This window comes from Cetorhinus maximus, chromosome 10 (genome assembly GCF_964194155.1).
Source record: "Cetorhinus maximus chromosome 10, sCetMax3.hap1.1, whole genome shotgun sequence".
In the NCBI taxonomy this organism is placed as follows: Eukaryota; Metazoa; Chordata; class Chondrichthyes; order Lamniformes; family Cetorhinidae; genus Cetorhinus; species Cetorhinus maximus.
This window is the reverse complement of record NC_135888.1, coordinates 45,677,264-45,749,352: the sequence shown is the minus strand read 5'-3', so window position 1 is coordinate 45,749,352 and position 72,089 is coordinate 45,677,264. Positions and strand designations below refer to the sequence as shown.

General features: G+C 43.1%; 2 protein-coding genes across 9 annotated transcripts in view; one reads left to right on the top strand and one right to left on the bottom strand.

Annotated features, from left to right (window-relative positions):
• The first annotated feature begins 14,398 nt into the window (after nt 1-14,398).
• Nucleotides 14,399-52,862, top strand: LOC144685649 (tubulin beta-4B chain-like). Of its 2 annotated transcripts, XM_078550400.1 has the most exons (4): nt 14,399-14,469; nt 37,483-37,591; nt 37,674-37,784; nt 49,911-52,862. In XM_078550400.1, exons 1-4 carry the CDS (start codon nt 14,413-14,415, stop codon nt 50,978-50,980), a joined length of 1,347 nt encoding a protein of 448 aa, XP_078406526.1. In that variant the 5' UTR covers nt 14,399-14,412; the 3' UTR covers nt 50,981-52,862. The 2 variants fall into 2 exon arrangements, with proteins under 2 accessions (XP_078406526.1, XP_078406527.1); XM_078550401.1 differs by lacking the exons at nt 14,399-14,469; nt 37,483-37,591; nt 37,674-37,784 and adding an exon at nt 40,809-41,078.
• Nucleotides 52,863-71,908: 19,046 nt separating this feature from the next.
• The window catches only part of hdhd3 (haloacid dehalogenase-like hydrolase domain containing 3), a 4,998-nt gene continuing 4,817 nt past the window's right edge, over nt 71,909-72,089 (bottom strand). For all 7 annotated transcript variants that reach the window (XR_013577752.1, XM_078550393.1, XM_078550399.1 and 4 more), the window contains one exon: nt 71,909-72,089. This exon is cut by the window's right edge. The gene's annotated coding sequence lies outside the window, so the exon portion shown is untranslated.

Below are 72,089 nucleotides of genomic sequence, written 5' to 3'. Positions count from 1 at the left end.
ACCTCACACTTCTCCGCATTGAACTTCATGTGTCACCAATCTGCCCACTCCACCAATGTGTCAATGTCCTTTTGAAGTTCTACAGTGTCCTCCTCACAGTTTACAATTCTCCTAAGTTCTGCATCATCCACAAACTTTGAAATTGTCCCCTGCACACTTGTATCCTCGAAACTGAAGACTGATGCAAAATACCTATTCAATTCATCTGCCATCTCCTTATTTTCCATTATTAACTCCCCAGACTCACTCTCTATAGGACCAATGCTCACTTTGTTCACTTTTCTTCTTAATTTATCTACAGAAACTCTTACTATCTGCCTTTACATTTCTAGCTAGCTTTCTCTTGTACTCCAATTTTTCCCTCCTTATTAATCTTTTTGTTATTCTTTGCTGTTTTTTATATTCTGTCCAGTCTTCTGACCTGCCACCCATCTTTGCACAATTATATGCCTTTACTTTAAGTTTGATACCATCTTTAACTTTTTTAGTTAACCATGGATGGTGGATCCTCCCTTTGGAATTTTTCTTTCTTGTTGGGATGTATCTATTTCTCCTTTGATACTCCATCCTTCTGTGCAATTACTGTTAGGGGCCCTGTACACCACTTCCACAAGGGACTTCTTGCCTTCATCATTCCTCATCTCTACCTAAACTGATTCTATATCCTGGTTTCCTGAACTTAGGTCATCCCTGTCTATTGTGTTAATGTTGTCTTTAATTAACAGAGCCACCCTCCACCTTTTCCTAACTTCCTATCCTACCTAAAAGTCACATACCCTTCGATGCTCAGGTCCCAATGTATGCCATCCTGCAGCCACGTCTCTGTAATGGCTATTAGATGATACTTATTTATCTCTATTTGTACTATCAGTTCATCTGTTTTGTTCCACGTGCTATGTGCATTCAGAAGCAGAGCCTTAAGTTTTGTCCTTTTTTATTTTTGTAAGCTCTGGCGTTATCGTTTGGTTTACTCTTAGGCTCGTAGTCTCTGACCCGTCCTGTGATGGTCTGTTTATCATTTCCTATATTAATACCTTCCTCTCTTACCCTTTGATGTATCACATCTTCCCACATTTGATCCCTTGCCCCCACTATTTAGTTTGAAACCCTTTCTACTTTCCTAGTTATGCGATTTGCAGGAACACTCGTCCCAGCATGGTTCAGGTGTAGATCGTCCCAACAGTACATGAACGGTATGGTGACGGAATACTCTCCACTTTCCTGGATAAGTGCAGTTCCAGCAACACTCAAGAAGCTCAACATCATCCAGGACCAAGAAGCCTGGTTGATCAACACCCCATTTACCACCTTAAACATTCATTCCTCCACCACTGATGCACAGTGGCAGCAATGTGTACAAGATACATTTCAGCAACTCACCAAGACTCCTTCGACTGCACCTTCCAAAGCCATAACCTCTACCACCTAGTAAGACAAGGGCAGCAGGCGCATGGAAACATTGCCACTTACAACTTCCCTCCAAGCCATACATCATCTTGACTTAGAACTATATCATCGTTCCTTCACTGTGACAGGATCAAAATTCTGGAACTGCCTTCCTATCTGCACTACCTATACCAGATGGTCAGCAGCAGTTCAGGAAGGCAGCTCACCCCACCACCTTTTCAAGGGCAAGAAATGCTGGTCTTGCCACTAATGCTCATATCCCATGAAAGAATAAAAGAAGTTGGCCATGAGAGGGATTCTTTGCAATTTAATCAAAAACAGAGCTCTAATTTTCTGCTGGTAAGTCCTATTCTGCTATTTACATGGAATGACAATGAATTTACAGCACGGAATTAAGCCATCCATCTATGCCAGTGTTTGTGCATACTCATTTATATAGGATCACACTGCACTAACTTACCTCGTAACTGCTGTTTACCTTTGGCAGCAAAGTGGATAAACAATCATCTGAATTGACAAAGCTCCTTTGTCCTATCTACACAGTAACTAATAAGCTAATGCTGTGCGCAAATAGATTGAGTTTATGTTTCAAAGGATTTCATGAAGTTCAAAACAATCCCAGAAAGAAAAGGAATGGGCCTCCAAATCGCTGCATAAACTGTGTCAAGTAAAGCTGATCACTGTTCTAGATAGTTCACCAAACGTTCTTGCAGATTGGGACTAGTAAGGTGATTGTCACTAGAAAGAGAAACAGAAACTCATAGGATTTGCTTAAAATTAGGTATTGTTCCACCCAGAGATGGCATCTTCCTGGCACCAGTCATAAACTAGGAAACTCCTAGGTCAGAACTGAGTATAGTTAGGAGAGAGGTGAAATATAAGCTGGTCTAAGGTGGGGGGGGGGGGGGAGAGAGAAGTTGAGGGTGGGGTGATTGTGGGGATAAGCAAGCAGTGATAGGAGCAGATAATCAAAAGATGTCACAGACAAAAGGATCAAAGAGGTGTTGAAGGTGGTGATATTATCTAAGAAAAGTGCTAATTAAGAATGGAAGGCAGGATACTGAAGGTACAGCTCTAGTGGGAGTGGGGTGGAAAGACTAACAAAGTTTTAGTTTTAGATTTAAAAATAATGGAAATAGGTGGGAAAAGAAGAATCTATATAAATTATTGGAAAAAAAAGGGGGGAGGGGGGAGAAACGGGATGGGGATGGGGGGAGGGGGAGTTTAAGATCTAAAGTTGTTGAATTCAATATTCAGTCCGGAAGGCTGTAAAGTGCCTAGTCGGAAGATGAGGTGCTGTTCCTCCAGTTTGCGTTGGGCTTCACTGGAACAATGCAGCAAGCCAAGGACAGACATGTGGGCAAGAGAACAGGGTGGAGTGTTAAAATGGCAAGCGACAGGGAGGTTTGGGTCTTTCTTGCGGACAGACCGCAGGTGTTCTGCAAAGCGGTCGCCCAGTTTACATTTGGTCTCTCCAATGTAGAGGAGACCGCATTGGGAGCAACGAATGCAGTAGACTAAGTTAGGGGAAATGCAAGTGAAATGCTGCTTCACTTGAAAGGAGTGTTTGGGCCCTTGGACGGTGAGGAGAGAGGAAGTGAAGGGGCAGGTGTTGCATCTTCTGCGTGGGCATGGGGAGGTGCCATAGGTGGGGGTTGAGGAGTAGGGGGTGATGGAGGAGTGGACCAGGGTGTCCCGGAGGGAATGATCCCTACGGAATGCCGTCAGGGGGGGTGAAGGGAAGACGTGTTTGGTGGTGGCATCATGCTGGAGTTGGCGGAAATGGCGGAGGATGATCCTTTGAATGCGGAGGCTGGTGGGGTGATAAGTGAGGACAAGGGGGACCCTATCATGTTTCTGGGAAGGAGGAGAAGGCGTGAGGGAGGATGCGCGGGATATGGGCCGGACACCGTTGAGGGCCCTGTCAACGACCGTGGATGGAAAACCTCGGTTAAGGAAGAAAGAGGACATGTCAGAGGAGCTGTTTTTGTAGGTAGCGTCATCAGAACAGATGCGACGGAGGCGAAGGAACTGAGAGAATGGGATGGAGTCTTTACAGGAAGCGGGGTGTGAGGAGCTGTAGTTGAGGTAGCTGTGGGAGTCGGTAGGCTTGTAATGGATATTGGTGGACAGTCTATCATCAGAAATTGAGACAGAGAGGTCAAGGAAGGGAAGAGAAGTGTCAGAGATGGACCATGTGAAAATGATGGAGGGGTGGAGATTGGAAGCAAAATTAATAAATTTTTCCAGGTCCCGACGAGAGCATGAAGCAGCACCGAAGTAATCATCGATGTACCGGAGAAAGAGTTGTGGGAGGGGGCCAGAGTAGGACTGGAACAAGGAATGTTCCACATACCCCATAAAGAGACAGGCATAGCTGGGGCCCATGCGGGTACCCATAGCCACACCTTTTATTTGGAGGAAGTGAGAGGAGTTTAAGGAGAAATTGTTCAGTGTGAGAACAAGTTCAGCCAGACGGAGGAGAGTAGTGGTGGATGGGGATTGTTCAGGCCTCTGTTCAAGGAAGAAGCTAAGGGCCCTCAGATCATCCTGGTGGGGGATGGAGGTGTAGAGGGATTGGACATCCATGGTGAAGAGGAAGCGGTTGGGGCCAGGGAACTGGAAATTGTTGATGTGACGTAAGGTGTCAGAGGAATCACGGATGTAGGTGGGAAGGGACTGGACAAGGGGAGAGAGAAGGGAGTCAAGATAACGAGAAATGAGTTCCGTGGGGCAGGAGCAGGCTGACACGATCGGTCTGCCAGGACAGTTCTGTTTGTGGATTTTGGGTAGGAGGTAGAAGCGGGCCGTCCGAGGTTGGGCGACTATCAAGTTGGAAGCTGTGGGAGGAAGATCTCCAGAGTAGATGAGGTCAGTGACAGTCCTGGAAACAATGGCTTGATGTTCTGTGGTGGGGTCATGGTCCAGGGAGAGGTAGGAGGAAGTGTCTGCGAGTTGACGCTCAGCCTCCGCGAGGTAGAGGTCAATGCGCCAGACAACAACAGTACCACCCTTGTCAGCGGGTTTGATGACAATGTTGGGGTTGGACCTGAGTGAACGGAGTGCAGTAAGTTCAGAGAGAGACAGATTAGAATGGGTGAGAGGAGGAGAGATATTGAGATGGCTAATGTCACGCCGACAGTTCTCAATGAAAAGATCAAGAGAAGGTAAGAATCCAGAGGGAGGGGTCCAGGTGGAGGGAAAATATTGGAGGTGGGTAAAAGGATCCGTTGAACGGGGAGAGGACTCCTGCCCAAAGAAGTGAGCACGGAGACGAAGACGGCGGAAGAAGAGTTCAGCATCATGCCGAGCCCGAAATTCATTGAGATGAGGTCGTAAGGGTATGAAGCTAAGTCCTTTGCTGAGCACTGAACGTTCAGCATCGGAGAGGGGAAGGTCAGGGGGTATAGTGAATACGCGGCTGGGGCTGGGATTGGAAGATGGGGTGGGGACGGAGGGACAAGCAGGGGTGGAGGGTCCCAGATGGGTGTTGGTGTCGATGAGTTGTTGGAGCTTGCGTTCCTTAGCACTTGAGAGAAAGAGAAAAAGTTTCTTGTTGAGGCGACGGATGAGGCGAAGAATAAAATGAAACTGGGGGCACGCGCAGCTTTGAAAAAGGGTGCGGCGGTGCTGCTGGAGGAAGAGGTCGAGTGTGTTCATATGGCGGCGCATGGCACTGAGTGTGGATCTCAGAATGCGACGGGAACAGCAGTCCGAGAAACGTTTTATGTCCCGGAGATACCTGTAATCCTGGGTGGGTTCGAAACAAGAGGGATGGAATTTCAGTTGAAATCCACGTGGGGTGAGTCGGAGACGGAGACAGTCACTGAGAAAGGAAATATGGCTGTGAAAGCGGGTTTTAGTAAACACCTTGTCAAACACCAGGAGAGAAATGGAAAGCAATGAAGGTGAGCAGGGCAGAAGAGACAGGCGGAAATCCTGTCGGAGAACAGAACAGTACTTCTTCAGAGAGGGCATTTCTTGAAGAGAGGTGGCAGTCAATTAAACACAGAGATAAAAACAAAAAGCTAAAAGCTACTGCGCATGCTGGAAATCCAAAACAAAAACAGAATTACCTGGAAAAACTTCTCCACCGATGCTGCCAAACCTGCTGAGTTTTTCCAGGTAATTCTGTTTTTGTTTTGGATTTCCAGCATCCGCAGTAGCTTTTAGCTTTTTGTTTTTAACTCCTAGGTGCTGCCTTGCTGCTTTCCTATCTGAGGTAGGCCATAAGCAAAAATGGCAGTATTGTCAAATCTTAGCAAACTGTAAATAGGCCTGTCATCCAGCATATGCAGATAATGAAATATTGTTGGCATATCTCACCCTATAGGATTGAAATGATGGTGCTGAAATGCTATATAGTGCGCTTCTACTTGATATGTAATAAATTAAGGTGCCAACCTTCCTGGAGGTTAGCACTGGAATTACTACTCACTCCTGAAACCCAGCTGCTCTAAACAGCACTGAGGAGGAATTTTCTTAAATCCTTGGATCTTCTCTGTTCCACCAACTGACTAAGAAGGTCATTTAGACTGGCAATATGGCACTATTGCTCAATCCTCATCAGCAGCAAAAGTGCCCTTCGTATGGTGCCTTTACAGTCAGAAATAGTCAGCAACTGTGGGTTCTGAATCTTACACAGTTGAGCGCCACCACTGTCAGATATCAGGCGAAGGGGACGTGGGGTCAGCTGTCATAGGATCAGCCAGAGTGGATGACTTGCCTTTTTTTTTGACACACACCAGGACCAATCTTTAAATATCTGCTGCAGGCAACACAATGAATGCCAATGAACCTCATGCAAATTTTGCAACAGCCATGTGATGTTTGCTAAAGAGGAAATAAGCATAAATCAACCACAACTATACACTTTGATGCTACTAGAACTCTGGAGAAGCTGCAAAGAATGATAGTGTCATACAGCAAAGGAAAGTCATTTGGTCCATGGTGCCTGTTCAGACTCATTATAAGAGTTATATAATTAGTCACAGGAGAGGTGATGCCATAGTGGCATTGTCACTGGACTAGTATTCTAGAGGCCCAGGGTAATAGTCTATGGACCTGGGTTCGAATCCCACCATGGCAGATGGTGAAATTTGAGTTCAATAAAAATCTGGAACTAAAAATCTGATGACGATCACAAAATCATTGCTGATTGTCGTAAAAACCCACCTGGTTCACTAATGTCCTTTAGGGAAGGAAATCTGCTGTCCTTACCTGGTCTGGCCGACATGTGACTCCAGTCCAACAGCAATGTGGTTGACTCTTAAAATGCCCTCTGAACAAGGGCAATTAGGTATCGACAATAAATGCTGACCGAGCCAGTGATGCCCATATACAACGAACAAATAAATTTTTAAAAAGTCCCACTCCCCTAGTCTTTCATCATAGCCTTGCATTTCAAGTATTTATCCAATCCCATTTGAAAGTTATTATTGAATCTGCTTCCACCACCTGTTCAGACAGTGCATTCCAAGTCATAGCAAATCACTGTGTAAAAAAAGTTTTCCCTTATCTCCCCCTCTGGTTCTTTGCCAATTATCTCTGATTGCTGACACTCCTGCCATTGGGAAAAAAATTATCTTCATTAATGCTACCAAAATTGCTCATAATTTTTAGCAACTCTATAAAATCTCCTTTAACCTTTTCTAAGGAGAACAACCCCAACTTCGATAGTCTGCATCCTTGGTACCATTCCCATAAATTTCCACAGGCAAGACCTGGAAAACATTCAGGTTTGGGCTGATAAGGGGCAATTAATATTCGTACCACACAACTGCCAGGCAATGACCATTTCGAACAAGAGAGTACCTAGTCACTTTCCTTTGACATTGAACAGCATTACCTTTGTTGAATCCCCCACTATCAACATCCTGGGGATCAGAATTGACCAGAAAATTATAATTGCTGGACTAGCCATATAGATACTATAACATTTATAAAGTATTTGGATATGCGCTTGAAGTACCGTAACCTACAAGACTTTGGACCAAGAGATTAGATAACTCTTTTTACAACACAAAAGGCTAAATAGTCTACTTCTGCGGAGTAAATTTCTACGATTCTACGAAGAGCAGTTCAGGGACTGGGCATTCTGTGGTGATTGACCCACCTCCTGACTCCCAAAAGCCTGCCCAAGCCCACCATCTAAAGCAAAGTCAGGAGTGTGATGGAATACTCTCCACTTACCTGGATGAGTGCAGCTCCAACAACACTCAAGAAGCTCGACACCATCCAGGACAAAACTGCCCGCTTGAATGGAAGCCCATCCACCATCTGAAACATTCACTCGCTCCAACACTGGCACACTGTGGCTGCAGTATGTACCATCTACAAGATGCACTGCAGCAACTCAACAAGGCTCCTTAAGCCACACTGTACAAACTCGCAACCAGGGCAGCAGCCAAATGGAATACCAGCACCTCCAGTTTCTCCTGCAAGTCACACACCATCCTGACTTGGGTATACTTCTCCATTCTTCCATCACCACTGGGTCAAGATCCTGAAACTCCTTCATAGCACTGTGGAAACATCTTCACTACACCGATTGCAGTGATCCAGCAATACCTTTTCATTGGCAATTAGGGATGAACAACAGATACTGGCCTTACCAACAACCCCCACATCTCATGAACAAGTTAAAAAATCCTCTCCAGGATCTTGAAAGACTTCCTTAAAATGCGATGCCCACTATCAGAATAATCCAGTTGGATCTAACCAAATTTTTAAAAAACATTTAGCATAAATTCCTTGTTTTTTGTACTGTTAAAGAGTCATAGAGGTCTGCAGCACAGAAGAAGGACCTTCGGCCCATCGAGTCTGCGCCAGTCAAACAAGAAGCTAATTATTCTAATCCCATTTTCCAGCTCTAGGCCCATAGCCTTGTATGCCACAGCATCGCAAGTGCACATTCAAATACTTCTCAAATGTTATGAGGGTTTCTGCCTCTACCACCCTTTCAGGCAGTGAGTTCCAGATTCCCACCACCCTCTGGGTGAAAAAAATTCTTCCCCTCATACCCTCTGAACCTCCTGCCCCTTGCCTTAAATCTATGCTCCCTGGTTATTGATCCCTCCACCAAGGGGAAAAGTTCCTTCCTGTCTACCTTATCTATGCCCCTCATAATTTTATACACCTCAATCATGTCCCCCCTCAATCTCCTCTGCTCCAGGAAAAATAACCCCAGTCTATCCAATCTCTCCTCATAACTAAAACTCTCCAGCCCAGGCAACATCCTGGTAAATCTCCTCTGCGCTCTCTCGAGTGCAATCACATCCTTCCTATAATGCGGATTCCAGAACTGCATGCAATACTCTAGCTGTGGCCTAACCAGCATTACCTCCCTGCTCTTATATTCCATGCTTTGGCTAATAAAGGCAAGTATCCCATATGCCTTCTTAACCACCTTATCTACCTGTCCCGCCACCTTAAGAGACCGGTGGACATGCACACCAAGGTCCCTCTGATCCTCGGTACTTCCCAGGGTTCTACCATTCATCGTGTATTCCCGTGTCTTGTTTGTCCTGCCCAAGTGCATCACCTCACACTTATCCGGATTAAATTCCATTTGCCACTGATCAGCCCATACTACCAGCCCGTCTATATCCTCCTGTAATCTAAGGCTATCCTCCTCACTATTTACCACCCCACCAATTTTCATGTCATCCACGAACTTACTGATCAAACCTCCTACATTCAAGTCTAAATTGTTTATATACACCACAAATAGCAAGGTATCCAACATCGATCCCTGTGGAACCCCACTGGACACAGGCATCCAGTCACAAAAACACCCCTCGACCATCACCCTATGCTTCCTGCCTCTCAGCCAATTCTGGATCCAATTTGCCAAATTGCCTTGGATCTCATGGGCTCTTACCTTCATTATCAGTCTCTCATGCGGGATCTTATCAAAAGACTTGCTGAAGTCCAAGGAGACTACGTCAAATGCGTTGCGCTCATCTACACAGCTGGTCACCTCTGCGAAAAATTCAAACAAATTGGTCAGACATGACCTCCCCTTAACAAAACCATGCTGACTATCCTTGATTAATCCCTGCCTCTCCAAGTGTAGATTAATTCTGTCCCTCAGAATTGCTTCCAATAGTTTCCCCACCACTGAGGTCAGACTGACTGGCCTGTAGTTCTCTGGTTTATCCCTTCCTTCCTTCTTGAATAACGGTACCACATTGGCTGTCCTCCAGTCTTCTGGCACCTTTTCTGTGGCCAGAGAGGTATTGAAAATTATTGCCAGCACCCCTGCTATCTCCTCCCTTGCCTCACTCAACAGCATGGGATACATTTCATCCGGGTCTGGAGATTTATCTACTTTTAAGCCTGCCAGACCACTTAGAACCTCCTCCCTTTCAATGCTAATTTCTTTAACTATATCATAGTCCTTCTGCCTGATTTCCATACCCACGTCGTCCCTCTCACTTGTGAACACTGACACAAAGTTATTCATTTAGAACCCTACCTATGTCTCCCGGCTCCACACACAAATTACCACTATAGTCCTTAATGGGCCCTACTCTTTCCCTAGTTATCCTCTTACTCTTAATGTACTTGTAAAATAACTTCAGATTTTCCTTTATTTTACCTGCCAATGTTTTTTCATGCCCCCTTTTTGCTCTCCTAATTTCCTTTTTAAGTTCCCCCCTACACATTCTATACTCCCCTAGGGTTTCCGCTGTATTGAGCCCTCGGTATCTGCCATAAGCCTTTTTTATCTTTATCCAATCCTGTATATCCCTCGACATCCAGGGTTCCCTGGGTTTGTTGGTCCCACCCTTTATCTTTACTGGAATATGTTGGCCCTGTACGCTCCCTATTTCCTTCTTGAATGAGTCTCACTGCTCTGACGCAGATTTACCCAAAAGTAGCTGCTTCCAGTCCACTCCAGCCAAATCATATCTGATCTTATTAAAATCAGCCTTCCCTCAATTTAGAACTCTGATTTCTAGCCCATCCTTGTCCTTTTCCATAACTCCGTTGGATTCAAGGTTGTTATGATCAGTATCTGCAAAATACTCCCACACTGATACCTCTACCACTTGCCCGGCTTCATTCCCTAAAATTAAGTCCAGGGCCGCCCCCTCTCTTGAAGGGCCTTCTACGTATTGGCTTAAAAAGCTCTCCTGGATGCATTTTTAAAATTCTGCTCCCTCTAAACCTACCACAATATGACTAACCCAGTTAATGTTGGGGAATTTGAAATCTCCCACTGTTACTACCCTATTATTTTTACACTTCTCTGAAATTTGCCTACATATCTGTTCATCTATAGTACATGCCCAGCAATGTGATTGCTCCTTTTTTGTTTTTCAGTTCTACCCATATGGCTTCATTTGAGGAGCATTCTAAGATGTCATCCCTCCTTACTGCTGTAATTGATTCCTTGATCAATATTGCAATACCCCCTCCTCTTTTACTTCCTTTCCTGTCTTACCTGAAGACCCTAAATCCTGGAACATTGAGCTGCCAATCCTGCCCCTCTCTCAACCATATCTCTGTGACAGTAATGACATCATACGTCCATGTGTTAATTTGTGCCCTCAACTCATCTGCTTTATTCGTCAGACTCCTTGCATTAAAATAAATACCATCCAACCTTGCCAAACTCCCTTGTGCCTTAACTGGCCTAGAATTTCTATGCCTTCCAGACTCACTTGCTCTCTCTTCTAATTTTGGCTGGGCATCTCCCTAAGCTGAACCTCCTCTCAGGATCCCGTACCCCTGCCAAGTTAGTTTAAACCCTCCCCAACAGCACTAGCAAACCTCCCCGCAAGGATGTTGGTCCCATTCCGGTTCAGGTGCAACCCGTCTGCCTTGTACAGGTCCCACCGCCCCCAGAAACAGTCCCAATGTCCCAGAAATCTAAAGCCCTCCCTCCTGCACTCTCTCTCCAGCCACGCATTCATCTGGACTAACCTCCTATTTCTATACTCACTAGCATGTGGCACTGGAAGTAATCCAGGGATTACTACCTTTCAGGTCCTGTTTTTTAATCTGCTTCCTAGCTCCCTAAATTCTGCTTGCAGGACCTCATCCCTCTTTCCACCTATGTTGTTGGTACCAATATGTACCATGCTCTTTGTCTGTTTGCCCTCCCCCTTTAGAATGCCCTGCAGCCATTCAGTGACATCCTTGACCCTGGCACTAGGGAGGCAACATACCATCCTGGAGTTACGTCTATGGCCGCAGAAACGCCTGTCTGTTCCCTTACTATCGAGTCTCCTACCACTATTGCTCTCCTCCTGTAGTCAGACACACCACACTCTGAAACCAAGTCACAGATGCCGATGTGGCATCTGTTTGAGGTAAACAGATGCTATGGATCTCTCCTCAACTCCCTCAGACGCTTGTCAAACTGTGAGACAACCAGTCTCACTGAATTCCATCCTTCATACGAGGGATTCCAATCTCCACTCTCCAAGACCTCGCCTTGGAATCTTCTCCCAAGCTGACATGTTCTCTCAGACACCTTCCACAAGGGTTCACCTCCAGGGTTTCAAACTCTCCTGCTGATGTTCCTCTTCCCTCGGTCACCACATGCACTCAAGCTGTCTTCCATGCACTCGCTCTCTCAGCAACTCAGCCTTAACAGTACACCACTGCTTCACATGCCCATGGCAAATAATTACAGACCTTCGGTTGTCTCTTTGAACCTTCTTGCTTTTTGCAAGCTCACTTTAAATCTGAAGATTGGAGCCTTTCTCTCTGCCCCTTACTCTTAACAGGACCTTTTCCCAGGTTCCTGCCCTTCCTTTAACTAGGTCTTCTTTGGACTTACTCTTCTTCCACTCCCCTAGACTTTTGGGGTTTTTTCTTAGCTTGGGACTTGCTACCTGCCCCCCTTTAGGCTGCTTCTGCTTCACAGCTGCCTTCAAACCAACTGAACTCAAACTGCTTCCAAAACTGCTGTCTTTCTTCTGTGTGTGTCTGTGGGAGGAACCTGCATATCTGGTGCTCTCTGTTGCTAGGCAACAGCACTGTTCTTCCTACTCTTGTGTGTTTACTTTCACTTTGTAGGGGTCGTAAACGTCTCATTAGAAATGCAAGCAGCTGTTTAAAGTGAAACTAAAACTCCATTTGACCTTTCTTAACACAGATGCAGAAACACAAATCAAACTTAAAGTTTAAAGCTAAAACTCATTCCTAATACCCACAAATACAAGTATAACTTACTTAACAAAAACAAAAATACCTGGAAAAACTCAGCAGGTCTGACAGCATCTGCGGAGAGGAACACAGTTAACGTTTCGAGTCCATATAGCTCTTTAACAGAACTAAGGAAAAATAGAAAAGAGATGAAATATAAGCTGGTTTAAGGGGGCGGGGGATAGGTAGAGCTGGATAGAGGGCCAGTGATAGGTGGAGATAACCAAAAGATGTCATAGACAAAAGGACAAAGAGGTGTTGAAGCTGGTGATATTATCTAAGGAATGTGATAATAAAGGTACAGATAGCCCTAGTGGGGGTGGGGTGGGGTGGGAGGAAGGGATTGAAATAGGGTGAAAGACAGAGATAAAACAATGGATGGAAATACATTTAAAAATAATGGAAATAGGTGGGAAAAGAAAAATCTATATAAATATTTGGAAAAAAGGGGGGTCGGAAAGGGGGTGGGGATGGAGGAGAGAGTTCATGATCTAAAATTGTTGAACTCAATATTTAGTCTGGAAGGCTGTAAAGTCCCTAGTCGGAAGATGAGGTGCTGTTCCTCCAGTTTGCGTTGAGCTTCACTGGAACAATGCAGCAGGCCAAGGACGGACATGTGGGCATGAGAGCAGGGTGGAGTGTTGAAATGGCAAGCGACAGGGAGGTGCGGGTAATGCTTGCGGACAGACCGAAGGTGTTCCGCAAAGCGGTCACCCAGTCTGCGTTTGGTCTCTCCAATGTAGAGGAAACTGCATTGGGAGCAGCGAATGCAGTAGATTAAATTGAGGGAAGTGCAGGCTATCTGTACCTTTATTATCACATTCCTTAGATAATATCACCAGCTTCAACACCTCTTTGTCCTTTTGTCTATGACACCTTTTGGTTATGTCCACCTGTCACTGGCCCTCTATCCAGCTCTACCTGTCCCACCCCACCCCACCCCCCCCTTAAACCAGCTTATATTTCACCTCTTTTCTATTTTTCCTTAGTTCTGTTGAAGAGTCATATGGACTTGAAACGTTAACTGTGTTCCTCTCCGCAGATGCTGTCAGACTTGCTGAGTTTTTCCAGGTATTTTTGTTTTTGATTTCCAGCATCCGCAGTTTTTTGCTTTTATCATTTTGCTTATAACTTACTTAAGCTATGTCTATTTCCTAACAGTCACCATTCGTTCTTTTGCCAATATGAGCCCTCTGGTTATCAACCCTTTCAGTAATTGGAAATAATTTCTCTTCCTTTACTCTCTCTGAACCCTTCATGTTTTTAAACATCTCTATCTATCTGTACTATGAGAACAACCCCAACTTCTCCAAACTGTCCATTAAACAAAATTCTTGAAACCATTTTTGTAAACCTCTTTCACTCCCGCTCCAACATCTTCGCATCCTTCCGAATGCATGGTGCCCAGACTTGGGCATAATATTCCAGCTGGGGCCAAACTAATGTTTTATAAAGGTTTAACATAACTTTCTGTTTTTTACAGTCCCTGCCTTTGTTTATAAAGGCTTATGTCTAAGATGTTGCCCAGGCACAGATGAGGGCTGTAAGGCAAAACATGGTCAGCAATATGTCAACATTTGTCCCAGGATATTGTGACAAGCTACCACCAGGTAGAAAGGGGGTGAGAGGTTAAGTTGTTACCAGGCAACATCAACTCACAGCCAATCATAGATCAGAGGCGCAGCTCTGTGCGGTGGGCGGGCACGCGCGTTGATTGACAACCAAGCAACCAATGGAAAGACTGGAATATGATCAGCCTGTCCAATAGCGGAGTCACACCGGCGGGGTTGATGGCCTAATTTCTCGCTGGGAGAGAAGGTCAGTTTAAATCCAACTGTCGGTATGCGGGAGATTGTGCACATCCAGGCCGGCCAGTGCGGGAACCAGATCGGGGCTAAGGTTTGTAAGTGTAGCCGCACAGAGTATGTGGGGGGGGGGGGGGAGAGAGAGAGAGTCAACCCTTACCGCCAGCGAAGGCTAGAGTTATAGACCGGGTCGAGAGATAATGCTCCTCGCGCCCACTCGGACGTGGCGGGTGTCTCAAAATGGCGGCCGCGACCGCAGACTTGATTCTCGGAATTTGCGCGGGCTTCAGAGAGCGCACGCGCAGCTTAAACGGTTGAGCGGCTGCCACGCGCACAGGGCGGAGTCACGTGGGCCGTTCCCTCCAGACCCATGTTCACACAGGGAGGAGATTTCAGTCACTCTCTGTCCGAGAGTCGCATAAATGTTAGCTCCTTAAAACTGCCTCGTCTAGCTTGAAGTTGTTTAGTTCACACAAGGCAAACATTGTTGCAGCTGCAGTAATGACTTTTATTAAGGTGCAATAGCAAGAAACATGTTGGTTAAGTATAGAAATCTGATTTTATCATCCCAGATTAACATCTATGGTTCAGGCTCAAATTGGGACAAAATGTGCAATTGGGCGATTATTAAATCTTCTAAATGGCAAGCCAAGTAGTTAAGCACTAGAAATACAACTATAAGGACAGGAATTGATCAATTTGAAAAAAAACACCAAAACCCTAAGACCAAAAAAAGCCTTTAGTAGTAAGAATACTAAAGCTGAATGTATTTTCAAAGACTTGAAACTTGTTCCTACAAGGAGCACAAAGTTAACATGCAGATACAGAAAGTAATTAGGGAGGTCTTGTGGCACAGTGGGTAATGTCCCTGCATCTGGGCCAGAAGCTCTGGGTTCAAGTCCCACTCCTGGACTTGATGGACAAGGAAGGTGCGTTTCACAAAGTGGCCAAACAGGTTGAGTATCCACCTGCAAATCTTTCCAACATACTGCCAGTGGTAGGTGATAAGACGGGAGAGATTCCTCATTAGCCATGTGATGGAAAGAATGTTGCAGCCTCTACCATCACTATCCAGACTACAACTTGTAAAAGTGCATGTTGTCACAGCAACTCTGAATCTGCATGAACTGTAGCCCACCACATAGCAAAGAAGGGAAATGGCATGTTGGATAGGAGATAGAGTACAAAAGCAAGGAAGTCTTGCTACAATTGGTGAGATGACATCTGAAGTACTGTGTACAGTTTTGGTCTCCATATAGGATATACTTGCCTTGGAGATGGTACAGTGAAGATCCACTTGATTGGTTCCTGGGATGAGAAGGTTGTCCTATGATGAGAGGCTGAGTAAATTAGATCTATATTCTCTGAGGTTTAGAAGAATGAGAGGTGATCTCATTGAAATATACAAGATCCTGAAGGGGCTGTCAAGGTAGACACTGAGAGGTTGTTTCCACTGGCTTGGGAATCTACAACCCTGGGGGAACAGTCTCAGAATAGGGACTGATCATTTAAGCCTGAGATGTGAAATTTCTTCACTCAAAGGGTTGTGAATCTTTGGAATTCTATACCCAAGAACATTGTGGATGCTCCATCATTGAATATATTCAAGGCTGAGACAGATTTTTAATCACTTAGGGAATAAAGGAATATGGGATGTGAGTGGGAAATGGAGCTTTTAGAAGATCAGCCATGATCATATTGAATGCTGGACCAGGCTTGAGGGGCTGTTTAGTCTACTGTTCCCATTTCCTAAGTCCATCCAGTTTGCCTTCTAACATCTTGGTAGGCAGATCATACACAGAGTTGTTAACTAATCATAGCAATCATTTGGTAGTGTTGGGAATGAAACATCAGCAGCAATGGTAACTTGCATTTATGTAGCACCATAAAGAGGGGACGAGAAGTTTAGGGAGGGAGTTCCAGAGCTTAGGACCTCAGCAACTGAAGGCAGCTTCAGGATTTGAAATCAGAGAGAATACAGCCCATGCTTGGCTATTGTGGATCTTTTCTTAAATCCAAGTCAGACCTTCAGCCAGGAAGGATAAATGAGTTGGGTTTTGCACCAGTTCTAACGTAGGTTGTTTATTGAATACAGGAACCAATCAGTATTTTGTAACCACTAAAGTATTAGACAGATGTTAAAAAATGCATTTTATTGATGTCTTGCAGTGCCTAAAATGCTGGACTAAGTATCATTTTCTTTCAACTTGGCTCTCTGGGACTGGCTGAACTTTTGGCCCTGCAACTAATACTGAAACAAAAAGATTGGAGCACTGTTATTCAAGCATCAAGTAACAATGCTGTGGTGTTAAATTAGACCATATGTTTCAAATAACTGATGACTATTGGCCCTATAATTCCCATTTTCCTGATTTCCTACTCTTGAGACCCTTTAAAGTTATTTTTATTGGGGAGGGGTAGGGTGGAATGATTCTGAAGAAATTTGGGGTTAAAATTAGAGCCCAAAACAGGTACATTTGGAAAAGCAGGATTCAGTTTTATTTGAATGCCACTCCATTCCAGGCAGCAAGCAAGTTAAATGACAGCTGTTGTGAATTTTTTCACAGCACCCTGGTATGGACCTCAAAAGTATACTCCTGCTCCAGCAGAGAATGATGCTGACTTGTAAAGATCATAACTCATCCAAATTCTTATCCTAAGTTGGTTTAAAGGATCTTGGTCGCTATCTGTTCTGAAGTGAAATAATTTTCCAGTTTCTTCCCCATCTCAAAATTAGGGAATTTTGTGCCCTCCTTTTCTTTGAACACATTGGATGTGGATATTTAGGTCTCTATTCTCCACGCAGAGTCAATATTTAATTTGCTATGGGCAGGCCAGTGCATTAGTAGGGAGATGGAATCTTGACAAGTTGCTGGTCTCTTGATGGGTAAGACACAGGCATGCTACAACCAGTGTTGTTGCACACATTTTATTAGATATGGTGTCGTTGCCTGTGTAAATATTATTCTAAACCGTTTGGATCCTTGTCTCTGCCCACACAGCTAGGATGAGTAATCAAGGGATGTGCCTGAAATCTTCAGGTGGTAAATGGATGATGTTCAGGAATGAGCATCAAATGAACCCTTGCAAATTAGACAAAAATTGAACTTATGTAAGTTTTTTGTATTTTTACCCATTCCTGACTAATCCCATGCACTTAACAAACCAAGATGCAGGTCAAAGCACCCTTAAGTTTAAAAAAAAATAGGTGTACGGTCAGTTCAACAGTAAAATAGAATGAACTCCATTCTGATAGAATATTATTTCAACTTTACTATTAATCAATTCTTGTGTGGGGGAGGTATCCTTTGTAGTTTACAAACCAAGCCAACAATAACATGAAGACATAAGCTGATGATGGATTAACTTCTAACAGGAATGGTAAACTTGGCCTCTCACTTGATGCACTAATCCAGGCATCTGAATTGACGGAACTCTTGAAGAGATATGTAGCATTTTTCTATTTTTCCATTTTATTTTTCACTAATGTAAAGCTTTACTTGAACTCATTCCAAATCAGAGTCATGATTAAGTCATGTGCACTGCTTTGGTCAGATCGCAAGCTCAGGACTGCATACGGTGCTGGTTGCTGCAAAACAAGAGATGTTCGGATGCTGAAGAGCAGAGAAGATCAATGAGGTTTATATCTAGCATACAAAGGTCTGAGTTATGAGGAATGACTGGGAGACACTGGATAGTTCATCCTGGAAAAGAGACATCTGAGCTGATTGTGAAATTTGTGTAAGGGGAAGCAGGATCAAGGTAGTAAAAGATACAAGCTTTCCATTATCAGTCTGAAATGTCTTAATGAATGAACTCCATATGGAGCAATGGAGATAACTAACCCTGGAATCATTTAATAAGCAACTAGATGCTGCCTCCAATGGGGAAAACATGGATCCTTTTGGATTGACAAATTAAGATGGAAAAAATGTCTGTCCACGTCTCCAATTACCTTGATTGTGTGTATTGATGAGATGTTCTAACCGAGGCTCCGTTTGTCGCTCAAGTAGAAGTTGGTGATTGATATAAAGAAGAGCAGAGAGTACTCCTCATGTCCTGTGCAATGTTCTTCCTTCAGTTTATCCAAAACACTTTTTAAATTCATCCTGGGGATGTGAGCATTGCTGGAAAGGTCAGTATTTATTGCCCTTGAGAAGGTGGTGGTGAGCTGCTGCCTTGAACCGCTGCAGTCCATGTGGTATAGGTACACCCGCAATGCTCTCTGGGAGGGAGAGCCAGGATTTTGACCCAGTGACAGTGAAGGAACAACGATCTAGTTCCAAGTCAGGATGTTGTGTGGCTGGTAGGTTGAATTTGCAGGTGGTGGTGTTCCCACCAGTTCCCAGTATTTTTTGCCATTTGTTGCTTCCCACTGCATTTCAAGACATTCAATGTTTGCAGAGCACCCAAAGAAGTAATTAGGTGCCATTTATAAATTCCTTTGTTTATTCATTCTTGATTTAGAGCTTGTTGAATTAAATTAACTATCTACTTTTGATTTTTCTCATTGTAGACAACTTTACGTCTATGCTAATGGTGATTGAATTTGACCAGAAGTAATTAAATATAATAGTTCACAGTATGTCTTTCTAGTGAGTGAACAGTAAGTTTGAAATGTTACATTGTACTCTAGTTAATGGTAGGCTTTCATTATGTATGTCTGTTTTCATGGACCTTTTGTTCATCATAATACAAATCCTGAGACATAAACTTGAATCCCCAATCAACCGCTTTTGTATGGAGTCTTGTTTTACAAGATGATGTCTTCTCATGGTTTTCCTTGTACTGATAAAATGGAAAAAGCTGCTTATGAAACAGGACAAGAGATGAAAGCGATTGAGGGGGGGATACATTCAGGAGCAATTGTTGCAAAAGGAATCAGCCATCACCTTGGAATGAAAGAAAATATGAGAACAGAACTAATATAAAAGCTATATGAAAGTTTAGAAGCCAAGAAAAAAAAACAATTCAAGTCTTTGCACTTCTGTTTGTCGAGTGGTGGACTGAGAGCAATGGGATGTTGTTCCAAACGTTGACTATGAAACATTCAATAAAAGTACTGAGTCAGCCTGGAGTGTGACTTTTCTGGACAAAAGATAGTTATTGAAAGGATAATGTGGTAATACAACTAGCGCAAATACTTTTGAAATTATGTAAACCTGTAATCTGAGTTTAGAGAAGGGATTGTTAATTTCAGGCTGCCATTGTTACGTTCTTCTCTTCGATGATACATACCAATTATACGCAAGGATTTATTTGAAGGTAAGACACAGATGATGTTTACTGGGAGGCTAAGTATAGTACATCTCATCTTTACCCTGCTGTTTGCTGACTGCCGACAAGTCATGGGACTAATACATCATATCCTGTTGGGGTGTGTAATGATTGACAGTAGCTTAATATATGGTTCCTTAAAGGTATATGCACATTATCTCACAACAGCCATCATATATGGCTAGAGCCAATAGCACTCATTGTAATTGTACGTTCAGAGGAAACGCAACTTGATGTCATCTCCCTATTCCCCATCAGAAAGTTACTATAACGTTTTAACTTTATTAAATTTACTTTTAAAGATTTCATTTTCCCGTTTTATCACCTATTTTTTCTTCAGGAGAAAATATATGAATTTTCAAATGGGAAAAACTTTTTAATGATTTTGGTTCCTGCCATCCACGTGGTCTCTCCTTGTTGCAGTTGTAGCTCTGTTGATGAATGCAAACAGGCATGAGCTTGCCCAAGACTTTAAGCTTGACCTGAATTCATACGCTACCTGCCTGAACACTTTTTTGACCTTCATTTGGCAGGATCCCTTTGAGATAGAAAGGTGCTGGAGCAGGTACAGAAAAGATTTACCTGGATCATAGCAGAATGGAAAAATTGTAACCATCAGGAATGACTGAACAGGCTGGGTCACTTTTCTCTGGAGAAGAGAAGGAAAGTTGATATAATAATAGTCTTTAAAATTGTGAAAGGGTTTGAGAGAATAGACAGAACATGTTTTCACTTGTGTGGGAGTCCAAGAGCCATAAATATAAATACAGTCAGTAAAGGATTTACAAAAACTTCTTCACCCTGAGAATGGCTAGAATATGAAACTCACTCCACAAGGAGTACTTAAGGTGAATATCATTGATGCCTTTAAGATGAAGCTAGGTGTTAAGTACAAGTGGGAGAAATGCATAAAAGGACATGCTGATAGGGTGAGATGAAGTAAGGTGGGAGGAGGCTTGTATGGAACATAAACACCAGCAATGAGCGGTTGGGTTTTTAATGGTCTGATTCTGCATTGTTAATTCATCACAGTTTTTAACCCAATGTTCAGTACCTCAAGGGGCCACCATAGTAACAGCATGGTATAATCTTCCAAATACTGCTGCTTGTTGCCATCGATTACTCTGAAGACTGCCTCTGTCCTAGGGGTGGATCTGAGGAACATAGGAACAGGAGTAGGCCATTATAACCCCCTTGAATATGTTCTGCTACTCAATTAGAACATGACTAATTTGTATCTTAATTCCATTGACCCAGCTTTGCTCCGCATTGCTTAATACTCTCACTTAATAAAAATGTTCCACTTAAGGAAGCCATTGATATTTGCGCTGCAGCACTATATCATGGTGATCTAGACCCGCCACCATTGTGTGAATCTATTCATCGAACTTATAAACTCAGCAACTCTCACAATTGAGTTCAGTTTTAATGACACCATGTATTCCTAAATTTAAGCATCAAGTGAAGGTAGTGGTTTCACACTGCTACTATGCAGTAGCAACATGAGTGGTATTTGCCATGAACAGGATGCTGCCATCAAGCCAGAAAGATGTTCTGCCTATAACACAAATGAGTAATGTGATAGATGAATTTCAGTGCCAGTGTGATGCTAGGTATGTAGGCCGTACATCCCAAAGACTGGCGGATCATATCAAATAGCATGTCCCAGCCACTGTTCGCAACAGACAGGGTACAGACCATATCCAACCAGCCCATGCTTGTAAACTCAAAACATAGTGTCTAAAATTAGATGTGATTCTGCGATTGGACAACATTTACTACACCTAAGAATTACGTGGGCTCACAGTGTGGTGCATTTGCGTGTACTGGAAGCCAAATGTATTAATACACGAGGCCCTGTTCTTTGCAGACAGAATGAACATGTACACACACTGCACCTGTTTCAGCTAAACAAAATAAGTGACAACCATTCCCTGCTTCATTCCTTATGACAATGCCTTGATCAATCAGGTTTAAGCTGCTTGGTTTAAATTTCAAACAATGCTTGGCAGTTAACTTAGTCACCATCAACTGGTGCATTCTCCTTGGCAACGTCTGTACCAATCAGAGTCCACATGACATCCAATCAGCACTCTCTTCTCATACAGTACAAATAGTTGTTCACTTTACATTTGGTATTCTTGCGAATTGTCCTGATGTGTGCAAGATGAAAAGCTTCAACAAAAAATGTCTCTTTTTCAGCAATAACAAAAATCTATTAATTTCCTTTTTGAATTTTACAGTTGACTTCAACAGCCTTTTTTGGGAGGCAGAAAGTTCCATATTTCCTCTATCCTTTGAAAAGTTGCTCCTTGACACCCCAGAAGTTGCTCCCAGTTACTTCTTTCATTTAGGCACTTTACAGCCTTCTGGATTCAACATTGAGTTCAACAATTTTAGATTACAACCTCTGTCCCATTTTCATTTTGTGTTTTTCAACTTTGTTGTTGGGTGGCAACTATTGGTAATAATTCTGCTTTCCCTTTTACACCTCTAGCTACATCATTACTAGTCCCTTTATCACCCCACTTTGCCTTGCACCATCATCACTTTTGTCATCTAACATCTGCTTTCCAAAGGCTAGGAATCCTGCGGTGTGTAACTCATCTCCTGACTTCCCAAAGCCTGTCCATCATCGACAAGGCACGAGTCAGGAGTGTGATGGATTACTTTCCACTTGCCTGGATAAGTGCAGCTTCCACAACACTCAGGAAGTTTGACACCATCCAGGACAAAGCAGCCTGCTTGATTGGCACCACATCCACAAACATTCACTCCCTCCACCTCCAACACGCAGTAACAGCGGTGTGTACCATCTACAAGTTGCACTGTAGAAACTCACCAAGGCTCCTTAGACAGCATCTTCCAAACCCATGACTCCTACCATCAAGAAGGACAAGAGCAGTAGACGCATGAGAACACCACCAACTGGAAGTTCCCCTCAAAGCCACTCACCATCCTGACTTGGAAATATGTCGCCGTACCTTCACTGTCCCTGGGTCAAAATCCTGGAACTCCCTCCCTAACAACGCTGTGGGTGTACCTACACCACTTGGGCTGCAGCAGTTCAATAAGGCAGCTCACCACCACCTTCTCAAGGGCAATTAGGGATGGGCAATAAATGCTGGGCTAGCCAGCGATGCCCACATCCCATGAATGAATAAGAAAAAACCTTATCACAGACCTTCCCTTTTGTTCTATCTTCCCCCTCTTCCTCTACCCTGCTTCTGCTGAGCATTTTTAGCCTTTTCTGTTTTTAGCTCTTTCCTAGGCTTTTCTTATTGCTTCCACTTTCTGATTTCTTATTAACCACCCCCCCACCCCCCCCACCCTGTGCAGTCCTCTGGAACATCTTATCTTATGTAAATTATGCAATGCCAATTCTTGTGCTGGATAGGAAGAAGCCCACATGCCCTGCTTGGTGCCAGGCCACCAGCCTCACCACCTCCAGTGCTGACTGCTTTTTTTTTCCAATTATATTAATGGCAGTCTCTTCTACAGGTGTTTGCAAAGTGACCGAAACTCCTTTTTCAAGAAGAGTGGGGAAAAAAACTGCTCCAGGTACCATTGCGTCAGTCAATGCAACATGTAATACCTACAATCTCTGGGCCCGGGGAATCTTTTCTTGTACTTTCTTTACATGTCAAAGCCTATGGAGACTGATTTAACCTAATCATTACCTTGCTATTATTTGAATGGTCTAATTACAAACGGTGTCATGTACCCATCTGTCCATCCAAGCCAGGTCAAAGTCTCAGGATCTCTGACTGCACACAGTCTCATCAGCTCATAAATGTCCAATGCTACACCCTGGCAAAGCAAGGAAAAATAGTGGCCTTAGTATTCAGTTACTTTGTGTTGGTTCTAACTACATCAGGGCCTCTGAGATTCTGCTAAGGTGTTTATCCATTAGTTCTCGTGGAGCAGGCTGCCTGTTTTCACATTTGGCTAGATTTCTGCTGAGGTTTTGAAACCTTCGGGGTTGGTAGAACACTTGGTCAATGAAGGCCCAAATCATAAGTTTCCCAGCATGTCACCTCTCAAATAGTATGTAAATGATTTGCGAATTTAATGAACTCGACCTGACAACATGGATGTTAAGATAAAATGTAGAATGAAGTAGACTTTCATTTTTATTCTGTAAATTAAGAAGACCTGAATTTTGTAATGTATTATAATTATTTTACTGAAATATTCATAATTGTGCAATCCTTTTATTATTTTATACTTTATTTTTATTTTAATGATTGTCTATAACTATGTTAAGAATTATGATTATTTGTTTTATTTGTATCGTCATCACAATTCAACATTTGCCGCCACGATGATTTTTCAATAAATCAGTTATCAGTCTATCAATCTCAGCTGCTTTTACTCAGGCTGTGTTACAGGCATAAATAAAACAAAGGTTCAGTATGACAATGAAATTAAAGAAGTCTACAGCCAGCCAAAGTTTCATTAATTGGCAAGGCAACTCAGTGTGTGGATGTTCCAGGATTCTTACAGGACTGTGCTCTTGCCAGTCTATCACATGTTCTCTTTATAGAAAGTAGTCTAAATGGTGAGCAGTGTGCCTAGGGCTGGAAGTATCTGCTAAAGGGAATGGCTTACTAAACAGAATGACAAGAATTTGGTGAGAGTGGGAATTGAGTACAGAGGGTAAAGTAAGGTTCCAAGTGCTTTAAATTTGGAATATTGGTAAATAAGTAAATAGTCATACTGGAGGACGTAGAAAAATAGACATGCACAGAAAGAAGTGTCAGAACTTGAGGTAATTATAATTAGTATCAAGGTAAGATTCCAGGTATCCCTTTGTGTATTTAGTATCGTCAGTGGTTAGTCTTAACCTTGAGTTAGTAAGGATTTACAATTGGTGCAATTAAGTGTGAGTGAAAAGAAAACTAGCTAAGTGATTAAATCCAATTACATTTAAAGACATTGGCCCAGATTTTCACCATGATGGAGAGGCTCTCTATCGTAGAGGAAATGCCCGAAAATCTTAAGTCTCAACTTAAATCTTAAGTAATTATTTTGCTTTGGTTGCTTTGTATGAACAGGTAAACATGACATTGAATGATGAGATGGTTGCTTTGTATGAATAGGTAGACATGACATTGAACGATGAGATGGATAATGAGATAAGTGCATTTAAATTTTGAAAAGGGGATGTATGGAATATATCCATGTGTGTGTATGTATGGATACATACTCAGAGGATAAACCCCTGATCCAGATTGGTTGCATCCATGTATTTTAAAAGGAAAGAAATAGCAGAGGCTTATATTTGCCATTGGTCACTAACTCATTAAAGAGGTGTAGTGCCGGAGGACTGGCCATAGCTAATGTAATTCCTATATTTAAGAGGGTGGTCAGAACATATCCCAGGAATTATAGACAATCAATTGTAGGAAAAACAATGAAATCTTTGTTAAAGGAAAGAATAGAAGAATATCAAGAAATGAGTAATATAATACTGAATAGTCAGCATGGATTTCAAAAGGAAAATGTTGCTTGATCAACCTTTATTGAGCTTTTTGAGGAAACGACAGAGTAGACAATGCAGTAGATGTAATTTATCTGGATTTTCAAAGGCCTTTGATAAGGCGTATCATAATATAAACTTAACAAATAAGGTCAGAGAATGTGGAGTTGGGACAAATGGAAGAATGGATTGATAGTTGGCTTCAAAACAGAAAGCAGAGTGGGGATAAAGGGTAGTTCTTCAGAGTGGCAGAAGGTGGGAAATGATGTTGCATAAAGATCAGTGCTGGGACCACTGCTGTTTACAATTTACATTAACGATTTGGTCTTTGGAATCAAAAACACAATTTCTAAATTTATGGAAGACACCACATTGGGGAGAGAGTCAATACTGAGGAGGAATGAAACACATTGTAGGAGGACATTAAACTTACAGAATGAGCAAATAATTGGCAAATGAAGTTCAACACCGCTTGATAGGAAGAACAGGGAGGACATTTATTACTTCAAAGGTGCAAGTCTAGGTGGGGTAGAGGAGCAAAGGGATCTTGGAATACATCAAATCACTAAAAGTTGTGCCACAGGTTAGCAAGGTCATTAAAAAGAAGCAAGCCAAGCCAGGCTTTATTGCTAGAAGAATAGAATTGAAAAGAAAGGAAGTTATGCTAAACCTGCATCAAACATTGGTTCAAACATAGTACTGTGTGCAATTTTGGTCACCGTACTATAAAAAAGAGAGACACTGGAGAAGGTGCAGAGAAGATTTACAAGGATGAAACCAGAAAGACATTGGGGTATATATATCAGGAAAAGACTGACAGTTTGAGTCTCTTTTCTCTTGGAAAAAGAAGGCTAAAGGGTGACCTAACAGAGGTCTTTAAAATTATGAAACATTTTGATAGAGTGGCTACAGAGAGAATGTGTCCTTTTGTGGTGAAAAGCATAACTAGAAGAAGCCATCAATATAAGATAGTCACCAGGAAAATCCAATAACGAATTCCAAAGAAACTTCTTCACCCAAAAAGTGGTGGGAATGTGGAACTCATAACCACATGGAGTGGTTGAAGTGAATAATATAGATGTATTTAGAGGGAAACTAGACGAGCATATGAGGGAGAAGAGGGAATAGAGGGTTATGATGGTAGATGAGAAAAGTTGGGAGGAGGCTCGTGTGAAGCATAAACAGTGGCAAGGACTGGTTGGGCCAAATGGCCTGTTTCTATGTTGTATATCCTATGTATGTAATGTAACTCAACATCAAAATTTACAAATTTACAAAGCAAAATACTATGGATGCTAGAAATCTGAAAGAAAAGCAGAAAATGCTGAAAATACTCAGCAGGTCTGGCAGTATCTGTGGAGAGAGAAATAGTTAATGGGCTAAATGTTACGGGAGGGCAAAGACAGCTCATGCGCCCACCCCCACCCTGGAAGCAAAGTTGGCATAGAGTTGACTTGCTACACGCCAGCCCACCCCACAGCCATAACGTGCTGTGGACAGGCTAAACAAAGGGTCGAGTGGGATTTCTGCCCCTTGCTAGAGAGGAAAGGGAGCTACCAGCAAAATCCGATTGGCCTTCAGCTCCATTAGTGGGCACTGCCAGGACTGCAAGAGGAGGAAGAAGATAGCTCGTGGATCCTGGAGAGAGGTAGGTCCGGGGTCTTGGGCAGGTCAGGGAGGGTTTGGGTTTAAGCCTGCAGGTGGGTAGAAAGAAAGGGTGGTTCTAAGGGGAGCCACTCCCAATCTGCAAAGAGCAGCCCCCGAAAAAAGAACCCCCTTTTCCTTTCTGCCCTTTGAAGTGATTATTTTAAAAATTGGCTACCCACTCCTGCCCATGCCAAACGTTTCATGGTGTGGGCAGCATTTTAACAGGGTCAATTGGCTTGGTAAGAAGTCTAATTGACCCTTGATTGTCTATTTACATGTGGCGGGCAGGCTACTGATTTCAGCACCAGCCCACCTCCAGTATTATGGGGGTGAGCTTGGGGCTGGCTGGGAAGGTGGTGGGGTGGGTACACACCCTATTGTACAGGCCCCACACCCTCCCACCGAAAACAAGCCCAGGGGGCATACGAAATGCAGCGCAATGTTTCATGTAGTGGTCTTTCATCAAGAATCAAAATTTATATATGGGAATTACAGGCCAGTGAGTCTCACGTCAGTGGTAGGGAAACTATTGGAGAAAGTTCTGAAGGAGAGAATCTATCTCCACTTGGAGAGGCAAGGTTTGATCAGGGATAGTCAGCATGGCTTTGTCAGAGGGAGGTCATGCCTAACAAATTTGATTGAATTTTTTGAGGAGGTGACCAGGTGTGTAGATGAGGGTAGTGCAGTTGATGTAGTTTATATGGATTTCCGCAAAGCCTTTGACAAGGTCCCACATGGGAGACTTATAAAGAAGGCAAATGCATATGGGATACAGGATAATTTGATAAGGTGGATTCAACATTGGCTTAGTTGTAGGAGACAGAGGGTGATGACAGAAGGATGCTTTAGTGACTGGAAGCCAGTGTCCAGTGGCGTACCACAGGGATCTGTGTTGGGTCCCCTATTATTTGTCATTTAAATAAACAACATAGATGACTATGTGGGGGGTAGGATTAGTAAGTTTGTGGATGACACAAAGATTGGCTGGATGGTTAACAGTGAGGTTGAGTGTCTTGGGCTACAGGAAGATATAAACAGGATAGTCAAATGGACAGATAAGTGGCAGATGGAATTTAACCCTGAAAAGTGTGAGGTGATACACTTTGGAAGGAGTAATTTGACAAGGAAGTATTCAATGAATGGCATGACACTAGGAAGTTCTGAGGAACAAAGGGACCTTGGCGTGTGTCCATAGATCTCTGAAGGCAGAGGGGCATGTTAGTGGGGTGGTGAAAAAGGCATATGGGACACTTGCCTTTATCAATCGAGGCATAGATTACAAAAGTAGGGAGGTCATGTTGGAGTTGTATAGAACCTTGGTGAGGCCACAGCTGGAGTATTGTGTGCAGTTCTGGTTGCCACATTATAGGAAGGATATGATTGCACTGGAGGGGGTGCAGAGAAGATTCACCAGGATGTTGCCTGGGATGAAACATTTAAGCTATGAATGGAGGTTGGATAGACTTGGGTTGTTTTCATTGGAGCAGAGAAGACTGAGGGGCGACCTGATCGAGGTGTACAAGATTATGAGGGGCATAGACAGGGTGGATAGGGAGCAGTTATTCCCCTTAGTTGAAGGGTCAGTCACAAGGGGGCATAAGTTCAAGGTGAGGGCCAGGAGGTTTAGGGGGGATGTGAGGAAAACCTTTTTTACCCAGAGGGTGGTGACGGTCTGGAATGCACTGCCTGGGAGGGTGTTGGAGGCGGGTTGCCTCACATCCTTTAAAAAGCACCTGGATGAGCACTTGGCATGTCATAACATTCAAGGCTATGGGCCAAGTGCTGGTAAATGTGATTAGGTAGGTAGGTCAGGTGTTTCTCACGAGTAGGTGCAGACTTGATGGGCCGAAGGGCCTCTTCTGCACTGTGATTCTGTGATACCAAACAACACTGCAGAAATGCAACATAATTCAAGAAGGTGTTGGAAAACTTAGATTGGGTAGTTAATCGGCAAATAAACTTTAACATAGATAAATGTGAGGTGATACACCTAGGTAAGAAAAATAGAAACATGACTTATACCTTAGAAAATAAATTGAATGGGGTAGAAGAGCAAAGGGATACAAGTGAATAAATCATTAACAGCAGCATTGTAGGTCAATAAAGCTATTATAAATGCTAACAAACGCTGGGATTTATTTCAAGGGGTTATAAAATTCAAAAGTGAAATAGTTTTATTAAACTTGCATAGGACTGGTCAGGCAGCACCTAGAGTATGTTGTACAACTCTATACTTCTTACTGTAAAAAGAACATAGTGCAAAAAAAAATTGACGATGACTGGTATTTTCCAGGCATGTTGGCATTGGGTGTCACGGTGGGCATGAGCGGACAATATGGCGAGAAGACCAAAAATTGGTTTCACGCCGTCGTGAAACAAGTTTGCGATCATCCGTTCCATCCACCGGTGGTCACCGGAGGTCAGGAACGTCATTTTAATGCATCTGCATATCATTATAAGCCCCGCTCGCTGGAATCCTCCCCCCACACAGGATCATCCAAGCGTGCTGATGCATTTCACAACTGCATTTAAAAGGGGTACACCTAGCGAGCTGAACTCCGAGGGGAACTCGGAGATGAGTGCACACTAATGTTGCATAGCGCTCGCGAGGGTCGCCCGTTCAACTTCAGGGGAAAGGCCCCATGCATTCAGGCAAGGGCACAGGCAAGTCTCTTTTTCCCGACTGGCCACACTGGTGCCGGGACAAGGGCTGCACTGCGGTTGGGGCAAGGTAGGAGGTTGGGCAAGGCAGCACGATCTGATGGTAGTGCCCAAGCACACGCAGTTGTGGGGGGTGGTGGAGGGAAGCGACCACGCATTAGGGAAACCTTGTATACAGTGAGCATTCTTCCGCAGCTGAGACAGTTCAGGCACAGCTACATTGACATGTGTGGAGTCGGGTTTCTAGCTTATCTGCCCACTCAAGCAGCACAAAAGCATGAAAGTTCCACCAAATGCTCCTGAACTTTTCATCCCTTGGGCACAGACTGCAAATTAATGAGCATTTTAGTGGACTGCAGAACAATTGGACGACTGGGCATGTTATACAATCTCCTTGCAAAAGCTGGCCATGGAGCAGTCACTGGTGGAGGCACTCACAGCCCCTTGCAATGTCTTCATTCAGTTTTGGAGCAGTCTCTCCCATGGTTCAAGCTAACAGTGTAGTCTTGCTGTGCGAGTTAGGGGAATGCCTGAGTTGAGAGCACAGCATGCAGTCAAAAAGGCAAAGCTGCCGCCAATCAGTCAGGTGGAGTTGGGGCGGAGGTGGGTGGGGTTTCGGGCTGCTACGCAGCGCAGTAAACTCTGGCCATCCAAGTGGTGGCCCGCACTCTCTAGCATGCATTCAGGGGCCTTCAGACTTAACCAAGAGAGGTTCTTAGTATACACAAGCTAACCGAAGCGTCTGTCTCTTTCATTTGCAGGAGTACAACATCAGGAGCATGGAGCCTGGTGACCTAGCTGTATGACTCATGACTTGCAGGGAGTGGGGAAAAGAGCAACGGAGGTGCCTGGCTGGGCAGAGGGAGGAGCAGCACCCTCAAGAAGAAGGGGCAGCTGGGGCTCCTGCGCACGCTGCTGAAGAGCCATAGCGAGCCGTCGCAGGTCTGCTAGACCCAGGGTCCACAGACAGTGCTCGTCATTCATGCAGGTTACCGAGAACCAGTGTCACCAAAGATTGTGCATGTCCAGGGAACTGGTCAGTCACATATACCACCTGCTGCAAGATTTGGCGCCATGGAGGGCATTCACTGCCAGTGGCTGAGAAAGTGACCACTGTGCTCAATTTCTATGCCAGTGGCTCCTTCCAGGGCTCCACAGGTGCCTCCTGCAGGATCTTGCAAGCCTCCACACACAAGTGCATCCAGGAGGTCACGGATACCATATTTGCGAAAGCACACAACTTTGTGCATTTTGCCCAGTATCAGGAAAGCCAGGAAGCAAGAGCATTGGGATTTGCACAGATCTCAGGTTTCCCACAGGTGCAGGGTGCCATCAACTGCACTCACGCAGTGCTTAAATCTCCGTGGCAAAAAGCAGTCAACTATGTCAACCACAATTGCTTCCACTCGCTGAATGTTCAGCTGGTGTGCAACCACCACAAATGCATCCTACAGATCTGCACACGATTCCAAGGGAGTGTCCACAACTCCTACATTCTCAGTAAGTCTCAGATCCCTGACGTCTTCCAGGGTCCACAGAGACTGCAGGGTTGCCTCCTCGGGGATAAGGGCTACCTGCAGAGGACGTGGCTGATGACGCCCGTGCAGCAGAGAAGAAGGTACAATGAGGCTCATGCTGCAACTCACACTTTGGTGGAGCAAACCATCGGAATGTTGAAAATGAAGTTCTGGTGCCTGGACCAGTCTGGTGGAGCCCTGCAATACAGTCCACACCAGGGTAGCACGCATCGTCGTTGCCTGCTGCGCACTTCACAACCTGGTGCTGCAACTGGCGGAGGAGCTGCACATCTCTGATGAGGATGTCAACGGGGATGAGGGTGATGAGGTCCTCGAAGGCGAGGATGACGACAATGAGACTATTGCGTTGTCCAGACAAGGCGGGCGTGTTCAGGAGGCCCTCATAGCCACTAGATTCGAAAATGATGACAACATGCAGTGAGGAAACTCTATAGATCCTCACATTGTATCTGTGAACGTTTGACTCCACAGTGGCTTACGGCACCATACATACCCTCTGTGATAAGGCTCCTGTCATGGAGCCGCAGCGGATGCCCATAGTCCCTACATTCCAGGAGGATGATGACGACATGTGGTTGGGACACTCCATAGATCCTCACATAGCATATTATGAATGTCTGACTCCTGTCTGGCTCATGGCAGCTCGCTTATGCTCTGTGAACAGGGTCATACCATGGAGATGCATCAGAGAAACTTTAACTTCTCCTGATCCTATGGCATCTTTTGTGAGCTGAACCCTTCAGGACCACACTGTCACTGGATACAGATGCTGAAGAGATGGGGGCCAGTGCACCTCAAAGGTGCTGAGAGCACACAGAGAGAATGATGGAACTCTGTGCTGCCGGTCCAGGACATTCTTGCAGCAATGATAAGCCTCATGGAGGTGCAGGCTTGACTGATGTGTCCAGTGACAGTGAAGGCGCACCATCGGTGTACTGTTCAGCCTTGGGAGCCCACCTGCCATCCTTAATTGGACAGTGAGCACACACTCGACCCTTAATTGATCTGCACTTCAAAATAGTGGCTGGCACTGAATGGATGGGAAATTAATCCAACGTTGGGATCCTGACCTCGGACCAAAAGTTCAGCCCGCGTGTTCACATAGCAATTGTTACCTTTCCTTTGTTTTTTGTTAATGTTAATATAAAGGCGACAATGTAGATAATAGTTACTTTTCTATAAAATTATAAGTATTCATTCTGAGAAAAGACTCAATCCAAGAACAGATTTGATCATTTATGTTGTGAGCGAACAGCTCATGAATGCTGTGTCTCAACACAAAACATTTGACAGGTTCCATTGCATGCTGGGAGCATCACCACCTCCAAGTTCCATTCCGAGTCGCACACTAACCTCACTGGGAAATGTATTGCCATTCCTTCTTCACTGCTGGGCCAAAATCCTGGAACTCACTACCAAATGGCCTACTCCTGCTCCTATTTCTTATGACCTTACCTAACAACACTGTGGGTATATCTACACTACGTGGACTGCCCCAATTCAAGAAGGCAGCTCACCACCTCAAGGATATTTGGTGTGGGCAACAAATGCTGGCCTTGTCAGTGACATCTGCATCCCATGAAAGCATCAAAAAAACAATGATGCCAAACCAATTATTTTGTTGTATAGAGAATGCTTCCATTTGAAGAACAATGGTTATATCAGCTTTTCAACATTGTGCTCTTTAGTGACATACCCTGCTATTTTTTTTGTGTATCATTTTTAACAAATTTATAGATGTTTGGCAAAGAACATGTTCACAACTATAAACTAAGGCAAGAAAGTATCAAGATAAGTGGGCTTTGTATAGAATTTGAACTGTGCTTAGTGCAAGGATGCCCAAGCAAATATTGGGGTTTCTGACTAGGAGGGAGTGTGTTCAGTGAGGCTGGCATCAGTGACGGTGAGAAAATAACTTCGTGAATCGTTATTCTTGGATAAATCAGAAGCTAGTACAAAGCAGAGTTCTCAGGCATGGATGCTTATTTTGTGGCATGTAATGCTATAATATTGCTCACAGAAATTTCTTTTACTCTCTCAGAACTGAAGGATCGAGTCATGATTGTATTGATTGAATGATACATTCTGGGTTATGAATGGCCATTCTGATTATCTGTCACATTGAGTTCACTGTTGAGGACCATTTCTCACACTGAAAACTCTAATAGAAAGCAATTAAGGGCAAGGCAATCTTTCAAAATAGACATTGTAAGCATAAAGTCCTTTAGTATCTTTTGAGTGACAGCTGTGGCTCAGTTGGTTGCATACTCGCCTCTGTGTCATACAGTTTTGGGTCCAAGTCCCATTCCAGAATTCCAACACAAAAGTCAAAGCTGACACTCCAATCTAGTACTGAGGGAGTGCTGCACTGTCAGAAGTGCCGCCTTTCAGATGAGATATTAAACTGAGGCCCTGTCTGCTTTTGCAGTTGGATGTAAAAGATCTCAAGACTTTTAAAGGGATATTTCAGAATACACAGAATAGATACATTCCAATGAGAAAGAAAAATTCCAAGGGGAGAACCCACCATCTGTGGTTAATTAAAAAGTTAAAGACAATATCAAACTTAAAATGCATATAATTGCGCAAAGATGGGTGGCAAATCAGAAGATTGGACAAAATATAAAGAACAGCAAAAAATGACAAAAAGGTTAATAAGGAGGGAAAAATTAGAGTAAGAGAGAAAGCTAGCTGTAAATATGAAGTTGGCTAGTAAGAGTTTCTATAGATATTTAAATAAGAATAGAGTTAATAAATTGAGTGTTGTCCTATAGAAAGTGAGTCTGGGGAATTAATGGAAAGTAAGGAGATGGCAGATGAATTGAACAGGCACTTTGCATTGGTTTCACTATAGACGATACAAGTAACATCCGAGAAATAGCTGTTAATCAGGAAATGGAATGGAGGGAGGAACCTACGGAAATTACAATCAACAGAGAAGTGATATTGAGCAAATTGTTGGGGCTGTGGGCTGACAAATCTCCGGATCCTGCTGGATTTCATCTTGGGGTCTTGAAAGAAGTTGCTAGTGAAATAGTTGATGCATTGGTTTTAATTTTCCAAAACTCCCTAGATTCGGGGAAGGTTCCTTCGATTGGAAAATAGCAAATGTAACTCCTTTATTCAAAAAGGGGAGATGGAAAGCAGAAATCTACAAGCCAGTTAGCTTAACATTTGTCACAGCGAAAATGTTAGAACCTATTATTAAAGACGTTATAGCAGGGCACTTAAAAAAAATTCAAGGCAATCAGGCAGAGTCAACATGGTTTTGTGAAAGGGAAATCATGTTTAACCAACTTAATGGAGTTCTTTGAGGAAGTCACATGTGTTGTGGATAAAGGGGAACCAGTGCATGTACTGTATTTAGATTTCCAGAAGGCATTTGATAAAGTGCTACATCGAAGGTTATTGCAGAAAACAAAAGCTCATGGTGTAGTTGGCATGGATAGAGGATTGGCTCGCTAACAGGAAACAAATGAATACTTTGTGTCGGTGTGCACAAGTGAGAGAGATGACGTGGGTATGGAAATCAGGCAGAAGGACTGTGATATAATTAAAGAAATTAGCATCGAAAGGGAGGAGGTTCTCAGTGGTCTGGCAGGCTTAAAAGTAGATACATTTCATCCGGGCCTGGAGATTTATCCCAGACTGTTGAATGAGGCAAGGGAGGAGATAGCAGGGGTGCTGGCAATAATTCTCAATACCTCTCTGGCCACAGAAGAGGTGCCAGAGGACTGGAGGACAGCCAATGTGGTACCGTTATTCAAGAAGGGAGGAAGGGATAAACCAGGGAACCACAGGCCAGTCAGTCTAACCTCAGTGGTGGGGAAACTATTGGAAGCAATTCTGAGGGACAGAATTAATCTACACTTGAGAGGCAGGGATTAATCAAGGACAGTCAGCATGGTTTTGTTAAGGGGAGGTCATGTCTGACCAATTTGATTGAATTTTTCAAAGAGGTGACCAGCTGTGTAGATGAAGGCAATGCATTTGACGTAGTTTACTTGGACTTCAGCAAGGCTTTTGATAAGGTCCTGCGTGGGAGACTGATAATGAAGGTAAGAGCCCATGGGATCCAAGGCAAATTGGATCCAGAATTGGCTGAGTGGCAGGAAGCAGAGGGTGATGGTTGAGGGGTGTTTTTGTGACTGGATGCCTGTGCCTAGTGAGGTTCCACAGGGATCAGTGTTGGGTACCTTGCTGTTTGTGGTGTATATATAAATGATTTATATTTGAATGTAGGAGGGTCAATCAGTAAATTCGCGGATGACACAAAAATTGGTGGAGTGGTAAATGGTGAGAAGGATAGCCTTAAATTACAGGAGGATATAGACGGGCTGGTCAGATAGGCTGATCAGTGGCAAATGGAATTTAATCCAGATAAGTGTGAGGTGATGCACTGGGGCAGGACAAACAAGGCACAGGAATACACAATGAATGGTAGGACCCTGGGAAGTACCGAGGATCAGAGGGATCTTGGTGTGCATGTCCACCGGTCCCTTAAGGTAGCGGGACTGGTAGATAAGGTGGTTAAGAAGGCATATGGGATACTTGCCTTTATTAGCTGAGGGATAGAATATAAGAGCAGGGAGGTTATGCTGGAACTGTATAAAACGCGGGTTAGGCCACAGCTAGAGTATTGTGTGCACTTCTGGAATCCGCATTATAGGAAGGATGTGATTGCACTAGAGAGAGTGCAGAAGAGATTTACCAGGATGTTGCCTGGGCTGGAGACTTTTAGTTATGAGGAGAGATTGGATAGACTGGGGTTATCTTCCCTGGAGCAGAGGAGATTGAGGGGGGACATGATTGACATGTATAACATTATGAGGGGCATAGATAGGGTGGGCAGGAAGGAACTTTTCACCTTGGTGGAAGAATCAATAACCAGGTGGCATAGATTTAAGGTAAGGGGCAGGAGGTTTAGAGGTGATGTGAGGATGTGAGGAAGAAATATTTCACTCAGAGGGTGGTGGGAATCTGGAACTCACTGCCTGAAAGGGTGGTAGCGGCAGAAACCCTCAACATTTAAGAAGTATTTGGATGTGCACTTGTGATGCCATAGCATACAAGGCTATGGGCCTAGTGCTGGAGAATAGGATTAGCATAGTTAGGTACTTGTTTGACTGGCGCAGACTTGATCGGCTGAAGGGCCTTTTTCTGTGCTGTAGACCTCTATGACTCTAAAGGGTAGCCATAAGTGCATTTTTTCTGGTTGGCAGCATGTAACAAGTGGTGTACCACAGGGATCGGTGCTGGGCCTCAACTTTTTACAATTTATATAAATTACTTTGATGAAGGGACAGATGGTATGGTTGCTAAATTTGCTGATGACACAAAGATAGGTAGGAAAGTAAGTTGTGAAGAGGAGGTAAGGAGGCTACAAAGTGACGAGGATAGGTTAAGTGAGCGGGCAAAGATCTGGCAAATGGAGTAGAATCTAGGCAAATGTGAAATTGTCCATTTTGGTCGGAAGAATAAGAAAGTATATTATCTAAATGGTGAGAGATTGCAGAGCTCTGATATTCAGAGCAATCTGGATGTCCTAGTGCATGAATCACCAAAAGGCTAGTATGTAGGTACAGCAAGTAATTAGGAAAGCTAATAGAATATTATCATTTATTGCGAGGGGAACTGAATACAAAAATAGGGAGGTTATGCTTCAGTTGTACAGGACACTGCTGAGACCGCATCTGGAGTATTGTGTACAGTATTGATCTCTTTATTTAAGAAAGGATGTAAAAGCAGTTCAGAGAAGGTTTACTAGACTAATACCAGGAATGGGCAGGTTGTCTTATGAGGAAAGGTTGGACAGGTTAGGCTTGTATCCACTGAAGTTTAGAAGAGCAAGAGGCGACATGATCAAAACCTTTAAGATCTTGAGGGGTCTTGTCAGAGTAAATCTGGAGAGGATGTTTCCTCTTGTGGGATAATCTAGAACTAGGGGTGATGGTTTAAAAATAAGGGATTGGTCATTTAAGACAGATATGAGGAGAAATTTTTTCTGAGGGTCGTGAGTCTTTCGAACCCTTCCTCAAAAGGCAGTGGAATATTTTTAAGGCAGAGCTAGATAGATTCTTGATTAACAAGGGGGTGAAAGGTTATTGGGGTTGGCAGGAGGTTACAATCAGATCAGCCATGACCCTACAGAATGGTGGAGCAGGCTTGAAGGGCTGAATGGCTTACTCCTGCTCCTAGTTCATATGACACTATCAAGCAAGAGCAGGCTTGTACCCCTAGTGTCCTAGCCAATATTTATCCCTCAAACAACACTTCAAAATCAGATTATCTGGTCATCATCACATTGCTGTTTGTGGGAGTTTGCTGTGTGCAAATTGGCTGCCGTGTTTCCTACAATAGTGACTACACTTCAAAAAGTACTTCTTTGGCAGTAAAGATCTTTTCTTCCTCCAAGAATATTTGTGTAAGCTAATAATGAGCAAGAGCATTTTACTAACCTGAGTCCTAAATGTGCATTGATGTCATCCTATTTCTTGTTTAGTTCTGGGAAGTCATCAGTGATGAACATGGCATTGACCCTGCAGGAACCTACCGTGGAGAGAGTGATCTTCAACTGGAGAGGATCAATGTCTACTACAATGAGGCTACAGGTACCAATCTTGCATCTTAACATTTTTCAGGTGGTTTCTACTATTTGTACTTATCTCTCTTTTTTAAACTACTTCTGAACAGGTGGTAAATTTGTGCCTCGTGCTATCCTTGTGGACCTGCAACCTAGTACTATGGACTCTGTCCGTTCTGGACCCTTTGGACACCTTTTCAGACCAGATAACTTTGTGTTTGGTAAGTGACGTTTTATGTAAATACTGGGACTATTTTGCAGCTCTTGTGTAGTAGAGCCACGGGATTCAACCTAGGTGTATATAAATTCTCCATGAGTTGAATGCAAATATATAGTTGGTTGTTGATTGGTTGAAGGATTGATAAGTTGCTTCTACCTTTCAGAGGTTTAAATGTACTCTTACAGCTGTGGGGTTTGGCAAGAGGCCTAAATCAATGAAGCACAATAATCTAGTGTCATTGTTACAGATGTGCAGAATAATAGATAACAAGATTCTGGCCATAGTGAGGAAGCACAAGTGAGACGTTGAGGCTATAACGTGGTAGCAATTTCTCTGGCCTGTGTTCTCTGTGAGCGCAGCTTCCCTGCTGGGAAAGCAAAATGATCGAAATACTCCGTGTAGCCAACTGTAACATCCATCCAACTGGTAAAACAGGTCAAATCTAACTGTGAAGTGAACATTTTGTTCTACAAAATGGAATTGTTCCTCAAATTTTAAAATTATTTTGAGAATACTGTCTTTATTTCACAAGGGAACCAACATCTGAATACTGTTCCATTAAGCTGTTTTTTGATTCATTCTCAAGACATGGACTTCGCTGGAAAGGCCTGCATTTACTGCTCCAGCCTCATTCATAGAATCTTACAGCACAGATGGAGGCTATTTGGTCAATTATTGTAACAGCTCTATCAAAGAGCTAACCAATTAGTCCCACTTCTCTGCTCTATCACCATAACTCTGTAAATGTTTCCATTGGAAGTTCCTATTGAATCTGCTTCCACTACTTGTTCAGGCAGAGAGTTCCAGATCGTAAAACCAACTGTATTTTTATATTTTAAAAAAATTCTCCTCATCTTCTACCTGATTCTTTTACTAATTGTCTTAAACCTGTGTCCTCTGGTTACTGACCCTCTAACATTGGAGATAGTTTCTCAGTATTTATTGTACCAAAGCCCTTCATAAATCTGAATACCTCTATTAAATCTCCCCTTATCCTTCTCTACACTAAGGAAACAATCCCAGTTTCTGGAAAATTTCAGTGGGGGAAAAGAGAAGTATTTTGCACAATGAGTTGTGATCTGGAATGCACTGCCTGGAAGAGTGGTAGCAGCAAATTCAAATTGCAGCTTTCAATAGGTAATTAGATAAATACTTGAAAAGGAAACATTTGCAGGGCTATTCTTTAGTCTCCGCACACATCCCAGGCATCGTTCTAGCAAATCTGCTCTGCAGCATTTCCAAGCCCTTGACATCCTTCCTAAAGTGTGATGTCCAGAATCTAACTGAGGCCCAATCTGTAATTTATAAAGCTTTAGGATAACTTGGTTTTTTTTTTACACACTATGCCTTAATTAATAAAGCCAGGGACCCCACATGCTTTAACAGCTTCATTAACTGGTCTTGCATTTTCCAAATATTTGTGAATGTGAACCCTGAGCTCTCTGTTACTGCACCCCCTTTAAATTTAAACTTTATTTTATATTCTCTCCTTTGTGTCCTCCCTAAATGTATTGCTTCATGCTACACTGCATTAAATTTCATCTGCCACGTTTCCATTTCACTAATCTTCCTATGCTCTCCTGAAGTCTGCTGCTATCTTTCTCACATTTCCAAATTGCTGTTGAAAAGGTTGTGGGCTGCCTTCTCGAACTGCTGAAGTCTGTGGGGTGAAGGTACTCCCACAGTATTGTTAGATAGGGAACTCAAGGATTTTGTCCCACTGACAATGAAGGAGCAGTGATCTATATCTACGTCAAGATGCTGTGGGAAACTTGGTGGTGATGGTATGACCATGCACCTGCTGCCCTTCTCCTTCTGGTTCACTGCTTCCCAAACTATTTTCCAATGTGTGACCCATTTTAATACTTGAAAATTGTGACCCCAGACACCAACAGAAACAAAACAGCAATAAAGCAGCTTAGTAACATTCGGGATATAATTATTAAAGCTTGAATGTTATAGATCAACATATAATGCATCACCTTGTGTACCATCTACAAGATGCACTGCAGGAATTCACCAAGACTCCTTAGACAGCACCTTCCAAACCCACAATCACTGCCATCTAGAAGGACAAGGGCATAGGAACACCACCACCTGGAAGTTCCCCTCCAAGCCACTCACCACCCTGACTTGGAAATATATCGCCGTTCCTTCACTGTCGCTGGGTCAAAATCCTGGAACTCCCTCTCTAACAGCACTGCAAGTGTACCTACAGCACAGGGACCGCAGCTCACCACCACCTTCTCAAGGGCAACTAGGGATGTGCAATAAATGCTGGCCCAGGCAGCGCAGATCACATCCCGTGAATGAATAAAAATAAGTAAATATGAAAAGCTGAGTTTTTACAATACTTCGTCAAAAACTATTATTTTCTGTGTTCATGTAGGTGTCAGCCACGCCCCCCATATTCCCTCGCAACAGAAGGCTCAGTGAAGCCCCTCGTGCACACGCACGCAGGCACGCACGCACGCACGCACACAGTTCCCAACCCCCCCTCCCGCCACAGACATTGGGATCACTACCCACAGTTCAGGAGCTCCTGTTCTATCCGATAGAGGTTGCCAGTTTAGGAGGTGCTGTCGAAGAAACCTTGCTAACTTGTCACTGCATATGTGTGCCAATGTGGAAGGGGTAGAGATTAAGCGGTCTCCTTTGTCGTGGATTGTATTGAGCTGCTTGAATGATGATGCAGCTGTACTGATCCAGTCAAGTGGGGAGTATTTCATCACACTCCAGACTTGTGCCTTGTTGATGGTGGACAGGGAGTCAAGAGGTGGGCAATTCACCCAAGAATTCCCAGCATCTTACCAGCTCTTGTAGCCACAGTATTTATGAAGCTAGGCCAGTTGAGTTTCTGGTCAATGGTAAACACCAGGATGTTGCTAGTGGGGAATTTAGTTCATCATATTGCCACTGAATATCAAAGGGAGATGGTTTGGTTGTGTTATTGGAGATGGTCATTGCCCGGCGCGTGTGACACAAATGTTACTTGTCATTTATCTGATCATGCCTGGATGTTATCCAGGTACTGCTACATTTGGGCATGGATTACTTCATTCTGAAGAATTGCAAATGGAACTGAACTACAATCATCATCAAACAACCCACTTCTGAACTTATGATGGAGGGAAGATCATTGATGACTCAGCTGAAGATGGGGCCTAGGATGTTGCTCTGAGGAACTCCAGTGATTTCCAGTGGCTAAACCGATAGGCCTCCAATAACCGCAACCATCTTCCTTTGCACCAGATGTGACTCCAGTCACTGGAGAGTTACCCACTGTTTATGCCCTGTAAGTTCAGATGGTCTCTCCTCCTCCTAATTCTGCTGTATATGAGGGCTCATTGTGGAATGCACTATAGTTGCTTCTTATCTACACACTAGAAAGTTTGTAAATCTCCATTATTTTTAAGTTTTAGCGGAGTTTCTTCATATAGCCTGAATAAGATAGAGGTTATTTGTTCATTTGGTATTTGTAGAACCTTAGTGTACACAAATTGTACGCTGCATTTATCCATATAACAATAATAATTGTACTTCAAAAGTAATCCATTGTTCATGAATTGCTCTTGGACATTTTGAGGGCCTGATTTTGCTATGTGAATTTAACTTTTTGCTGTTATATTTTGTTTTTTTGGTGACAGACATGATATGGTGTTTGGTTCAAACAATGTCTTCTTTCAATCAATTAATCTGTGCGTAGCCTGGATCAGCTTGAGAGCGTGGGTAGAAGAGGAGACAACAGTTGATGGGAAGGGTGTGCTGGTGCCAAAAATGATGGTTTTTTGATCCATCTGATATTCACTTGGAGAAAATAAAATACTATCTCATCAGACAGGCAGTCAGATAATTGGAGTTGATATTAGGGACAAGAGAAGGTGGGGAGATGGTGACGTAAGTGGTAATGTCACTGAACTAGTAATCCAGAGGTTCAAATCCCATGGCAGCTCATGGAATTTGAATTCAATTAATAAATCTAGAATATAACGTTAGTCTCAGTAATGGTGACCTTTAGGGAAGGAAATCTGCCATCCTTACCTGGTCTGGCCTACGTGCAACTCTAGACCCACAGCAATGTGGTTGACTCTTAACTGTCCTCTGAAATGTTCAGTTCAAGGGCAGTTAGGGATGGGCAGCAAATGCTGGCTTTGCCAATGACGCCCACATCCCATGAAAGAATAAAGGAAAAAAATGTGATGGAGAGTTAGAGATGGATGTCATCAACATTCAGGCGAGCATCTGTCTATGGATATCATCAAACGGCAAAATGTAGATGAGGAAGAGAAATAGATGGATCCTTGGAGAACTGGGGAGTGAAGAGGGAGCTGGAGAAGAGGCTATGGCTTCAGATCTGTTGGTTGTTTTAGGACAGTTAGTGGTAGAATCAAACAAGGGCAATCCATGGAGGATGTTGAAGCGAATGACCATGCTACATTGGAGGGTGATGTGTCATACTGCAGCTAGTGTGCATGCTTTAGGGGTGGGGAGGGCAGGTGGTGCTCACCTTCCCCAGTGGGCAGGCTCAGCAGCACCAACCAAGGTCTTCTAGATTAACAAAGCCATTCATATTTAGTGGTCTTCTGGACTGCTAACTAGTATGAATGGGTATTGCAACCTGGCAGTAGGAAGGTAATCTTCTGACCATGGCCATCTGGTGGGATGGAAATTATGAAGTTTATGTGTGGTGTATAATCTTGAACTGGGTTTCATCCATTTTGCTGCAGATGGAGGTGTTTAGGATCTTACTCCGTAACTTTTGTCATTCCTGCCCAAGTCTACCTATGCTTCATTGTGAGGCTATCCTCAAGCTTTCTGCCCTATCATTAGAGATGATTATTGGGCATATGATTGAGATCACTCAAAATTGGAGGAAAAGTTACAAAGTGGTGGGCTCAATGGTCTGTGAACTGGAGGTAAAACTATATCTGGAGGTGGCATTCTTGCATCCTAACTCCATTGGACAGAGATGCAGAACTTGAGGTGCACAGCCTTTAATAGAGAGATGCTATTTAAATGCATTGGACTGATTGGGAGTTTTTGTTGCATTTCACTGTGCAGGAGTACATACTGACTTGTGTAGGGTTGTGCATGGTTTTGACATATTGCTGTCAACCATGGAACATGTGATTACCTCAATGGACACTGCAGCTGGGCCCTCCCTGCAGGAATCTGTGGTGTCAGTATTGGCACCTCTCTGGGATCCATATTCTGGAACCATGCAGGCTCAGGATCAACTGTCTGCTGTACTTTGGACAGGTCAGGAAAGCAAATGGTCAAGGATTTCAGTCAGACCACAGACGTCCTGCTGATTAGCAGAAGTTCTGAATGTATGCTGAGAGGAGGAAAAATTCACACAAAGGCCAAGAAACATGTTGTCAACCCTCACGATGAACACTCACTCATCTGGACTCCTTGACCAACACTAGAAAGCCAACTGGGCTGGGCTGGGCTGGGCCAGAATGCCCTGTGAGGTGTGCAGATTGCTGCAACCTGCATCCAGGCCAGAAATCACCAACCACAGGCTCCTCAAAAAACACTTGACTGAACCACAGTGATCCCCCCTACCATGCTGAAACCACTGGAGGAACAGTTTGGTGAGCTTCTAGCACTACACAATATCTAGAAGTTCAGCAGCTCAGAGAAATTAAGCCATAGAAATGCTGCCATTACAGGTGAGAGACAGGAGCAAGTTGAATCCTGAGAGGACTGGAGGACCCATCCGAAAATGAGAATGGAAACAAATGGCTCCCAACTCTGAGCCTTAAGCGTGCATCTGAAGGCAATGCCTTTAGACCTCATACCTCATGACTTTATACCTCACCAGGCCAGGCAAGGTAGGAGAACCCACTATTACTTTCCATTAATTCAATGTACTAAGCATTTTATAGCACTTATTACCATTCCCCAACATCACCGCCTTAAAATATGTTATTAAATTGGCATTCTTACGATGAATGCAGTGACCCTTTGGCACAGTGGTAGCATTCCTGCCTCCAATTTAGAAGCTGAAGGGTTCAAGTCCCACTCCAGACAAATTCTGTTGAGTGGAAACTAGAATAAAGTCTTTAAATCCTCTGATTGACTCAGCTTCTGAGTCAGACTGGATCACTGGTTCTGAAGACTGGGTTGACATCCAGCAAGGCTATTTGCATCAGATGGGTGCCAGCTCCCCCCACCCCCATCATTGGGATATATGGGGCTATTTAGCATCGTATCCTACCTAGGAAGTAAAATCCATGAGGATGGCAGTGGGAAACTGCCTCAGCTACTCTTCCCTGGTAAGAGACACAGTCAAGTTTAAAATTGTGAAACTCGAGTTAGAACATGTTGCAGGGCAGAACACAATGAACAAAAGCAGGGTGAAGTGAGTATCTCTGGCATTCATTTGGAACTGTTTCTTCACCCACATCCTACATGGGACCTGCCCAATAACCCATCTACCTCATGCAGTTCTCTGACACAGGGATTTGTCATGATAGTGTCATGCTCACACAATATGGACTTATGGAGTATAAATTCAAAATGTACACTACTGTAAAACAAAATGGAGTTGAGAGGTCAGGTGACCTTTTTCTTTCCTATCAATACATATGAAACTACACAAGACCGCTGAGCTAAACTTCATGTCTGGACAAGACATTAAAATGCAAATAAACTTTCAGGATATATCTTTGAGAAGTCATTAAAATGCAACAGACCTTTTCTGTGCTTAATGGCGGCTCCTCTCCAAATAATTAAAGAAACCGTTTCACAATACTGCTTGCAGATTTTTCAGCTGCGGAGTGGAATTCCAGAGGATGGGTGTGAAAATCTCTATTCTATCACAGTAATATGAGAATGGATGAAACTTGGACCCCATTATTTAACAATGGCCTAGTTAAGACAATGGACAGGAACACTCTGGTCACATGACAGAAACTAGGTTTCAGATAAGGACATTTAATAAGGCTTAGGATGGAAAAAAAAACCTTTTCCTTTTAAAACATGTGTCTTCAGTAAATCGAGAGATGGGATAAGGGGGAACCATCTGCATCATCTCTACCCTGTCTGAAACAGTAGCCACTGCAGATTGTATCTCATTAGAAAGCATCACAGCAACTAATCTCTCGCTGTATTCTGGTTCTGCGACAATGGCTCACAGCATAAGAGAAAACGTGCACAGGAGCAATGAATTCTGAGGAGGAAGCCTTGCAAGTTTTGAGGAGTTTTAGAGTTGGCAAAGCTGGAGTACTGGACACAGCTGATGGTTTTGGGGAACTTTCTCCTGTTTCTTTTCATCCTATGAATCTCAGTGAATCAGTTGTTGATTCACTTTCTGAAAACTATGTAGTGAAGCATTCTGATCTTCCTTCTGTAACTTGCATATAAAGGCTGCTCATAAGGACAGCACTATATGTATTTCTGCTTGTAGATCACCTCCCAGCTCAGCACCCTACTGTACTGACCACAACAGTGGTCACCAACATTGTCCTTCTCAGCCACCAGCTGAGATACATCTACCATGCATGAACGAGATGTGCGCACACTGGGCAAGACACAGCAGACTGGTGAACAGGGACTGCTGGTGTTGGTGGCAGCCATTCTGCAAAGGGCCAGCTCTTATTTTGCTTGATTCAATGAGGTTTGAGGTGTAACCCTCTCAGCCACGTGTGTAAGAGAAAGAATAACCCCCAACCCAGTGTTCACACTGTCAAACAGCCATCCAGTGTTGCTAGATGATAAATGAAAGGCAGAAGTGTTTTTAAATCACCTGGTTACTATTACAGTTGGAATGTTTGGCTGTTTTTGTTTTCCTGCTGTTTCACCATCTGTTTTATGCCCTTTGTTGTTGGGTGCCTGTGTTTTATGCTCCTCCTCAATGTTCTAGAGAGATCACAGTGAGTTTCCCTTTGGGAATATGGTTATCTTTTGCGGTGGAGGGAGGGAGAAAAGGAAGGAAGACGAGATCATTTTAGCACCGCGTGAGATGTATAATACCCACTCACACCCTCACTGTAAAATGTACGGACCAAAAGAAAGCAAGATTAACATGTATTAATGCCTTTCACAACCTCAATGTCCCAAAATGCTTTACAGCTACTAAAGCACTTTTGAGGTGTAGGACCTGTTGTAATATAGGAAATGTGACTAACAAACAGCATTGTGATAATGACCAGATAATCTCTCTTGGTGATATTGGTCGAGGGATAAATATTGTCCATGACAATGAGAATTCTCCAACTCTTTGAATAGAGTGGTGGTATCTATTACGTCCTCCTGAGGGGGCAGGTGGGACTTTGATTTAACATCTCATCTGAAAAAGGCACCTTCAACAATGCCACACTCCCTCACTACTGCACTGGAGTGTCAGCCTAGATTCTGTGCTCAAGTCTCTGGAATGGGAGTTGAATCCACAACCTTCTGATTCACAAGAGCATGATGAACTGAATCAACCCACTCCTACCTCCAGCTGATACAGGAACTCACTCACAATGTCTATGCTTCACAAGAGAAACCATCTATGTCCACTGCAATCCTGACTGGTGGCCCACCTTCCTTACAGGTACCGCACAACATGGCTGTGAGGGTCACGCCTCAAACCTCATCGACTCAAGCAGAATAAGAGCTGGCCCTTTGGAGAATGGCTACCACCAACACCAGCAGTCCCTGTTCACCAGTCTGCTGTGTCTTACCCAGTGCACGCACATCTCGTTCATGCATGATAGATGTATCTCAGCTGGTTGTGAAGATCACGACTGTTCCTGATTCTTTACATCTTGAACAGAAGATTGGCTAACTAACAGAAAACAGAGTCAGGATAAATGAGTCATTTTCAGGATGGCAAACTGGAACTGGTGAGGTGCCACAGGGATCAGTGCTGGAGCCTCAACATTTTACAATGATAAAGGAACTGAGCTAACTTTGCTGGCGATACAAAGGTAGGTGGGAAAACAAATTGTGAGGAGGACACAGAGTCTGCAAAGGGATATACATAGGTTAGATGAGACGGAAAACAATGTCACATGGAGTATAATGTGAGAAATGTGAGGTCATCCCCTTTGCTGGGAATAATAGAAAATCAAAATATTTAAATGGAGCAACCACAGAAAGTTAAAGTATTGATGGATCTGGAGTGTCCTCGTACATGGAATCACAAAAGTTAGCATGCAGGTACAGCAAGTAATTGGGAAGGCAAATTGCCTTTATTGCAAGGGGGATGGGGTATAAAAATAGAGAAGTCTTGCTACAGCTGTACAGGACATTGTTGAGACTGCACATAGAGTACTGCATACAATTTTGGTCTCCATTTAAGGAGGGATTTACTTGCATTGGGGCAATTTAGAAAAGGTTCACTAGGTTTATTCCTGGGATGAAGGGATTGTCATAAGAGGGAAGGTTGGGCCTATACTTAGTTTAGAAAAATGAGACGTGATCTTATTGATACTTAAAAGAGGGTGCTTGACAGGGTAGATACTGAGAGAATGTTTCTCCTCATGGGGGAATCGAGAACTAGGAGGGCATTGTTTCTGATGAGTTATGGAGGTGGAATTTCTTCTGAGGTTCATATCTTTAGAATTCTCCACTCCGGAGGGCTGTGAAGGCTGAGTTATTGAATATATTTGAGATTGAGAAAGAAATATTTGGACTGTGTGAGGGTCAAAGATTATGAGGAATAGGCAGGAAGGTGAAGTTGAGGCCAAGATCAGATCAGCCATGATTTTATTGAATGATGAGCAGGCTTGAGGAGCCATGTAGCCTAGTCCTGTTCCTATTTACATAGGATATATGGCACAGAAACAAGCCATTTGGTTCAACCACTCCATGCCAATGTTTATACTCCACTCAAGCCTCCTCCCATCTTTCTTCATGTAAATCTACCATTGTAACTATTCCCTTCTCCCTTAAATACATCTATGCTATATACTTCAAATGCTTTCTGTGATAGTGAATTCCACATTCTATTTCTTGTTACGTTTATACACTGGAGATATTGGGCTATAAATCAATTTCAAATTGTTAATCACATTTGTTGCATAATTACATTCCACTTTTTTGCCCTTTGCACAATGCTTTTATATTTGTGTTGAATTTAATTTGCTATTTCTTCACCCAGCTTCATAGCTAATCTAAATTTCTCTCTAGGGCCCGGATTTTTGCAGTCATGCAGACCTTTGAAAATGACGGGACCCAGATTTGGAAGTCCTTCCCTCATTTCCAACTGACCCCATTTTCACCAATAGAGGAAAGGAGATGAGGTGTGATTCACACATGCGGGGAACCCAAACTCAGCAGGTATATTTGAACTCAGTGCTGAGTTCAAACAGATCCCATTTTCACTGTAGCGGGGACTTTAACCCGCAGTGTGGAGTTACGAACTTTTAGAGTAGCTGTAAAAGCTCTTGAAAGGCAGGCAAGGTCTCGAGGACTGTCAGGTTATTTAAATCCCAAGCCCTTTAAAGATTTAAAAAAGCCTCCTTGTGTCAGTAAGAGGTTAAAAAAACTCAAGCTGTGAAGTTACTCAAATCCCCAGCCCTTCAATTTAAAAGAAGGTTGCCTGTGCCACTGAAAGTTGAAAAAAAAATCTGGTCTATCAGTTGCAATAGCTGTTTGTTGACATTACCTCAAGGGCTATCATTATACCATTATTAATGCTTGGCTGCTTTCCACAGTTCACAGTTTGATTGACAGTTCAGAGGTTAATAAAGTATTAGCTTTCTTTGAAGTAGGGCTATGAATACAACTCAAAAACAGAATTACCTGGAAAAACTCAGCAGGTCTGGCAGCATCGGCGGAGAAGAAAAGAGTTGACGTTTCGAGTCCTGAACGTCAACTCTTTTCTTCTCCGCCGATGCTGCCAGACCTGCTGAGTTTTTCCAGGTAATTCTGTTTTTGTTTTGGATTTCCAGCATCCGCAGTAGTTTTTTGTTTTTATCTATGAATACAACTGTTTGTTTTTGTCTATGAATACAACTGTTTGTTTTTGTAAAGGATTAAGTACTTGAAGGATTAAAATGTTTTGAATGGGCTTTCATGAATGGGAGTGTTAATTTTACTATAGAAAAAGGTGAAATAGATATTTAGAACTCTATTTTATTTGCTCTCAATATGGCTCCTGAGGTCTGCCATGGTGGATACTGGGTGAGTTTGCAAGGAAGGGTGTAATGTCAAAGGGTGGTGGATGGGTGGCTAGGTTGCCATAAATTGGCATTAATTTGGCATGGAGGATATGAGAGGGCCATGGGGAGTGGGTGAGGGCTAGAGGGCCTAAAATTTAACAAAATAACTGGGACAAAGTCTCGGGTATAACAGCCCATCTTGGCAGTTGGCAACCACTGAGGCCTCCTCCGATCTGATCCGGGGCACAGGCCTGACTCCATTATGCACCCACCCTCCTCTCTCCCTCACCCCACAGGAAGCAAAGATTCCGCCATTTGGGGGAGTTTCTCCCAAGGTGGGTTGTGAGCCGGGCTACCCAACTTAGGAGTAAAGATGAACTACCCATGTAGTTAACGAGTGGAATAGAATTGGCACAGGGTGACGACTTGGTGAGGGACCTGGGAGTAAAATATAGACTTAAGACAGTTTTAAAAAGGTTAGAATTCTGGGGTGTGATGCCAGAATAAGAGTCGTACTGTGAATTCCTGCTACAATGTTCAGAGCACACTTCGAGTGATGTGTTTTATATAAGTCAAATGGTTCAAAAAGGATATGTGTATTAGCAGGGGGGCATGCAGAAAAGAGCAGAAGAATCATTCCAAATGTCAAGGGGTGAGTTGAGAAAGCTTGAAGGAGCTAAGTTCTAGCATCTTGAGAGAAGGCTAAGGGCAACCTTGAGGAAAGATATAAAATATTAAGTTGTTTAAAAACCTGCAATATTAATTCACTGTAAAGAGAACCAAAGGATCTTAATTAATGAAAACTTGATTTAAGCAGGTATTGGAATGTTGTTTCCTGAAAGGGTGACAAGTATTTGGAACGTTCTGCCACACCAGGTATTCAAAACAATGTCATGAAGGGTGTTCAGACTGCTAGCTGCAGGATTTAGAATACTGGAGGGAGGTGAGCTTGTTGGGCCAAATGGCCTTTCAACCTTGACTGTTCATGTCTTCTAGTAAAACTTTTTATTTGACATCCCTTGTTCTAGGACGTAGCGGTGCCTCTAACAACTGGGCCAAAGGCCACTACACTGAAGGAGCCGAGTTGGCCGACTCAGTCATGGATATAGTGAGGAAGGAGGCTGAGGGGTGCGACTGCCTCCAGGGATTTCAGATCACTCACTCACTGGGTGGTGGTACTGGTGCTGGCATGGGTACTCTCATCCTCAACAAAATCCGTGAAGAATACCCTGACAGAATGATGCTATCTTTCAGTATTATACCTTCGCCCAAAGTATCGGACACTGTGGTAGAGCCTTATAATGCCACCCTGTCTATTCACCAACTCATAGAGAATACAGATGAGACCTTCTGTATTGATAATGAGGCTCTCCATGACATCTGTTTCCGAACCCTCAAACTGACATCTCCAAGTTATGGCGACCTGAACCACCTGATATCGGCCACCATGAGCGGTGTAACAACATGTCTGCGTTTCCCTGGTCAGCTGAATGCTGACCTGCGTAAACTAGCAGTGAACATGGTCCCCTTCCCCCGCCTACATTTTTTTGTGCCTGGCTTTGCTCCTCTGACCAGCCGTGGTAGCCAGCCATACCGTGCCCTCACCGTACCCGAGCTCACCAAGCAGATGTTTGACGCCAAGAACATGATGGCTGCCTGTGACCCTCGCCATGGCCGTTACCTGACCGTTGCTGCTGTTTTCCGGGGCCGCATGTCCATGAAAGAGGTGGATGAGCAGATGTTGAACATCCAGAACAAAAATAGCCCCTATTTTGTGGAGTGGATCCCCAATAACGTCAAGACAGCTGTCTGTGACATCCCACCACGAGGCCTCAGAATGGCAGCTACTTTCATTGGCAACACAACGGCCATCCAGGAGCTGTTTAAGCGCATTGGTGAGCAGTTTTCTGCTATGTTCCGCAGGAAAGCCTTCTTGCATTGGTACACTGGTGAGGGCATGGATGAGGCGGAGTTTACCGATGCTGAAGGTGACATGCTTGACCTGATAGCGGAGTACCAGTATTACCAGGATGTTCGCGTGAATGAAGGGTCTCCGTATCAGGTCGAGGAAGTTGATGATGATGATGATGAGCCCTGAACACCATTGCTTTGAGTTCCTGATTCTTTACAGGTCTCTTTAATCAAGACCTCTCTCTCCTGCAACTATTCACATGATCTCATCTTGATAGTGAATGGACTTAATTAAAATCACCTGACAGTACTTGAGTTATTGACTTGTTAAAGAGCTGACACATTATGTGTAGTAGTAGCATATTAACTATACAGCTAGGAGAAGTCCTGTAATCCAAATTAGCCCTTTTCCCACAGAGCTCCCTTTCTATGTTTCTAATATCCCTGAAATCCAGGTAATGTACTGGCAAAAGATTCTTATCCTAGGAAAAGAGTTCAGTATTGTGTCTGAAAATATCTGTCTGGGCTAAGAAAGCAAGAGCTCCTACTTATATATCACCTTTCACAGTCTCGGGATGTTCCAAAGCACTTACAACCAATGAAGTATTTTTTGAAGTGCAGTCCCTCTTACAGTGTAGGAAATGCAGCAGCCAAATGTACACACAGCAGAGTTCAAGAAACAACAGTATTGCCCTTCTCAAGGGCAATTAGGGATGGGCACTAAATGCCAGCCAGCGACGCCCACATTCCAGTTGGGATTTTCCAATCCCACCCACCATGGACCGGAAACTTTCCCCCGAAGTCAATGGATCTTTGGCTGATTTGTCAATTTTCCATGCCACCCACGATGGTTCCTGCCACAGGTGAGACCAGAAAATCCCAGCCCTGTGAAAGAATTTTTTAAAAAAGTATGATAATGACCAGATAATCAGTTGTAGGTATTGAGGGATCAACATTGGCCAGGGCACCAGTGAAAACTGTCCTGAACTTCGAATAGTGCCATGGAACCTTTTAATTCCACCTGAGGACAGACAGAGCCTCAGTTTAACATCTCATCTGGAAGACAGCACCCCTGATAGTTCAGTACTCCCTCAGTAATGTGCTGTTGTGTCAGCATAATCTTTTGTGCTCAAGATTTTGGAAGGGGTCTTGAATCCATGACCTTCTGACTCACAGCCAAGAACATTGCACTGAGCTATGACTGACTCAGTAGAAACAAGTAACGCCATTTTACCAGTCACTGGTTCCACTGTTGATGGGGTTAGAGGTCAGCTAACTGTGTGCTCAGCAAATGTTTGCTCCATCTGCTGAAGTTGACAACCCTGCTGGTTGACGACCACCAAAGCCCTCCCCTCCACCACCAAAAAAAAAGACTAAAAACCAACTTCACTCCCAACAAGCCAGCAGAAAAGTAGATTGAGGAAAAATCTGATGATGTCCAGTCACCCAAGATCACTGCAAACAGTATGATGCACTGTACATTGTAATAGTCAATCATAAGATTGAAGCATCCTGTTTCCAAAGCGACAGCTAAGAAGTATGATATGCTAAAGGAGGAAATAAACAAATAAATGAAGCTGTCACTTCAGAAACATGTATTTAAGGGGAAGCTAGATAAACATGAGGGAGAAAGGAATAGAAAGTTATGCTGATAGAGTTAGATGACAAGGGTGAGAGGAGGCTCGTTTGAAGCGTATACACAGTCATGGACCTGTTGGGCTGAAAGGCCTGTTTCTGCACTGTAAATTCTATGTAAAACATACCGCATGAAGAAAAGTTATCAATGAATGAGTAGGTAAGCTAGGAGAATTGGCAGAAGCGAAAGATGCAAACCATTGGATAGATGAGAGATTAAAAATTTCATATCTGGTGTGTATTTCATGCCCACAAATCTTGCTTCCTGTTCACACGTTTTCTTCTCAGTCACTTTTGTGTCAACTTTTCTCATTGTGAATTCTTAGTCAACTTTCCAATTCCATTATTTTATGTCAGGTTTAAGTCTCATTGGTTGGGAGTGCAATTCTCAGCACAGATGAGAACTAGGGTTGTTGTAAGATCTCTGCCTCCGTCTCCAGCACCACCAAAGGAATCCTCCTCTTGCAGCTCAGTCTGGCACACAAACTACTTTGCATTTGTGAGTTCAAAAGTTAGGAGGAGCGATTTGAGTTTACGTTGAGGCAGATTTTTAGTCTGACTGCTAGTGGAGGAGATGAAGTCTAGCTCACTGCCACAGGACTTTGTATAGTTCCCCTTTCCGTGCTCACTAACAGAATCTCTGACCCCTTTTAATAATATTTTCTTAAAATTAGTGATGGGGATCTGACGCTGAAGTCTGAAGCTAGATTCTGTTAAGTCATGACCCGTGTGACTTTTTGAGGGGTTCCTGATGGAACTCCTGAGCACTTGGAGTGGCTGCTTATGGAATCCCCCATTTCAGCCTGGCGTCTACCTCTGGAACCTAAGTCTTTTTGAGTTGCGACCCTGGGTTCTGCTACCTGACCTGAACGACCAATTAAATAACTGTACCTGAACCTCTGTCCTAAATTTTTTGATGGCTCCCCAGTAATTTGTGTGTGCGTGCACGCACTCGCCAGAAATATTTGGGATTTACAGCCAATTAGGTACCTTTGAAATTCCTGCACTGTACAGTTACCTCTGTAGTTTCCCAAGCATCTATTCATGGCTTCCTCTTATTTCTCATCTACACACTGCACCTTGGCAGCATCATCCAAAACATGTCAGTTTCCATGTGTCTGCTGATGACATCCAGCTCTACACCACATTTCTCAACAACTCCACTGTCTCTGAATTATCAGGCTACTTGTCCAACATCCAGCATTGGACAAGCAGAAATTTCCTCCAATTTTTTTTTTTATATTCGTTCATGGGATGTGGGTGTCCCTAGCTAGGCCAGCATTTATTGCCCATCCCTAATAGCTCTTGAGAAGGTGGTGGTGAGCTGCTGCCTTGAACCGCTGCAGTCCATGTGGTGTAGGTACACCCATAGTGCTGTTAGGGAGGAAGTTCCAGGATTTTGACCCAGCGACAGTGAAGGAATGGCGATATATTTCGAGGTGAGGATGGTGAGTGACTTGGAGGGGAACTTCCAGGTGGTGGTGTTCCCATCTATCTGCTGCCCTTGTCCTTCTAGGTGGTAGTGGTCATGGGTTTGGAAGGTACTGTCTAAGGAGCCTTGGTGAATTCCTGCAGTGCATCTTGTAGATGGTACACACTGCTGCCACTGTGCGTCGGTGGTGGAGGGAGTGAATTTTTGTGGATGGGGTGCCAATCAAGCGGGCTGTTTTGTCCTGGGTGATGTGAAGCTTCTTTGTGGGAGCTGCACTCATCCAGGCAAGTGGGGAGTATTCCATCACACTCCTGACTTGTGCCTTGTAGATGGTGGCCAGGCTTTGGGGAAGGTGAGTTACCCGCTGCAGGATTCCCAGCAACTGAACTGCTCTTGTAGACACAGTAGTCATATGGCTAGTCCAGTTCAGTTCCTGGTCAATGGTAAGCCCCAGAATGTGGATAGTGGGTGATTCAGTGACAGTAATGCCATTGAATGTCAAGGGGCAATGGTTAGATTCTCTCTTGTTGGAGCAATTATGTGACGTGGATGTTAATTGCTACTTGTCAGCCCAAGCCTGGATATTGTCCAGGTCTTGCTCCATTTGGGCATGGACTGCTTTAGTATCTGAGGAGTCGTAAATGGTGCTGAACATTGTGCAATCATCAGGGAACATCCCCACTTCTGTCCTTATGCTGGAAGGAAGGTCATTGATGAAGCAGCTGAAGATGGTTGTGTATAGGACACTACCCTGAGGAACTCCTGCAGTGATGTCCTGGAACTGAGATGATTGACAACCATCTTCCTTTGTGCTAGATATGGCTCCATCCAGCGGAGCGTTTTCCCCGATTCCCATTGACCCCAGTTTTGCTCGGGCTGCTTGATGTCACATTCGGTCAAACGCTGCCTTGATGTCAAGGGCAGTCATTATCACCTCACCATTAAATATTGGGAAGACCAAAGCCATTGTCTTTAGTCTTAGTGACAAACTCCATTCCCTAGCACTGACTCCATCCTTCTCCCTGGCAAATGTGTGAGGCTGAACCAGACCATTCACAACCTGTGTATCATAATTGACCATATGAGCTTCCAACCACATCCACAACATGACCAAGACCACTTATTTTCACCTCATTAACATTACCCAATTCTGTCCTTGCCTCAGATCAGCTGCTGCTGAAACCCTCATCCATTCCCATGTTACCTCTAGACTTAAATCCCAATGTATTCGTCCCATGTTCTACCCTATGTATATTGTGGTCATTCCAAAACTCTGCTGCCCATGTCCTAAATTACACCAAGCCTCATTCAACCCATCAATTCTGTGCTTGCTGACTTACTTTAGCTTCTAGTTCTCAATCTTGTTTCCAAATTCCTCCATGGCCTTATCCTTCCCCATCTCTGTGACCACCTCCAACCCCACAACCCTCCAAAATATCCTTCTCCTCTAAATCAGAACCCTACCATTTCCAATTTTAAATGCTTGGCCATTGGTGGCTATGTCTTCAACTGCCAGGACCCTTAGCTATGGAATTTCCTCCATAAACCTTTCCGCCTTTCTACCTCGCTTTTCTCTTTAAGGCGCTCCTTTAAAACTCTCTCTTTGACTAAACATGCGATCATTTGCCCTAATACCTCTTTATGAGGCTCAGTGTCAAGTTTTGCTTCATAACACTTGTGAAGCATCTTAAGATGTTTTATGTTAAAAATATTATATAAATAGAGGTTGCTGTTGTGGCACTGTTGTAATGAAGGAAATGTGGCAGTCAATTTGTGCACTATCCCCACAAACAGCAATGAAACAATAACCAAGTAAGCTGTTTTAGTGACATTAGTTGAGGGATAAATGTTGGCAAGGGCACCATGGAGAACTCTTCAAATAGTGCCATGGAATCTTTTATGTTCTTCTGAGAAGGCAGATGAGGCCATCTGAAAGGTGGTGCAGCACTCCCTCAGTTCTTCACCAAAGTATCAGCTTAGTGTCATGAAAGTAACATTTTTTAATTGTATTGTTGTGCTTTATTGTATAGTAGGTTTATGCATGTAGATAAACCTACACGCATAAACCTAGATGGTTCTGTCTGTGTCGTTTAATTGAATTAGAGTCCTTTAGACTGCAAGCTTGAAATTATCAAAAGTAGTTAGGGGTAAAAGACATTTGAATTGCTAATGAATAAACGTGGATGAAGGCTTAATATGTAGGGTGTGAAGGAAAATTGCATTTTTAGATAAGTGAAGGGGTTGTTTGGGTTTCAAAGGGATGATAGGATGCTTACAACTAACAAGATAAGCAGGTCAAGCAGTATGTTTATTTTTCCCAAAGGTACTGCTATATTGGCAACATGAAAGATTTTTATATTATGGGAAAAGTAAATTTCCAAAGCCATATAGAACAATGGCATTTACAAATTAAAGAGAGAAACATAAATAAAGAAGGATGGAAGGTGATGTTGGGAGGCCATGTAAGATGTAAAAAGATCGTGTAAAACAGCCTTGGGGAAGCCTCCAGCCACATTCACAGAAGTCTGCTATGTTCAAAGGTAGAGGAAAGCCTTTGGAATTCCACTGTCGAGTAGGTGCTGTGGTAACTTGCTGGCTTCCCTACTTAAATTTAAAACCTATTTTGGAAGTGTTGCCTTAAAGGGGGTATTGTAGTTGGGAGTAAGGTTAATTATGGATTTTGGGATTTGTTATAGTATCAATTAATATACTTGATGTCATCCTCACCAACCTGCCTGCCGCAGACGCATCCATCCATGACAGCATTGGTAGGAGTGACCACCGCACAGTCGTTGTGGAGACGAAGTCCCGTCTCCACATTGAGGATACCCTCCATTGTGTTGTGTGGCACTACCACCATGCTAAATGGGGTAGATTTTGAACAGATCTAGCAACTCAAGACTGGGCATCCATGAAATGCTGTTGACCATCAGCAGCAGCCAGGGGATCAACCTTGGTTCAATGAAGAGTGCAGATGGCATGCCAGGAGCAACACCAGGCATATCTAAAAATGAGGTGTCAACCTAGTGAAGCTGTAACAGGACTACTTGCAAGCCAAACAGCATAAGCAGCAAGTGATAGACAGAGCGAAGCTCTGCCACATCGAGTCATGAGTGTTGGTGGCAATTATAAAACTCACTGGAGGAGGAGGCTTGATAAATATCCCCATCCTCAATGATGGGGGAGCCCAGCATATCAGTTCAAAAGATAAGCCTGAAGCATTTGCTACAATCTTCATCTAGAAGTGCTGAGTGGATGATCCATGTCAGCCTCCTCCGGAGGTCCCCATCTGTGACAGATGCCAGTCTTCAGCCAATTTGATTCACTCCACGTGATATCAAGAAACGGCTGAAGGCACTGGATACTGCAAAGGCTATGGGCCCTGACAACGTTCCGGCAATAGTACTGAAGACGTGTTGCAGAACTTGCCATGCCCCTAGCCAAGCTGCTCCAGTACAGCTACAAGACTGGCATCTACCCAGCTATGTGGAAAATTGTCCAGGTATGTCCTGTACACATAAAGCAGGACAAATCCAACCTGGCCAATTACTACCCCATTAGTCTACTCTTGATCATCAGTAAAGTAATGGATGGAGTCATCAACAGTGCTATCAATCGGCACTTGCTTAGCAATAACCTGCTCACTAACGCCCAGTTGGGTTCCGCCAGGGCCACCCAGCTCCTGATCTCATTACAGCCTTAGTTCAAACATGGACAAAAGACCTGAACTCCAGAGGTGTGAGAATGACTGCCCTGGACATCAAGGCCACATTTGACTGACGGTAGCATCAAGGAGCCCTAGCAAAACTGGCATCAATGGGAATAAGGGGGAAAACTCTCCACTGGTTGGAGTCATACCTAGCACAAAGGAAGATAGTTGTGATTGTTGGAGGTCAGTCATCTCAGCTCCAGGACATCACTACAGGTGCTCCTCAGGGCAGTGTCCTCAGCCCAACCATCTTCAGCTGCTTCATCAAAGACCTTCCTTCCATTATAAGGTCAGAAGTGGGGATGTTCGCTGATGATTGCACAATGTTCAGCACCTTTTGCGACTCCTCAAATACTGTAGCTGTCCATATTCAAATGCAGCAAGACCTGGACAACATCCAGGCTTGGGCTGACAAGTGGCAAGTAACATTCGCGCCACACAAGTGTCAGGCAATGACCATCTCCAAGAGAAAATGCAACCATTGCCCCTTGATAATCAATGGCATTACCATCACCGAATCCCCCGCTATCAACATCCTGGGAATTACCATTGACCAGAATCTGAATTGGACTAGCCATATAAATACTGTGACTACAAGAGCAGGCCAGAGGCTAGGAAACATGCAATGAGTAACTCACCTTCCAACTCCCCAAAGCCTGTCCACCATCTCCAAGGGACAAGTCAGGAGTATGATGGAATACTCCCCACTTGCCTGGATGAGTGCAGCTCCCACAACACTCCAGGACAAAGCAGCCCACTTGATTGGCACCACATCCACAAACATTCACTCCCTCCACCACCGACGCACAGTAGCAGCAATGTGTACCATGTACAAGATGCACTGCAGGAATTCACCAAGGCTCCTTCGACAGCTCTAAAGCTGTTAGCAGATTCATTACTTCTCAATTCAGTGCACAAATCTTCTCATAATAAATACAAATTGCAAAACAGTTGTGATAACGCGGCCAAGTTTCCCTTGTGGATTTAGTCTGCCTGGCATACATGACCTGCTACATCATAGAATTAGATTATGGGTGTAAGTCTCTGAAGAAGAGCTCTACCACTGAGTTCCAGCTGACACTTTTTTTAACCTCTTCACATTCTCCCTCCAGCCTCTTTCTAGTCACTGGCAAATTTAAACATAGCAGTTCCCATTACTACCTTTGGTTCCCTGTTTTCGTGATGTTGGCTGAAGAATAAATATTAGCCAGAATACTGAGCAGAGTACGGTTAAAAAAAAGCTGCAATTCTGAAGAAGAGAGCCATATTGGACTCAGAACATTAGCTCTGTTTCTCTCTCCACAGATGTTGCTAGACCCGCTGAGATTTCCTAGCACTGTTTTCATTTCAGATTTCTAGCATCTGCAGCATTTTGCTTTTATTTTGGTTGCTGAAAACTTGGCACTATTCTACTTTTCCGTTATGTCATTGAAGAATTAATGGTGTAAGGAATTATATATAAAATATTCTATTATTTTATATGCATGACATTATATTGAGTTGCATTTGAACACAATTTTGTAGTTAAAATAGGGCTGATTTACATTATTCAGCAACCTATCCCTGTAACCTGTGCTAAAATCCTAGAAACCCAATTGCTCCCAAAAATAGGTGCTCAGTGGAGGTGGAGCGGGGCAGAGGGTGTGAGGGGCATAGCATGCATAGAGCAGACTGGAAATGGTGCAGTGTCTGTAGAGGCAGAACATAGTCAGAAGGGAGTAGGGTGGGCAGGATTTGAGGGAGGTGGGGCAGAGAATACGGTGAGACACCTGTTCATGTAATCCCAATAACCACAGAAAATTGATGCTGGGACCACATTGGAACGTGACAGGCATACAGCCAGCTCTACCTGTTCTACTAATTGACTACACACCTATTTAGAGGGTGGATAAAAATCACTGAAGCGTCTTAAAGGGGAAGTGTACTTTGGCTGCAGGTAGCAGGAAAGACTTTAAATTGGGAGATGTGGTTGCAAGAGCTGCAGTTCAGGCACCTTGGTTCTCTGATGCCAGGTTGGTCTAAGTGGCTCGCATGAGGTCAGAGATCGAGACAACACCACAGCCAGTGGAAAAAGGTCACTGAGGAGGTCTATGCCAGGAGCTGAGCTCCCAAGGCAAGGTGACATAATGAACAAAGTTCAATGATCACACCAGCATTGTCAAGGTAAGAATCTGAGCTCAGCAACTCTCCACTCAGATGTGTAGTTACACTGCTCCAAAACACCCTGGTTTCTTCACTCTCCTACAATCACGACACCACTCCCCCCTCTCTTACTTGCACTGCTGAACCTCCTACTTCACCTCTATTGCAACCCTCACTTCGCCATACTTCACACTTTGTGCACAACATCAGCACAATTTGCCCACAATAGGCATTCTCTAAACAAGGCTGTTGCTAACATTTCCCTTACGAACTTAGGAACAGGAGTAGTCTATTCAGCTTTTTGAGATATTCCAACATCAAATGAGATTATGGCTGATCTGTAACTAACTGCATATATCCACATTTTCCCTATATCCCTTAAAACCTTTGATAGATTTGTGTCATCCAGTTTTAATAATAACTGATCTAGCATCAATTGCCATTTGCAGAAGAGTTCCAAGCTCCTATCTCCTGAAAGGACTGGCTCTAATTTTTAGACTATGCCCCCTAGTCCTAGACTCCCCAACCAGTATAAATAGTTTTTCCCAATCTATATTTTCCTATCTTGGACTTCGATCAGATCATCCCTTCGGAGGGATATATTGGCCTTAGGAGTGTAAAATAGGTTTACCAGAACGATACCTGGCCTCCAATGATGTTCTGCCAGTGGTTTCAAGTAAGCTGGAAATTGAGAGTGTGGAATCCATTTCCTTACAGGAAGCTACGAGGTTGGTAATGGGAGCACACAAGCGCATTGTGTGCATTCTATGACCCCCTTGAGCCCTGAAGAAACCTGCAATGAGAATGAAGCCTGTTACTGTTTCTTGTCCTTTTTTTTTGGTCCAAGTGGAAAGAGCTGTAGGTGCTCCACCTGATTGAGAACCTCAGTCTTCCTGATGCAGCTTCTACTGTCACCTGCAGCAGCCTTGAATGACTTTCTGGGATCAAAGTTATGGGTAGCGGTGACCTTGACCATCATAATTTTGAAACTCCAGAGGTGAAAGAGCTCCCGACAGCCTTCTTGGTGGCCCTCCATTGTTTTGAGGTACGAGAAGTGTTCCTGAAGAACCACTGTGGATATGGCCTCCTGCACAGCACCCTCCTCCTCCTCTTTTCTTTTCCAAGCTGCTTCTACTCACTGCTGGCATCAGTGCTTTTTCCTCCTCTGAGGCCCAAAAGATGACTCAATAAACCACTCTGCAGGCTTATTGTTGACTGTTGGCACTGTGATTTGTTGAGCAAGTTTTTGACTTGATAACTCAGGAACAAGCTCAAATTAATGTCACCAAAGGGTCAGCATGGGCCCCATTTAATATCCTAATAAGCTTTCTGAAAACTTCCAGTATGCATCTATGGGAATGCTCTATCCAATCTGGCAGGCAGTGAAAGACACATGTGTGTACCATCAGATTTCTATGTCTGGGTGTCTTATCACAGAATATCTTGCTCAGAATTTTCCAGCCCCTCATACCGGCTGGATCTTCCAGTCCCACCAGTGGGGGGGTGGGGGGGTGGTGCTGAACAATTCCGACCCTCGAGCTCCCTACAAATCAGTGGAAAGCAGAGCCTCTGCACACAATATTGCTCACTGCTGGTTGTTATTATTATGGTGATAAGAGACAACAGTGATTTGACATTGAGTATTCCCTGGCCAAACATGTCTGATTTTCATTGGGCATCAGTGCTGTGGTTGCACAATGCTGTGTCCTTACCTTCTCCTAGCTACAAGTAGCAACATTGGACAATCCATGCCCAGCTTTTCATCATCCTCTTGACGATGGGCTAAAAATTAATTTAGGGCCTATTTTCAGGCACAGGAGGCGGCCACTCAGCCTGTCAGTGTCTGTGCTGGCCCTTTGAAGGAGCAATCCACCTAATACCAATCCCCTGCCTTTTCCCTATACCCCTGGAAATCTTTCCTTTTCAAATAATCTAATTCCCTTTTGAAAGCCTCAATTGTTCCTGCCTCCAACACAGTATCAGGCAGTGCATTCCAGATCCTAACCACATGCTGCATGAAAAGTTTTTCCTCATGTCTTTTGCTACTTTTGCCAATTATCTTGAATCTGTACCCTCTGGTTCTCAATCCTTCCACCAGTGGGAACAGTTTCTCCCTATCTACTCCTCAGACCCCTTCTTCATGATTTTAAATACCTCTATCAAATCTCTCAACCTTCTCTTCTCTGAGGAAAACAGTCCCAACTTTTCTATCCATGTAACTGAAGTTCCACATCCCTGGAACCATTCTCTTAACCTTTTCTGCACCCTCTTCAGTGCCTTCACATCCTTCCTAAGTGTGGTAACCAAACAGGATACAATATTCCTGTTGTGGCTGAACCAGTGTTTCGCACAGGTTTAACATAACTTCCTTGCTTTTGTAGTCTATGCTCTTATATCATTGACATGCCTGAGCCTTCTCCTGGTTTTGGGTCTCATTTCAATATTACTGGTGAGGTGTGGGTAGCTGCCACACCTCGAGAGGCCGCGTGCTGGCTTGGGGAGTCTCCAATTTAGGTCAGTAGCAATGTTTTCTCTGATTTATCATTGCTGTTTGTGGCCCATTTCTTGCACTATGCTATCTTCATAGCTGTAGCCAGGCCTTCAGCAAGGACACATTCAACTTAAAAGAAGCCAACATGTAAAAGCTGACAGTGTAAGTTAATGCATGAGGTCTTGGCTAATGCATGAAGTAGGAACAGTAGGAATTGGTTTCAAAGTGACTGATAGTCTGAGAAGTCAGAACATCAGTCACTTGGGTTCGAGTCCTCCAGCCAGTCTTTTAGCAAGAAAGCATTTAACTTAAAAGAAGCCAACATTTTAAAGTCCAAAGAAGGTACTGCAAAAAGACTGCTTGTAATGGATAATTTTCAGAAATTGGCCAAACTTTGCCTCCCAGCATTCCATGGGACCTTGGAACTGGACCTAAAACAAACCTTGAAAACCTGAGATAGACAAGAGATGACTGTGGCCATCAAACCACACAATGGGTAGGCGTCTATCCAGTTAAATGATTTGTCTTGACCATTGAACTCTATGGCCAAACTATAGAACTGTAAATAATACTTACCAGCTAATGAGCTATGTGGAGCCACTGTGTCGGAATGTGCCCCCACATTCGTTGGAAATGCTAATCCAGAGAACTGTTTGATTACAGCAAAACCTGATGATGCGATAACCAGGATTTTCCCCATCAAAACATCTTCATGTAATAACAGACTATTCATGAATCCAGAATATAAGATTGTTGCAAAAACAGAAAATGCTGGAAAAACTCAGCAGGTCTAACATCTGTGGAGAGAAAAACAGAGTTAACATTTTGAGTCCATATGACCCTTCTTCAGAGCAGATTGTTGCAATATGTAAGAAGGCACAGATTTGGGGATGGGTTTGTGGTAATCATCATCAAAGGTGTGGATTTTTGCTAGTTTTAAGAAAACTTGTGTTTAGCGGTAACAGAAATGGGAGAAACAGCAGTAACATCACTGCACAGTATGGGGTTCTCAGAAAATAAGTTTAATAAGGGGATTGGATGAACTAAAATGGGACAACTAGCTAAACAGAAGCATGAACTTTTCAGAAGCTGCAGTTTTTTTCAAGATTTTTTAACAGCGCAAGTGCCGCTCAAGTTACGGGAACAGTGTTTGAGAGTGTGGTACTGATTTAACTTAAAAGGGAGCAGGGTACTGATGTTTGTAAGTTTATTGAATTCACAGTAAACTATTTTTAAAAAGAGTGAGCCTTGACCATTTTCTCCACCCGGCTGGGTTCAGGCTGAACCTTAAGAGTTAGGAATATAAAAAGGGAGGTTCAGGTTCATATACCTACACAGCTTGGACGGAGCATTGGTCAGATGCCTTGCAGCAATGGCATCAGGTAAATCCGGGGGTGGAGAGGAGAAAGGAGGGATGGAGGAAGTGAACCGGAGGAAGGTCCAGCACAAATTGGCAGTAGCTCCGAGTATTGCTGTCAAACCTGGCTTCGCACCCAGAGTTTGAAAATTTAGGGGTGATCTAACCGAGGTTTTTAAAATGATAAAGGCGATTTAATTGAGTAGATTCAGAGGAACTACCTCCTCTGGTTAGAGGAATCTTGAACTACAGAGTGTATTCTTAAAATTAGAGCTAGATCATTCAGGAGTGAAATCCAGATGTGTGGGTGAGGTACTCTGTCCTCTCTGAATTGAATTCCAAATCCCATTGCTACACCCTCTCATGGCTATATTTTGATAATGAGTCCAGGGGTTCTCCTAAAAGGAGAAGGTTAGGTCAGACTCTATGATCAACTTTAGTTTGCTCGGGCTGCATTTCATACTAAACTATGGAACCAGGCTGAATAATGAAGAGGTTATGGAAAGAAGTTTCTTAGGAATCTCATTACAGTTTATTATATATTGCTAGCAAGATTATCATGTCCCAATTTCACAACATCACCTGTCTCCACCCCTAATTCAGTTCATCCGCTGCTGCAACCCTCATCTATGCTTTTGTTACCTCCAGACTCAACTATTCTAATGCTCTCTTCACTGATCTCCCATCCACCATCCTCCAGAAACTTGAAATGATCCAAAGTTCTGTCGGAAATGTGAACCTTTTTATACTTTTTGTATCTTTTATACTATGTGTGTTCTGAATTCTTTGTAGTGCATTTTGTATTTTCTGAACTCCTGGTAGACAAAAGGTGAATTTAAATGTATACTTGACTGAGGACATATTGTTATGATTCAGTTTGAGACCATTAGCATGAAAAGAGAAAACTGAACACCTTGCTTTAACTAATAGAGCTACACCACAATATTTCACTTGCTTTAAACAAAGCAAAGCTTTACTGTATATAGAACAAATTGAACAAAACAAACAATTAATACCATAACTTACAGCCACATATGCTAGGCCCTTAGGTTTACTTCTTCCTTCCCCCAAGAATTCTCATATATTACAACATCTTAAAATTATTTACTTCTACAGGGAACAAGCATAAGTATGCCACAGTCTTCTGAAAACTATCCTTAATCCTCCTCAGCTCCAGCTATTCTCAAGAGGTCAAACTTTCATTTACCTTCTCTTGACTGTGTATGGCTCAGTCCCCTGTTCTGGTTACTTTTTCAATGCTTCCAAACTAACCTGCTGGTTGCTTTCTTTGGCACAAGACTGTAGGGACCACTGTAGATTCTTCCACTAGTTTCAAACTAGGCAATCTTCCAGTTTCTGTTCCCTCACAAAATTAAAATTGAGATTAAGCCTCACTCACATTCCACATGGCTAACGATGAAGTTAGTTTTTTTTACTCTGCTTACAGTGCAGGTCTAACTAACTGTCATTTACTTTGGTTATCATCCCTCAGTGAGCTGCAAACTGCACCAGGTCCAAACTACAACTACTTCTTGGATAGCTCTGCATCATTTCATAAACTCATTACCAGTTTAAGTCTGCTCAATTTGGTTTCCAAACCTCAGGTTGTTTTTTTTTAATTTAGCTTTTAACAGGAAGGGTCAATTTCCTATCTAGGTTTTTATTTCAGTTTCTGTTTTCAGTTAGGTCATGAATTGTTTTAAGTTTCTCCACCTACTGTTTTGCAACTATCTCTTCCATTCTGATCTTTTAAGCTTTTTTTTAAGCTTGTTTACATTGCATTTATCCCATTTTCTACAGTTAAAACTCCTAAAACGACAAGTTATATTCTAAAATGCATGAACCTTGAACTAGATATTTGCAATAATATAGTCTGTGCGACTTGAGTTAAATTGAGATCATGCTGTAACAGGGATTGATGGTGTGAACCGATAGCGTGAATAGGAGAATTGAAGTATGGACAGATGTCCAAACTATGTTAGCAGTTATGATCAAAAGGATATGCTTTGAAAGGTATAGATCAATGAACTTTGGAGATATAAATAAATAAGTGTAAAGATTATTCGGTCTGGTAAATGGTTATACAGGACAAAGTTGATGATGGACTGTTTACATGTTAAGAATATCCTGTTCAAGTTCTGGCCACAGGTCTGTGACCATTGACAAATGAAATAACAAGGTTAAAGCTTGATGGCAACATCTGAACACAGGAGAATTCCTGGTTACAGAGGATAAGAAAACTCACTTGAAAAGATTTGTTGCATGTATTTCAAGAAGCACTGTGCCCTAGCGCAGTGGGCAGCAAGAACCATTCAAACTAGGATATCAATTGCCTTCTTTTAAGTATAACTTTTGTTGCTTAATAAATTGTCTTGATACCACTGCATTAAGTGTCTCTTCACTTGAAATTTATTGTCTGGTTTTGAAACCTCGTGATTGGTATACCGTGGTAGGACTAGATTAGGTTGGAGAATACTTGGTGTTGGTGGTTACAGATCTTGGTAGTGTTTGGACTGGCCATCATTCACACCAGGAAAGAAAAGCTTTAGGGTTGTGGGATCAGTAGAACTCATCAGTCAGTTAAAGGCAAGTGAAAAAGCGTCAGGGAAATACGAGAGTATTGTTCCATCAATGTATAAAAAGTTAAAGTGCCAGACAGTGAGGTCCAAATTTTGTTCACAAAATGTTTAATGGGGAGAGAGCAAGTCCCCCTTAAAGAGGTAGTCATAGTTATACAAGGGAGAGTAGGTGATAGAAGATTAAAAGGTAGAAAAAGCAAGAGAGTGTACTAAGAGAAAAGGTGTGATAGTTAAACAGAGCTATCAGGCAATTGAGAACCTGAAAACAGAAATAGTTAAACTGGCCAAATTTAAGATCCATGATACAAAAGAGCTCCCTCGATGCAGGAATCCTCAGACAATCAGCGGAGAAGACAAACCCCTTTTTATGGCACTGGCTGCTGTATTCTGCTAAGTGTTTAAAGGTCCCAAATTTCTTCAGTATGAGCGTATGAGTGAATGTGTAAGTGGGTAGGATGGCAGATGAAGTGCTAAGATATTAGTTGGGTAGGGTGCCAGAGTGGTGAAGTGAATGAGAGGTGGTGGAGCTAGTCAGGTCAGGTTGGGGGGGGTAGTCGGATGGTGGGGTTTGTCATGCTGGGTCAGGGGGGGTGTAGCTGGGAAGTCGGGTTAGTCAGGGGAAGGGGGTCAGTGTGAGTGGTTGGGAATTCAGTTGTATAGTAACCCAGGAGTTAGACAAGGATTTTTCTACCATTTCCTGGCTAACTATCCAGCAAAGCGAATGGAAACTGTCCGAAGTTTCCAACACTCACTTAGAGTCAGAGACCTTTTCAGAGAGTCCAGGGAGCAAGGGAATTGCCTGTCGGAAGTTCAAACTTCCCGGCTAATTACCACAGAGTCAGTGCACCAGGACATCTGCATGGTCCCGACACGCACCTTGGGGTGGTGTATCCAATCTCCAACAATCCAGAGACCAAGAGATCTGGGCCAAGGAGGGGATCACTTAAGGTGCTGTTTGACAAGACCAGTAACTAAGAGGAAAAAGGAAATAAGTTAAAAGAAAAATATAAAAGTTGGGACTGTCACTGGGACTGCTAGCCAGCTTCTGTGCTGAGAGAAATTAAACAAGAAAATGTTAGTTTAAATTAAAGTGAGTAAAAGCAGGTTACTATGTTTTTTGTTTGAGTATGTATGAATGTTGGAAGCTTCCATGAATCAACATTTGTTCTGTGAATAACCTGCTCTTTTCTGCAGAGTTAAAAGTTAACTCTTGTTTGTTGTCTAGCTGTTAGTGTCAGGAGCATAGCTTGTCCTCCCTTTTGTGTGAAACTTGAATCATGTTTCAGTTGTGAATTCATTGAAACTTATGTTTCTTGGGTTCAGGAATGGAATCTAATAGTTTCTTGGCATTTTGAATTCATAGAAACATTGACTCCTGTAATGGGCTAAGTTGTATGGAATTAAGAAAGTGTGAATGTGACTGTGTCTGTTAAGGATACATGGTGTGAATGTGGTGTTTATTTAAAATGATGGTTTTGTAAAAGTACTTAACAAAGAAAAGCTTCAGTCTCGCAGCTTTGGAGCACTTTAGCAGAAATCCAGTTTTAACTTTTCAAAACAGCTTCTACTGGAGTTTAAAAAAAATCTGCCAGAAAAATGGATTCTGGGGAGAACTCCCCTGCTGCTCTCCGGAATAATGCTATGGGATCTTTTATGTCCACCTGAGGGCAGATAAGGTTTCAGTTTAATGTTTCATCTAAAAGACAGCACTTTCAACAGTGCTACCCTCCCTCAGTACTGCACTGGAGTGTCAACCTTGACTTTTGTGCTGAGGTCTCTGGAATGAGGTTTGACTGACAATCTTCTAACTCAGATGATGAGTTCTACCACCTGAGCAATGACTGACTTTGATATGGCATGAGAAAAGATTAATGGGTGACACAAAAGGCAGCTCTAAAAAGTCTTATATAAATAATATAAAGAGTAAAGGAAAAGTAGGGCCAATTAAAAATTAAAAGACCTTGATGGGAAGGCAGAGGGCATGGCTAAAATATGAAATCAGTTGTTACTGAAGAGGCGGATCCTGCCAATATGGAGGAGTTAGTAAAGAAATTGGATAAACAATGGGCAATTCTCGGCAGCTGAAATGTCACCCAGTCTAGGTGGGATGCATCCTAGGCTGCTGATGCAAGAGTGGAAATAGCAGAAGTTTTGGCCACAGTCTTTCAGCCCTCTTTGGACATGTAAGAGGACTGGACGATTGCAAATGTTACACCTTTGTTCAGAAAAGGGGAGAGATAAACCAGGTAACTGCAGGCCAGTTAATCTGGAAAGTAGCCACAATGTGCATCACAATCCCTTGTACAAAAGAAGTCACTAGTAATTTAAGCCAGGGCCCCAGATAAGAGCCCTTGTTACAGGTGGACCACAATTATGATGAGTTATGATGAGAGCCACATATCTAAACGTACTGACAACACCAAGTTAATAGGCACAGCAAATTGTGTAGATGGGAAGAGAAATTTGTAAAGGTACATTGATAAAGTGAATGGGCAAAACTTTGGAAGATGGAGATGCGAGGCCACCCACCTTGGACCCAATAAAGATAGATCATTTCAAAATGGTGAGAAGCTGGGAGCTGTGGAGCAGCAGAGAGATTTAGGGGTCCATGTGCAAAAAAAAGAAAAAATCACAAAGCTAGTTGACAGGTACAAAATAATAATTGAAAAGACAAATAAAATGTTAGCTACCTTTAACAAACCAAACATTTATTAACTTATGGTTTTCAAAGTTAATAATTCTGTCCCAGTTTATGGTCTCTACAAGTTTCCCCACCGCCAACATTATGCCGACTAGCCGGCAGTTACTGGGTTTCTCTCTCCATTTTCTGAACAGGGGTGTTAAAATTTGCAACCACGTTTTTCTGGAGTAACCACTTACAACCTCATCAGCCATGTTCCAACCAGCAGCTGCCAATTCAGCAAAAAACACTATCTCACTGGGATCCTGAAGAATCAGGAGTGGCTGCCATTACTCACTAAGCCACTAGGGGCAGACAAAAACCCTTTAACAACTGAGTTTATTGCACTTTACAAAGGTCCTTCATTGTACAGATTTTATATTTAAGAAACAATCAGGAAACTATATTCAGAAAAGCAAGTTCATTTTTTGTTCTATCACTTTTTATGCTGCTTTATGTGGAGCTGAGGTTACAATCAGATCAGCCATGATTTTATTTAAAGGCGAAGCAGGCTCGAGGGGCCGAGTGGCCTACTCCTAATTCATATGTTTGTATATACTTGCATTACACAGAGCAGGTGTTATATAAAGCAAAGGAGGCTCAGTAAAAAGAATGGCGAATTTATTTTATATCTGGTGCAGTTTGATCGATATCATCCTTCATGGAGGGAAGAACCATTTAAATGAAAGACGAAAGCATCAAACTACAACCCTGATTGTCATCTCCATGTGCTGAAATAAATTACCATCAGCAATTTATTTAATGAGCTGAAATCAGTGCTGCTGATTTACGTTTATTTGCTTGTGGGGGTTAGTATGACTGAGACACTGAATTGCATCGTCTCACTGAAAATACAAACATGAAAAGGATAAAAACAATTATTAAAATGGAAACAGCAACCAACAATTTACATTACAGCTTAGGTCTTCCAACAAGTGCCTGAAACCAAACAAATCAGGACAGCATGTCAGACTGGTCAGAGCCTTGGAGAATGCTGGTCAGATCCCAATAACTGGCCTTTAGTTTAGATTTTACATTAAACAGGAACACTGTTTGAACCAGTGACTTATGATGTACTGATGCTGTAATGCTGTTAGTTAAAATCATATCACTAATGGAATCGGTGCCTCACAGCCTCTCCCTTGCCTCTATAGGACGTTTGTTGTTGTTTAACAAAGCAAATTTTTAAAAAATCGAATAAAAACAATGCATGAAGCAATTGATGTTTCTCATTTTCTTCTGTGATTAATTCTTACCTTTTGTACAGACAGCAGTTTAATACACACCTTATAGTTCACGTTGTCATCACACAGGCAGATAGTATTTAGTGCTATTTACAGCGCCATCGTTACTTGTCCTAGTCCATTATTTACTGCAATATTATAGGCATTTACAATAAAGTCCTAAGTGAATTTCCTTAATATTTACAGTCACCTTTCCCAGACACATCTGCCTCTTGACAGATTGAAACAGAATGAAAGGTGATTTAATAGAAGCTTTTCTTATATACCAAATGAGTAACAGCAAGGGGTATCAACGAACAACATTGGGTAATGACTTTGGCCCATCAATCTGTCAAATTTTAACTTACATTTATATAGCACCTTTAGTGAAGTGTCCTAAGGTGTTTCACAGGAGCCCTAGCAGACAAATTTGGAGGAAAGCAGAGCTCTGAGGGTTGTAGCGCCAGAGGAGGTTGGAGAGATGGGAAGTGATTTGAACACGAGAATGAGAAATTTTAAATTGAGGTGTTAGTGTGCTGGAAATCAATGTGCTTCAAGGTGAGAGGGTGAACAGGACTTTGCGGAAGTTACAATACAGATAGCAGAGTTCTTGATGAGCACAAGTTTCCAGAGGCTGGCCAGGAGAACATTGGGATAATTAACCCAGAGGTAACAGAGGCATGGATGAGGGTTTCAGTATCAGATGAGCTGAGGCAGGGGCAGAGATGGGTGATGTTACAGGGACGATCCTTGCAATGGAGAGTACATAGGATCAACAGCTCAGCTCAGGAACTTGCAAACAGTCTCATTCAACCAATGACAACCAATTCTTACATAACAATTATCAGTATTTCATTCTGACATCACTCATTTTGTGACCTAGTCAGCTCACTGGGTCTCCTCCCTCTACACTGCCCACCACCCCAACCCAACTCACTGGACAGGCCTCCTCCTACTCACTCTATATTCCCAGTGCTGCCACTTGCATATGCTGTAGACAGGTGAGGAGGTGGATGTGGAAGAGTGGCTCATCCGTCAGCCAATCCGAATGTAATTTTCCCTTTCCTAATAAGTTATGAATTATGAAGATCTGACTTTCTCACTGGCAGAAGGCAGCCCACAGAAACCTTAATCAAAGCATCATCAGCTGGCACCAATGATTCAAGTAGATATTAAAAGGTTCTTTTACAATTAATTCGTGGGATCTAGGTGGCAGAGTTGGCATTGATCACACATCCCTAGATGGCCTGCTCAAGCGACTTGGAGTCACATGTAGGCCAGACCAAGTAAGGATAGCAAGTTTCCTTTCCCAAGGAAATCAGTGAACCAGTTGGGTTTTTACGACAACTGGACGCTTCATGATCACTTTTACTGATACCAGCCTTTTATTTCTGAATTCAAATTCTCAGTGTGCAATGGTGGGATTTGAAGTCCCATACTCTGGATCAGTGTATTAATATAACCACTACACTACAGTAACCACGGTGCTATTTAAGGAGCAGGGGCAGGGCACTCTTCCAGTGTCCAGAACAAAGACCCACCAAATGCAGCTTAACTATTAATTTCTCACTCACTTTGTGAGATTTTAACTGCATAAAGAGGTCATCACACTCCAGCCTCCTCCATTGTGTATGTGAAGCTCTGATATTTCTAACATCTGTCAGAATATGCTTTATCAAAAACATTTATCTTGCTCATTCCCCTATTCCATTCTGTTCCGCACAAGAATACACGCTACTTGATTCAAGATAAACCGTTATCTCCTGTTCATTTACTTCACCTCACGGAGGTGCATAGTACAGGAGATGGAACTGAAGAGAGTACTGGGGGAAATGCTATTCTAAGACTGAACACAAGACAAACCAGACAAAGGGGAAAAAATGTTTATTTCAGAAATCCTGAATAAAATATTCCCAAATCACCTGCAGTGAAATGTTAATCATTGAGCTCCTCTTTGAAAATAATGCTGTTGTTATTATAAGATGCATCTGGAAAATGCCAGGCTTTTCCAGTCGGTTTATACTTTGTACAACACTCCAGAATTCTTC

Coding starts and splice junctions, on each gene's coding strand:
- LOC144685649 (XM_078550400.1), top strand. CDS start 14,413: ATGCGGGAGATTGTGCACATCCAGGCCGGCCAGTGCGGGAACCAGATC. Junction 14,470..37,482: donor GGAACCAGATCGGGGCTAAG/GTTTGTAAGTGT, acceptor TTTCTTGTTTAG/TTCTGGGAAGTCATCAGTGA. Junction 37,592..37,673: donor CTACTACAATGAGGCTACAG/GTACCAATCTTG, acceptor ACTTCTGAACAG/GTGGTAAATTTGTGCCTCGT.